Here is a 72,089-nt window from a genome sequence, read left to right as displayed (position 1 = left end):
TCCATCCTTTTCGCCCTTCGAGAAGTAATCGGCAGAGGTCTTTGGTTTCCTTTGGCCAAGTTCGGACGTTCAGGACAGGACCGGTGTAAGCTAAGCCAAAGATTATGGTTTACCAAGGCAGCTCTTTGAATCTGTCCTCTAGGAGGTAGGCTTCGCTCATACGCCGCCAGGTTGATCGGCCCCAGTCCCCTAGGCAGACTTTAATCATCCAGTTGGTTCTATTAATTTTCTTTATAAGGCCCCGTCGCCAAGATTTGCAATCTTTTATTGCGACGATCATATTTTCCTTGAAGTCTTCGGGCCAGATGTGTAAATAAGTAGCTTTCCTGACCATCCGGAATTCCAGTTCTTCTTCTAATTCTTTTAAATCCTTCGCACTGTTTTTTAGTTGGACGCAAAAAAGAAGCGGTGATTCCACCTTTACTATCGTCACATCCAAGCGTCCTCGGGTTAAGAGATTGGTTTCAATGCACTTGATCTCCATTTTTAATTTTTATTCTGTAGAATGGTTAAAATTGCTTATGACAATAGAGTTTGTTTGTATGAGGTTCTTTTTTTTTTTGTAAAATTTGTATTATTGTTGAAATGTGAAAGATATATATATATATAAAAATTGAGGTGTCAGGGTGTGGTTCAGATAATTGTTGACATTCGTTTAAGTTTTTGATTCTTTGATTTCAAGTGAATAAAAAGTATTTTCTTTTGAAGAGAGAGAAGGATAAACATGCGTTGGTATTGCACAGCCTTCGGAGTGAGCCGTCTCAGACGTCCTGTTGGGTTGGGATTCGAAGGTAGGTGCGGTGGGTGCCCTTTTTTGTGATGGTGGTCTTATTCTTAAGTGTAACAATAGATGGGTTAGAGAGTCCCAGATGGCCCCTAATAAATATAGTGACCATCCGTATACCGTATGCAAGGCATATCCATGTACTATTGTATCTAATATTAGTTTAATAATTCTTATGCTTAAATAGATTCCAAGTAATCCCGCGTTAATATTTCCGAAAATTAAGAATTTGCTCCAAAATTTTTCCCATGCAGATAAGGCTATTTTCTCTATTCTGTTTTTATCTAATAGATTGGAGAGGGAGCCTCCCTGCAGAGAGATGGTTTTTCCCATGATTCCTCGGGCTACGGTATTTAGAACTGCGGGTCGTTCGAGAACATTATATGGTCTCTGAGATCATTTAAGTCGGTTTCCGTATATATACCACTGGTGGCAAGTGATCCTGGGCTAATATATTTCCATGTTGGCTTTGTTAACGGTTTCATGATGGTCGGTGGTAAGGTATCTACTGGTCTGGGCGTCAATTTATACCATGCATCTCCTAAGACATACATAGCAGGCGCGAAAGAATTACACGTTGTCTGAGTGCCTTGTCGTAATAATATATGAGTTTGAGGAGTTAAATAGTAGGTTTGATTTTCTCGAGTTTGGGTAATTGATTATAGCATTGTTCTGTTCGAGTGAGTATTACTTCGACGGGTACACATTTTATTATGTGAATTACTTCTCCAGCTGGTAGAGTCATATATCCAGGTCCTTTCATTAAGTGATATGCAAAAATGTCTGGGGATTGTGTAGCGATAGCTAAAGCGTTTTGCATCATTTTTCGTTCCAGACTGCATTGTTGTAACAAGATATTATGATAAAGTTGATTGATTTGAGTACGAATGTGTTTCTCCACATAGACAAATTTTGAGTTCATGTATGCGAAGATATCCAAGTTAGAAGTGCGGGTTTGTTTATTAAAAACTACGGTTGCCACGTACGGTTTCAAAAATTAATAATTTAGGATGCTCTGTTCGTATTAATGAATATCCACAAACTTCATGTCTCCCTACGCTGGTTAAAGCAAATATTATGTCCTGAGTGGTGAGAGAATAGATTGTTTGATGTTGTTCTTCGTCGATTATTTTGTCAGCATATCCTTCATATATTATACCGTAGTCGGAAAATTTGCAAGGGCCGACAGGAACTGGGTCCCAGTATGTATCTCCTCCTTCTATGTCTATACATTCTACGGAGCCAAATTCACAAGTCATACCTGATCTGAGTTGCACTTGATTACTATTGATTCGCACATCAGCGGTGTAGTCGTGTAATGTAATTTTTACTGATCCCATTACAAGAACATCTGACCACGTTCCATAAGGATCGGAATACGATCCTCCAGAACATTTACCGTCATTATCTACGGTTCCGGCCAGTGTTACTGGGCGTGCGGTGGTTGTATTCGATTTCAAGCCGGTTATGTATGTGCTTCCCAGTTGGTAGCTGCCGTAGTCGTGCATGCGTCTACAAGTTTGGCGGGTTATTGGTTCAATGTAAGAATATTTTCCATTATGTACACCCATAGTGTGGGAGAACATTCCACATTTTCTGATTAATCTATCGATTTCAACTTTGCATTGTATGACTCGGGTTGATTTGAAATCGTTAATTTGCAGTAATTGCACGTAAATTGAACTAGAATTGACTTGTTTTTGAGAGATATCGCATTCGAGATTCTTCTATATTTAATAAGGATAAGGTCGTTAGATTCGCTGATGATGACCCACAATCATATCCTATTATTCCGAACGTTCGAAGAAACTGCATTGTTAGGAGTATTACTATTGCAATTGGTCTTCTGATTCTGGGATCCATCTGAAATTGTATTTAATTATTATTTAGTTATTGGCCTTTCGATGGCTTGATGTGTGAGATTCGTAAGTGGTTAGGATGTACTATTCGACTGTTTTTCTTTATCCTAATTTTTATATTATTTTTGTTAAGAATTTCTAAAACCTCGTGAGGTCTGGTATATTGATCTCCGAATTTACCAAATTTAGGACCTTTTAATAAAAATACTTGGTCTCCCGGCTTGAAGGTCTGTGGATTTATTTTCTTGTCATAATAATTTTTTGATTTAGTTTTTGCTTGGATAACATTATTGTGAGCATTTCCCTGAATCGCGTGAAGTTGTGTAACGAGATTTACTAAGTATTCATCGTAGCTTGCTAATTTATCTTCTGAAGTAAGGGGTTCGTTAGATGGAATTCTTGCTATTTTGCCAAAAACTAATTCGTATGGAGTATGTTTAGTTGCTTCATGTACGCTAGTATTGTAATTGAACATCGCAAGACCAACCCATCTGTCCCACTGCTTTTGTTCGTTCGCATATTGTTTTAAATATTCTTCTAGTGCATGATGAGATCTCTCCAACGATCCGTTTGATTGAGGATGGAAAGCTGTTGTTCGAAACTTGCGAATTTTAAATAATTTAGCGATCCTTTTTAGTAATTCACTAATAAAGTTTCGTCCTTGATCCGTTAATATTGCCTTCGGTGCTCCAAGTACGCAAATGAATCGATCTATGAAAGCTTCTGCGATAGTCTCGGAAGTCTGATTTGGTAGTGGTATTCCCATACAATATTTCGTTAATTGATCTTGTAGCGTTAAAATATATTCGTTACCTTTCTCAGTTTTCGGTAATGGTCCTACGATCAGTGTTGGCAGACGGGTCAGGTTTTTCGCGCATGCGCGGCAAACGAGGCCTCAATGAAGTATCTAATACAGGCAAAAAGGTGTGCCACTGGTCGGCCGAAAAAAATGTTCTCTTAGAAAATTGTTTCGGGTGATCAACAACACACATTTTTATCATACACTATACGAATAACTCCCGACTATTTATTAAATATCACAAAACTTTTAATAAACTGTGTCTCACTCAACTATATCTGTATGCCAAGTAATTTTCCTCGAGCCCGCCAAATCTTCCACATGTGGTACATCGCTGGTTAGCCGCCACTACTGTCGCGCATGCGCGAAAAACCTGACCCGCCTGCCAACACTGCCTACGATATCCATAGCGACCTTGTCGAAAGAAGATCCTGATGTGTCTGTAATTATTATAGGCTGTTTAGTTTTGACTCGAACAAGTTTTTTGAGTTGACATTGTAAACATTGCTGGATGTATCTTTGAACGTCGGCTTTCAAATTCTTCCAATAATAATTATATTTTATTCTATTGTAAGTTTTCGTAACGCCACGGTGTCCTCCTGTGGGTAAGCAGTGCATCTCTCCAATAATAACAGGTCGTAGGTCTTTAGGTGGATATTTGACTAATCCGTTACATATATTTAATTTAGTGGGTGCGTTAACGAATACTGACTGAAGTCGCGATTTAATATTTTTCCATGGTACATTATTAATTGTTTCCGTTTTTGCGATACTAATTGTTTCTAACTTTAAATCTTGAATGATGTCGCATAGATTATTTATGGCGATCGATATTTGGTTTAGAGTCATTGTAGCACCTTCCTATTGTCCTTCTGTAATAGGCAGAGCTATGTGGAAGTAGTTTTTATATTTTATGGCCTTAGGTTTACCTAAGGTAAGGGATCCAAGATTCGGGAGACCGTTTCGCTCGAAGAGTTTTTGCGAGCCTGAAGGTTTTCCGTTGGTGTCAACAAAATACATTATGTTATCTTTTCGTAAAAATAATAATTCGCAATTTTCTATGGTATTACTTTTATTTTCAACGGATTTTGCTCTTGTTTTTCTTAAATTTTGATTGATAATTTCTTCTTCTTCATCTTCTTCGTCCTCTTCTTCTTTATCTTCGTCTTTATCTAGTGGGTCTGTTCTTCTTTCCATATCTTGAAAATTTTTATTTTGTTCCTTTTGATTTATAGTTTGGCTTCTGGTTTGTATTCGATCTCGTTTGGGTGGTAGTGGTTCGTTTTCTTTGATGGATGGTGGGGCATTAGTATGGTCGTAAAATGATTCATCTGTCTCGGTTTCTGAAAGATATAAATGAAAATCGTCGTCTTCGCTTTCTTCCTCGATGTCTGATTCCTCTAATATCCTAGAAATTTTTTCTGCATCTTGCGAATTATTAGGATTCAACGGCTTATCTTTTATAATATTACATTCCGTTTCCATGAGATTTACGGGATTTCGTGATAATGCATCTGCGTTTACGTTAATTTTTTCAGCTTTATATACAACATCATAATCGTATTCTGCTTATTTCAATCTCCAGCGTAGTATTCGCATGTTCGCGTCTTGCGCGTTTTTGAACCACGTTAAAGGTTTATGGTCAGTAACTAAAGTAAATTTTCTTCCGTATAAGTATGGTCTAAAATGTTTTACGCAATAAACTATGGCTAGTGCTTCCTTTTCGTAAGTATCATATTTTATTTCGTTATCTGTTAGAGTACGTGATGCGTATGCAATCGATCGGTCTCTGTTTATCTCTCCTTGTGATAGAATCCCGCCTATGGCTATTCCTGAAGCATCTGTAGTTAATATGAATGGTTTCGAGAAATCAGGATATTGCAATACAGATTCTTCGCATAACTTTTGTTTCAAGATTTGAAATGATTCTTTTTGTTCGGATGTCCATTCGAAATTCGTGTTGTTTTTCAATAAAGCTGTTAACGGTTTGGCAAATTTAGAGAAATTAGGTATAAAACGTCTGTAATATCCTGCAAGTCCTAGAAATTGTTTAATGTTTTTTGATGTCTTCGGTCTCGGAAATAATTTTACAGCTTCTAATTTTTTTGGATCTGGCTTTACTCCATCCTTGCTAATTACATGTCCTAAATATGTTACTTCCGATTTCAGAAATTCGCATTTGTCGGGCTGTAGTTTCAAATTAGCTTTTCGAAGACGTTCTATTAAAGCGTTGTATTTTCTTTCATGTTCCTCTAATGACTTGGCATAAATAACTATGTCATATATACAAATAATTCTTCGCCTTGTAATCCTGTTAATACTAAATCCATTAGGCGTTGAAAAGTAGCCGGAGCGTTTTTTAAACTGTTAGGTTCTTTCTTTACAATTAGACGCTAAATGCACTTAATGAATTTATTCTCTGCTTCGATATGAACAATGATACAGCTGCGATCCGCACACGGCGATGGTCGGGAAGAGAGAGAGCTCCAAAACGGCACAGTCACCCGGTATCGCCGCTTACGATAAGAGCGCCGCACACTCGATTATTTCCAATTCGAGGCCCGCGAATTACAACTGGTAATGCCCTAACATAAACCGAAAGGCATTCTATCAAATTCGTAATGTCCGAAAGGAGTTGTAAAAGCGGTTTTGTGACTGTCGACAAGATCCATTTTTATTTGATGAAATCCGGATGCGAGATCACACACGGAAAAATATTGCGCTCCCCCTAGTTGATCTAGTATATCAACGATATTAGGTAGTGGGTAAGCGTCTCCAATAGTTTTTTCATTTAAAACTCGAAAATCGAGAATTATTCTCCAGCGTTTGTTTCCTTTAGAATCGTCTTTCTTAGGCACGATCCATATGGGAGTATTGTAAGGCGACTGCGAATGTTTTACTATGTCTCCCTGTAGGAGATCCTCTACCTGCTTGTTTATTTCTTCTTTGTGTACTTGCGGAAATCTATATTGTCGAGTATTTATCGGGTGATCATCTGTGGTCGTTATTTGATGTTGCAAAACGTGAGTTGCAGTTAATTTTTCTCCAGGAATATGGAAACGGTCTTGACTATTTGCTATTAATTTTATTATGTTTTCCTGTTCTTCTTTATTTAAAAGTTCTAATTGTAATAAATCGATAATTTTAGAGAGTCGATCTTCCTTAGTTTCCTCAGAAAGTGCCAAGCAATTGTGCGAATCAGAGGCTGCGATGTCAATCTTGTGTTTAGACTTACGTTTTCGCATAAATTTATCTATTATTTCTTGATATTTATTACATAAAGATGTAGAAAGTTTCGAAGACGGATTATTCTTGTGATTAATTTTTCGAGAATTTTCAATATTTTTAATGTTCAAATTATATTTTTGAGCCCCTCGGAGGAGGTCTTTTATTGTAACATGAGAGGTTTCTAATTCATTATTGTCATTATTTTCTGTAAATAATCCATCCTTTGGAAATGTAACGTCCAGAGAGGGTGAAGAACTTCTCTCTTTTTTAGAATAAGGTGTCAATTTCCGTAGTGAGGTTTGGTCAGGGAAGTTACCCCTCCTCGTAATCGACGGAGCTGGAATTTTCCGACAAGGTTTGGAAACTTCCCTCCTCGTAATCGACGGAGCTGGAATTTTCCGACGAGGTTTGGAAACTTCCCTCCTCGTAATCGACGGAGCTGGAATTTTCCGACGAGGTTTGGAAACTTCCCTCCGAAATTCCAGAATTAATTTTTTCTAAAGATGTTTGGTAATTTCCCTCTCCAAGGATATATGGATTAATCAAATTTTCAGGAAAGGTTTGGTAACTTCCCCCTCCAAGGATGATTGGGTTATTAAAATTTTGGGAAGAGGTTTGGTAACTTCCTTCTTCAGGGATTTTTGAATTATTAGAATTTTTATTTGGATAATTTTTATCTCCTCTCTTAATTTTGATTCTTTTATTTTGATTTCTCCTTTTTCCTTTTATTTCTTTAAATGTTTCATCTTCATCTTCTTTTTGGATTTCATTAAGGGTATTGATTTCAGCATCTTCATTAAGAATAATATTATCTTGAGTTTCGTCGATGTTTCCGGAATCCTCCAGTGATCTTGTTGATTTTTCCTTGTCGAATATTTCAATGTTCGAATTATGATCGTCGAACAATTCGTCTAATGGTTTTAAATGTAGTGTTGGTACACGAACTTCCACTTCTTCAACTAAAGTGCTTATGATATTCAAATAAGCCTTTCCAGAAACGTTCTCTACTATTGTATCTCCCAAATAAATTCCATGCTCCACCTTTAATCTCGGTATGTATCCTATTTTTATTTCAGGGTTGACTATTCTTACGTAAAATAATGACTCGGATCTTGGTTGCACTGTAATAGGTTCGGGAGAGAAGAAAGGCACATTAATTCCAGAAACGTCTAAATGTCCCTCTGCGTAATCTATCTTTGAAGAAGTTTGCTTGAAGAAATCATTTCCAAGTATTCCGGATTGTGGAATTGGAAAGTCGTCAGATGTGAAAAGATACAGATATTCCGAAAAGCGTTAACATAATTTCTCCGAGTGTGTAAACAGGGTAGTTATTTATACCATTTAATTTTAAAATATTATCGAAAATTATATTAATATCTTTAAGTATGAATTTTTCTTTAATTATATTTGGTCCGGATCCCGTATCTAGCATGAGAGTTATATGAGCGGATGTCTTGTTGAGATTGACCTGAACAGTAGGCACGCGACTGTCTTTAGCGAGGGTCACTGTCACAGGTCGTACATCTGGGTTTTCGATTTATTTGGCGTCCTGCTGAGTGGACGGGTGTGAAGCTCGCTCGGGCCCCTGTCGCACACCCGACGTCGATGGCCCGTTGTAGTTTCCCTGGTCCTTTTCTTTCCGACGATTATTACTCGCGATTCGTAGTTGACAATTTTCAAGAAGATGCCTTTGTTCTTTACAATATCGACAGAAAGAGTTGGTTGTAGGTGTTGGATTTGTTCTAGTGCGGCAATCCTTAGCGACGTGTCCGATTTTGTTGCAAATTTGACAAGTAACAGTAGTTTTATTTATTGAATTGCGTTGTTCATTTTGTTTCTTCTAACAATTATTAGCGGAATGACCAGTTTTATCGCACCATTGACAAATTACGGAGGTTTTGTTAGCTTGATTATTGTTGTTATTTTGACGACATAGTTTTGCATCGTGTCCATTTTTAGAACATAATTGACAAGTTATGATTCGTGGTTGGATTACATTCACTGGTTGGCGATATTGAGGATCGCGCAGGCGGCATTTATCTGCACCGTGTCCGCGTTTTTTACAAATCTGGCAAATCAAAATTTCGGTTCCTAAGGCTCCCTAAATTTGACCCAAAGAGGATGACTGCGTGAGCTACCTGCAGTTGCTAGCCACGTGTCCTTCTTTATAACAGATCTGGCAAGTTTCTCGTATTCGCGGCTTGTTTTGACCTGAGTTAGTCTTGTCCCTGCCGTAAATCTGTCATTGCTCGAAGCTCTCTTTCTATCCTTAATGCGTCAGCGACGGTTCCATGCACGTCTAAGTCTCTCACGATTCTTTGTTCTATCTCGGGTTTGAGCCCTCGGATAAAACATTTACACATGTCTCCTTCTAATGATGCTTTTATATTTTGGTCAGGTAAAGAACGACTAGTACTGCAGTATGCTTCTACAATCTGTTTTCCCAGCAATTTTACTCGATTCGCGTATGTGACTACATCTTCTTCATTCTTTTGATAAACGCGTTCTAATTCTTCTTGCAATATATATACATTTTTGGAAGGTCCGTAAATTTATTTTAAATATGAAGTTAAATGATACTGTGTCAAAATCTTGGTCTTGGATGGTTCGTCGGGCTTCGCCGACTATTCGTTCTTATACTTTGGTAAATTGTGCTTCAGCTTCTTTAGGTAACATGGACTTAGCTTCTTCACATCCTTCGATAAAATAACTGAGCGGAATATTTTTACCAAAATTTCGAAAAAAGGAACAGCTTCAACCGCGTATTTTAAGGTGGCAAATAGGTTTTGGTGAGTCATGGTTTCGGACCTATCAAAATCTTTTTCTGCTTTATAGATAAGAGTATTAGTAAGTGTGTAAAATTCTTGGCAAGTTATATCACCGGAATTGTCAGAATTTGGCTCAGGCGTGTCGGCTATTAGAGTAGTATTGTTTATACTTGTGTCTGTGTTTTCTAAAGAAAGATTAAATGGTGTGGACTTGACAGTTCTTTTTGGAATAGATGTATGAAGTAAACCAGAAGTAGATGATTTAATTTCAATTTTAGATTTAGATTTTTTCTCTTCTAGAGCGAGTTTATAAAATTTTTCCACTTCTTTTTTATCGGCATTACCTCGAGTCCTGTCATTCATTCCCGTTTCCTTGAATCGCACATATCAATACCAGACGAGCCCCCAAAATTTACGTATGTTACGTCCAGGCCCGAGGAAGGATGGGCCGAAGGAAGGACGTAACACTTGTATCCCGAGAACTAAGTGCTTTAAGGGCAGATGTCTCGGGTCGAGCGAGCCTGCGGGAAAGCCAAAGATAGATCAACGACCGCAAGGGTCGATCTTACGCTATTTATGGTCTGAATGGCCGCTAGACGGTTCCCTTTTTAGTAAAGGAATTTAATTCTTTTTACCCGGGACGGGACCAAGTGCGATTCAGGAGCGTGGGTGATGAGAGGGATCGATTGAGTTGAACGCGGAAGAATAAATTTAAATGAATTTATTGTACATTATAAAGAAAGGTTATATAAAAATTTTAATCATAAATCGATACGATCTAATACATGATTCTGTAACAATATTAAGTGAGTATGTGTGTGTACGTGAGTGTGTGTATGCGAGACACGGGGATCTAATCAAAATCAGGAGGATATCTTTCCCGGAAGTATTCTATGGGAAAGGCTATGGGCTTATCGGCAAAAGGGGTGAAACAGGGGATGGAAATATCGGGAGGAGCGGTGCGGAGAAAAGCCTTAAGGCTAGGAATGTGTATGGGGCCAGGTCCCAAGGTGAAATAACCTGGCACAACGGGATCTGTGTATTCAGGGTAGGTTAAGGAGAAAATTGTTGCGACAGTTCGATCGCTAAGATCGATCGAGGAGAAAATAGGGGGAGGAAGAGCGGGAGGAGAGAAGAGATGAGAATCGGGAGCTGTTTCGTGGGGTGGAGAAGTAGACAAAACATGATTATCTCTCGCTCTTTATTCGCAGAGAAGATCAAGAGAAAATCATGCTTTGTCTCCTTCTATTACTCTCTCCATGCTACCGCATGCTACCGAAAGGCCGGAATCTGGCATCACTGATCAATATAAAAAGAAAGATCATCATCGTTGTAGTCATAATTATGATTTATTGTTAAAATGGGATACACGTTAATTTAATCAATAAACTCTGAATCGTCAACCGTGCCGATTTGACAATTTTTTTTAGAATGCTAAAAATCTACTTAATTTTACTTAATTTTAAAGATCTTAAAGTATCAGAGATCATCATCGCTTATTATTATGCGCTGTTGTATTTGTTATAAACGTCAAAAGATTTCAATAACCTGTGATATCTTGATGTAATCTTGATTCTAAATCAATATCTTATTTTGCGCAACTAGATCCAATATTACTGCAGAAATTGCACGGTAGTAACGTTTAGTTGCTATTAAATTAAGAATCTGCGAATAAAATAATTTGAAATTGTAATAATTTGGAATTGTAAGACAGAAAATGAATAAAAATTATAAAGCAATGAACTTAAACAATATACCTTTTTTTTTTGATAACCCTGGAGAAATGCTTTATGCATACCCTCGCTCTCGGGGGAGAGACGAGGGTTATGCGGGACTCCCAGACGCACCAAGTGTTGGCCGTCCGGTTTACCCGCTAAAACTCCAGGAGTAGCCGTCCGCGCATCTGGAGGGGCAGGCGGGGACCCGGAACTGGCAATTGCAAGACTTCGGAATCCCCGGCTGGATTTCCCCTCCGCGGGGACCCGGCAATCTTGGGTGTGTCGCCGGGTCGCCTTCCCGGGGAGGGCGTCGGAATGTTGCCCTCCCCTCCTTCCTAACTGTGTGGGCGGACGGGGCTACACCGTCCGCCCACCTTCCTCGTGGACCCGCTTGGTCGCTTTGAGCCCCCGCCCGCGGCGACCGGGTTCAGAGGGAATCGCGGGACCGCCTATCCAGCGGTGCCGCAGTTTCCGTAGGGGAGGGGTCTCGCGCCCCCTCCTAGCTCCTCTTCGGCTGTGTCAGCATGTGAGAGGGAGCCTAGGCTCCCCCTCTCTTATCTCGCAACCGCGACTCTAAACAATATACCTAATCTAACCTAACCTTACCTTCATTCATCAGCAAGTAACAACATGTTAGCTAGTTGGGTAAGAGTTACATCTTTGCACAATTATGTCATAAATCTCGCGGAACAAAACGATCCAGATGATTTCCAGTGGCATAAAGTATAAAATTTCTTATCGTCAAAGAAATTATTTAACGGATTTGTGTCGAAATGAATTTTTTAGAATGCTATAAATCTACTTAATTTTTACAGTTTTTGAAGTGTCAGAGAACATTATAATCATTATCGCCTTTAATACATTGTTGTAGTTAATATGTAGACATCAAAAGGTTTCAATAACTAGTATCTTGATGTAATCTTGATTCATTTCTAAATCAATATCTCACTTTGCGACTAGATTCAATATTATTGTAGAAATTAGCGGTAGTAACGTTTAGTAGCTATTTAGTTAAGAATCTGCACGTAAAATAATTTCAAATTGTAAGACAGAAAATGAATAAAAATTATAAAGCAATGTATTTAAACAATATACTTTAGCTTCATTCATCGTCAAGTAACAGCACGTGTATTATCAGCTCCTGTACATAGGACGCAGTAACGCGTTAGGACGTATTCATATACAGGGTGTCCCATTTTAATGTCCCACCCCAAATAACTTTCTTATTTTTAATTTTAGAAAAAGATGTTTCAGACAAAAGTTGTATGGTTTCAAGGGGGACATAAGGTGGTGTCATTAGTTTGACCTTGAATAGTTGCTTCAAGGTCACGTAAAGGTCACCTTCAATTTTTTAAATGAAACCCCTTACTTTCTATTGCATATTCTTGTAGCTTATTTCGAGAGCTTACCAAACCCTATAATTAAGTACTTTTTTGTTAAGTACATTTTAAGTTATAAAGCAAGATCAGGGCACGACCTAGCCGGTCAAGGCAAGATCGGGAGACGACCCGGCCGGTCAAGGCAAGATCGGGAGACGACCCGGCCGGTCAAGGCAAGATCGGGAGACGACCCGACCGGTCAAGGCAAGATCGGGAGACGATCCGGCCGGTCATGGCAAGATCGGGAGACGACCCGGCCGGTCAAGAAAAGATCGGAGCATGTGTACAATTATTGTAGATGTTCGAAAAGACCGCTATTCTCTTAGATACAAATGTTTAACCTACGGCGAAAATCATTCCGCACGTTTTCAAGAACATCTGCGTTTATGTTTGTACATGCCTCTCGAATACGCTCTTTCATGTTTTCTGCTGTTGTAGGCTCTTCCGCATAAACTTTTTGTTTTATGTACCCCCAAAAGTAAAAATCGAGAGGGGTTAAATCAGGTGATCTTGGTGGCCATTCGTGAGTTTGACTACCCATTCCAATCCATCTATTTGGGAATCTATTGTTTAAAAAATTAGTAACGTTTCGGGACCTGTGAGCTGGTGCTCCATCCTGCTGAAACCACATTCGGTTGAGCAAGTCATTATTGATATGTCTCAAAAGGTTGGGCAGATCATTCTGGAGAAATGTAAAATAGTTTTGCGTGTTTAGATGCTGTTCAAAAAAGTATGGACCTATGATATTATTTCCAAGAATACCTGCCCAAACGTTAATAGACCATTGTTTTTGAAATTCTTGGCTTCTTTGCCAATGAGGGTTTTGATCGGAGTAATAATGAGAATTATGTCTATTAACGCCCCCTCTGTTACCGAACGTGGCTTCATCAGAAAAGAGCATCTCTGCGATAAAATGTGGGTTTCTTTGAATTTGATTCAAGGCCCAGTTACAAAATTGCAAGCGTCGCTCAAAATCCCTCGGTTCTAATTGATGGGTTAGATGGATATGATACGGGTGGAATCTATTTATTTTAAGTATTCGATTTGCTGTCGATTTTGATATGCCGTGTTGTCTCTCAATTTGTCTGGTGGAAATTTGGGGATTCAATACAGCTGCATCCAAGACAACCAATGATTTTTCTGCATTTGGCCCCGATTTTTGCCGTATTCTTTTTAAACTTCCCTGTTGTGCTCTCTCGGTGAGTTTTCTTATGGTTTTTCTACATGGATGACGTCTATTAGGATACCTTTCAGCATACAGTCTTTCCGTTGCGCTATAATTATTTCCAGTTTCACCCAAAATACGAATTATATCGACTATTTCGTTTGGCGGATAATCAGCCATAATTACAAAATTACAAAAAAATTTTGTAAAAATGCTCAAAATACATATGTATTACATTTGTCAAGAAAATATCAATGCTCTTAACGTGCGTATGAGCTGCTAAGAATAAAGTGTAAAAGTTCTGCCAGTTCTACGTAACGTGTGTTAGAATAAGGAAAAATTTTCTTTACCCCAACAAAATTTTTTTAGATCATGAATTGGATATTCATTTAGGGCATCTATTTGAACTGAATAATATTTTTGTGCAGGACTTTCCAGCGTTCGCGGAAGTAATGTCGATGGATCGCACGCCGATACTTCGATGCTTTCGCGCGTTGTATCTAATATGAGATGCGGCAGCGAGTAAAGCGCGAAAGCATCAAAGTATCGGCGTGCGATCCATCGACATTACTTCCGCGAACGCTGGAAAGTCCTGCACAAAAATATTATTCAGTTCAAATAGATGCCCTAAATAAATATCCAATTCATGATCTAAAAAAATTTTGTTGGGGTAAAGAAAATTTTTCCTTATTCTAACGCACGTTACGTAGAACTGACAGAACTTTTACACTTTATTCTTAGTAGCTCATACGCACGTTAAAGAGCATTGATATTTTCTTGGCAAATGTAATACATATGTATTTTGAGCATTTTTACAAAATTTTTTTGTAATTTTGTAATTATGGCTGATTATCCGCCAAACGAAATAGTCGATATAATTCGTATTTTGGGTGAAACTGGAAATAATTATAGCGCAGCGGAAAGACTGTATGCTGAAAGGTATCCTAATAGACGTCATCCATGTAGAAAAACCATAAGAAAACTCACCGAGAGAGCACAACAGGGAAGTTTAAAAAGAATACGGCAAAAATCGGGGCCAAATGCAGAAAAATCATTGGTTGTCTTGGATGCAGCTGTATTGAATCCCCAAATTTCCACCAGACAAATTGAGAGACAACACGGCATATCAAAATCGACAGCAAATCGAATACTTAAAATAAATAGATTCCACCCGTATCATATCCATCTAACCCATTAATTAGAACTGAGGGACTTTGAGCGACGCTTGCAATTTTGTAACTGGGCCTTGAATCAAATTCAAAGAAACCCACATTTTATCGCAGAGATGCTCTTTTCTGATGAAGCCACGTTCGGTAACAGAGGGGGCGTTAATAGACATAATTCTCATTATTACTCCGATCAAAACCCTCATTGGCAAAGAAGCCAAGAATTTCAAAGACAATGGTCTATTAACGTTTGGGCAGGTATTCTTGGAAATAATATCATAGGTCCATACTTTTTTGAACAGCATCTAAACGCGCAAAACTATTTTACATTTCTCCAAAATGATCTGCCCAACCTTTTGAGACATATCAATAATGACTTGCTCAACCGAATGTGGTTTCAGCAGGATGGAGCACCAGCTCACAGGTCCCGAAACGTTACTAATTTTTTAAACAATAGATTCCCAAACAGATGGATTGGAATGGGTAGTCGGACTCACGAATGGCCACCAAGATCACCTGATTTAACCCCTCTCGATTTTTACTTTTGGGGGTACATAAAACAAAAAGTTTATGCGGAAGTGCCTACAACAGCAGAAAACATGAAAGAGCGTATTCGAGAGGCATGTACAAACATAAACGCAGATGTTATTAAAAACGTGCAAAATGATTTTCGCCGTAGGTTAAACATTTGTATCCAAGTGAATGGCGGTCTTTTCGAACATCTACAATAATTGTACACATGCCCCGATCTTGTCTTGACCGGCCGGGTCGTCTCCCGATCTTGCCTTGACCGGCCGGGTCGTCTCCCGATCTTGCCTTGACCGGTCGGGTCGTCTCCCGATCTTGCCTTGACCGGCCGGATCGTCTCCCGATCTTGCCTTGACCGGCCGGGTCGTCTCCCGATCTTGCCTTGACCGGCCGGGTCGTCTCCCGATCTTGCCATGACCGGCCGGATCGTCTCCCGATCTTGCCTTGACCGGTCGGGTCGTCTCCCGATCTTGCCTTGACCGGCCGGGTCGTCTCCCGATCTTGCCTTGACCGGCTAGGTCGTGCCCTGATCTTGTTTTATAACTTAAAATGTACTTAACAAAAAAGTACTTAATTATAGTGTTTTGGAAAGCTCTCGAAATAAGCTACAAGAATATGCAATAGAAAGTAAGGGGTTTCATTTAAAAAATTGAAGGTGACCTTTACGTGACCTTGAAGCAACTATTCAAGGTCAAACTAATGACACCACCTTATGTCCCCCTTGAAACCATACAACTTTTGTCTGAAACATCTTTTTCTAAAATTAAAAATAAGAAAGTTATTTGGGGTGGGAAATTAAAATGGGACACCCTGTATAGCTCTGATTGCCTTCTGTTTCTGGTTTTCTGCCAAAGTGTGAATGCGTCCTTATGGAGAATTCACTCTGCATCCGATGTACGATGTACGATGTCGATATCCAATAACAGAGTTTATTTTCTAGGAATTCTAGCTAGAGGTATTTTATCGTAGCTCTGTTATTGGATATCGGACATCGTAATATCGGACGCAGTGTGAATCTCCCATTACACGTGGCGGGAGACAACGCGATAATCAATCAGCAGATACATAACATCCGCCGCGCGTCAAAGTTGAATTCGATCCAACTTTTGTATTGGCTTATCGCATCGCTTCTCGCCATGCATAACGCGTTACTACGTCCTGTGTGCAGAAGCCCAAAGCGACCGAAAAAAAACGAAATATCTATAATTGGCCGCGCTGGTTCCGTACTATCCGTTCCGCTGAGTATTTCCGCTCCATGTAACGCTGATCTAAATTCGTATTTGTTCGTATCAGATTATACAATGAAGATTGAGATTAGAGATCGAAGATTAAATTTGACCAATCAAAACAAAGAAATTTTAGTTTCTTTCATTCTGAGGGCCTATTACGGTTCTTGAAACGAAATGAAAATTATAAAAGTGAACACAGTATCAACAATTTCATTTGTCGAAATCTAATAAATGTGTGTTCGCTTTTATAATTTTCTCGTTTCAAGAACTGTAATAGGCCCGCAGAATAAAAGAAACTAAAATTTGTTTGTCTTGATTCAAATTTAATCTTCGATCTCTAATCTCAATCTTCATTGTATAATCTGATACGAATAAATACGAATTTAGATCGGCGTTATATGGAGCGGAAATACTCAGCGGAACGGAAAGTACGGAACCAGCGCGGCCAATTACAGCCATTTCTTTTTTTTTCGGTCGCTTTGGACTCCTGGAGGTCAAGTGTGTGTCACGTTATTAAATGAAGATTACAAAAGTGAGCAAATTTACTAGATGTTGACTAATAAAATTATAAATATTCTTTGCTCACTTTTCTAATTTTCACCAAATTGTGTGATACACAATCGATCCCCTGCACACAGGATGCCACGCGTTATACATGGCGAAAAGCGACGCGATAAGCCAATACAAAAGATGGATTGAATTCAACTTTGACGCGCGACGCATGTTATGTACCTGCTGATTGGCTATCGCATCGTTTCATGTAAGGGCGCATTCACACCTTAGCAGAAAAGCCGAAAAACAGAAGCCAATCAGAACTATATATGAATACGCCCTAAGCCTAATATAACATTTGTCGTACGACAAATTTTTTAAGCACATTGATTGGCTGCGAAATAATAATTTTTTAAATCTTTAGAAATTTTCTATCCCGCAGCCAATCAATGTGCTTAAAAAATTTGTCGTACGACAAATATAATATTAGCCTAACGCGTTACTGCGTCCTATGTGCAGGAGTCGATGATGCACGTGCTGTTACTTAATGAATGAAGCTAAGGTATATTGTTTAAATATATTGCTTTATAATTATTCATTTTCTGTCTTACAATTTAAAATTATTTTAAGCGCAGATTCTTAACTTAGTAGCAACTAAACGTTACCGTGCAATTTCTGCAATAATATTAGGTCAAAGTGAGATGTTTAGAAACGAATTAAGATTACATCAAGATACTAATTATTGAAATCTTTTGATATCTATATCAATTACAACAATGTATAATAAGCCATGATGATCTCTGACACTTCAGGAGCTTTAAAAATTAAGTAGACTTTAGCATTCTACAAAATTTATTTCAACACTAATTTGTTAAATAATTTCTTCGACGATAAGAAATTTTATATTTTACACCACTGGAAGTCATCTGGATCGTTTTGTTTTGCGAGATTTATGATACAATTGTGCAAAGATGTAATTATTACCCAACTACCTAACATGCTGTTATTTGCTGATGAATGAAGCAAAGGTTAGGTATATTATTTAAATTCATTGCTTTATAATTTTTATTCATTTTTTGTCTTACAATTCGAAATTATTACAATTTGAAATTATTTCATTCGCAGATTCTTAACCTAATAGTAACTAAACGTTACTGCCGTGCAATTTCAGCAGTAATATTAGATCTAGTCGCAAAGTTAGATGTTGATTTAGAAATAAGATTATATCAAGATACCACTAGTTATCGAAATCTTTTGATGTCTATATCAATAAAAACAATGTATAATAAGCGATGATGATCTCTGATACTTTAAGATCTTTAAAAATTAAGTAGATTTGTAGCATTCTTAAAAAATTTGTCAAATCGGCATGGTTGACGATTCAGGACATATTAATTAAATTAATAAAAAATCAATAATATAGATTATTCTGACAATGAAGTCATAATGTTCTTATTTTGATTATTCTAACTATAGTTATAAGGTCTGTCCTTTATAGCTGAACTTTTTTATTTTTTTTGTACGCAGGGGAAATCCTCATGGATACCCCCTCTCCCCGGGGAGGGAGAGGGGATTATGCCGGACTCTTATCGGCTAAAACCCCTGCGGGTGTCCTCCACGGCGGTGACACGGGGGAGCCACGGATACGCCACCGGCATTCTTCCGCGATCCCCCACCGCGTTCCCTCGTTGTAGCCGGGAGGGAGGACACCCGTCCACCTCCCGGCTCCGCCTCCTGGGGTCTGTCCCGGTAGGAGATCCGCCGCTCCCCCGGGTACCCCTCGCCGTAGCCCCCAGACACGGGGCCTCTTCCACTGTTGGGCGGGGCGGGGGGGAGGAGGGGGGCCGCACGAATAGGTCACAGGACCTCCCGCAGCCCCAGAAACCTCCCCCCATGTACGCCCCGCTTACCTCCTCGTTCTTTGCAGTGAGTGGGAAGGATAGCCTCAAAAGAGGTCACTCAGGTCACATCCCGCGGGGGGGCCAGAGGCCCTCCTCCTCCCTCGCCGGGTCCTCCTGGCTGCAGCCGCCTCTCCTCGCGTCCCCGCCGGGGAGGGCATCATCCGCCGGTTCCTCTCCGCCTCCTCCTTACTCCGCATGACCTCTTCACAGAAAGAGGCCACTGACCGCCACTGCTCCTCCCCCCGCACCATAGCCCGCACCACGGCGCAGAGGGAGAGATCCTCCCCCACCACCGCAACCAGGGCACGGCGCTGCACCTCCCATGCCGGACAGGCCTCGAGAGTGTGCTGCGCCGTGTCCCGGTCCCCATCGCAGTGGTGGCACCCGGGGGTCGCTTCCCTCCCGATGCGGCACAGGTAACAACCGAAGCAACCGTGCCTGGTCATCACCTGCGCCACCCGGAAGGTGATGCGCCCCCAGGTCCTCCCTATCCACTCCCTGAATACAGGGAGAACGGCCTCCACCACTCTTTGACCCTCGTGGACCGGCCCGGCTAATTGCCGTTGCCAGTCCACGAGGACCCACTCCGCCGCTTTACGACCGATGGCCCTCTTGGCCCCCGGACCCACAATGGTTCTCCCCCCACGGAGCTCCCTGACCCCCCAGTATGCAGTCGCTTGGCCACGTGCCAGGTGCTCCAGGGGGGGGGAGCCCGCCAAAACCGCCGCCGCCGCATACGCGACCGTGCGGTACGCGCGCGCAGCCCTCAAAATTATGGGACAATGCACCCCCCGCAGCACGCCCCTGATCCTGTTGGACCCCGAGGCAGCATCCGCCCAGATCGGAGCCCCGTAAAGGGCCACCGATCCGACCGTGCCCACATATAACCTGCGGACACGGCTGTCCGGCCCCCTCAAGTTGGGTAACAGCCTCGCCAGTGAGGCCGCCACCCCCCCCCCCCATCCTGGGGGCCAGCTGGGCAAAGTGCTCCTCGAAGGTCCACCTTCCGTCCAGGTGGAGACCCAGATATTTCATCCGGGTCCCCACCTGGACGTCGTGCCCGTCCACCACGAAGGTGAGCCTGGGGGGGGGCCCCCCGGGAGCCGTCGTGAAAAAAGACGGCCTCCGTCTTCCGGGGGGCCACCTCCAGGCCCAACACCTTTATACCGCGGACCACCCCGGTCACCGCGATATTGCCTAACGCGATCGCGTCCCTCCAGTCCCTCCCCCCGGCCACCACCAACGTGTCGTCTGCATAACAGACGACATGGCAGCCGGGGGGGAGGATCCTCCCCAACACCTCATCGTACGCGATGTTCCACAGCAACGGGCCCAATACAGACCCCTGCGGAACACCGCGCACGATGGGCCGCCGCCTGCACACCCCCTCGGCATCGCGGTAGGAGATGCTCCTCCCCATGAAATAGTCCCGGATTACCCTGGACAGGTAACCCGAGACCCCGTGCGCCAGTAACCCCGCCCCTATTTTGTCCCACGGGAGGGTGTTAAACGCGTTGGCTACGTCCAAGGACACAGCCAACGCCACCCCCCCCCGTGCTGGACTATCCGGTCCGAGCAGGCCCGCAGACAATCGATCGCGTCGATGGTCGACCGGCCCGCCCGGAACCCGAACTGGTGGTCATTGAGCCCCGCAACCTGTTGCAGGTACTCGTTAAGACGCCCCATCAATACACGCTCCATCAGCTTACCGACCTCATTCAACAAACAGAGAGGTCGGTAAGCCGATGGGTCGTCGGGGTCCCTCCCTCCCTTCGGGAGGAGGACTAGTCTCGCCTCCTTCCAAAGGGAGGGGAAGACCCCCTCCCTGAGGCACCTCGTGAAGAGGTACCTCAGAGAGCCGCCAACCTCCCCCATGACCAGGGCCCAGATCTTGCCCGGGATACCGTCCGGACCAGGGGCCTTATTCGGCTTCATCCTCCGGACGGTATCCCCCATCTCCTCCGCTGTCACCTCCCAGCCCTCCCTCCATTCGGGCATACGGTCCGAAAAGGGGAAGAGCATTGCGCCCCCGGCTCCCCCGGGGAAGAGTCTCAACCACCCCCCCGAGGAAGCGAGGGTCCAGGGACTCCGTGGTCGGAGGTGCCCGTGGCCTCAATTTTTTGAGGACCATTCTATACGGGCGCCCCCACGGATCCTCATTCAGGGAGGCGAGCAGCTCCTCCCAGGCCCTAGTCTTGGACCTCCCGATGGCAGCGCCGAGGGAATGCCGGGCCTCCCGATACTCTCCTCGCGCCTGCTCAATACAGGCCTCGCTACGGTTCCTCCTTCGCATACATCTTTGAAGTCGGCGTCTGGCCCGGACCGAGGCGTCGCGAAGATTCGTAATCTCCTCGGTCCACCAATACACCGACCTCCTCCCGCATTCTTTCCTTACCCTTGGCATCGAGGCGTCACAAGCTCCCCAGAGAGCACCGCGAAGCCTCGATGCCAACTCCTTCACCCCTTTTCCCTCCCATGCCAAGGAATCCTCCCCCCAGACCCATAGCGTGGCTTGCATCGAGGCCATCAGGAGGTCCGGGTTCAGCTTGGTGAGGGACCACCTGCGTTCCTCTCGAGTGTCCGGTCCAGTGGGCGGATGTCGGGCGACCAAACTGAGCTCGATGTACCTGTGATCCGACAGGGTCTCGAGCTCGGCGGCCACCCTCCATCCCCTCACCATGCGCAAGGCCGCCGGGGAGGCCCACGTCAAATCGACAAATGGACCTCCCCTGCGGCCTCACGCACGTGGCAACGGACCCGACATTGAGCAGGGTCAACCCAAGTGACCTTGCCCAGTCCCGCAGATCCTCGGACGGGCAGCCCCAACTCCCAGATTTGGAGTTGAAGTCGCCCATCACGAGGATCGGCCCGGGAAGGCCGCTCCTCACAGGGAAGGCCGCTCCTCACAGTTTATAGCTGAACTAGTGCAGCCCAGTGCAGCCTAGTTCAGTTATAAAGAATAGATCTATAATGTTCTCATTTTGGCATAGCTTCTACGCGATATTTTGAAATCTTAGTAAAAAAAAGAAAGTATAATCACTGCAAACTCCATATTACACTACAGAGTTTTTTTATATTTTCCTTGTAATTTTCTTTGTAATGATGGCTCCTCGTGCTGCAATATCTAATTTTGAAATTATAAACACTTTAAAAGATTTTGAAATTTGTGACACTCAAACTGGCTATTTGAAATCTAAATTTAATTCAGTTTGGAAAGACATATGCGCAACATGGAATAATCGAATGAAATCATTTAATTTATACTTTTATGTCCATCAAAATCGACATAATGTTTTCGAAACATATAAAAGGATGGAAAATGTTATTAATTTCAATAATTTTAAGGAAGAAAGTATAATTCCAAACGAAATCGATGACATTGATACTTCTGCTTTGTGTAATGACAGTGATACTAGCTTCAACAGTTTTGAATGGAATACGCAACATCCATGTAATGATAAAAAAATTCAATTCAAAATTGTTTTATCGAAAGAACAATGGTTAAATATTAAGCCAGAAGAGAAAATCAATAATAGGGGAGAAATTTATTATTCTCTGAAAAATGGATGGACTCATATTTTGTCTGAATTGATTTTTTTACAAGAAAAATTGCCATGTGCGTATTCTTTCAAAAATCAAAAAGTAATACACGCGAATGATTATAATGCTATAGATTATATTGTAAAAATAAATGGAATTTGCGGTGATCATAATTGTAAAGCTCAATTTACGGACAAGGATTATTTCAGTTTATTAATGATGATAATGTATCGCTTGAATTCGTTTCTTTAAATACTACAGATTTATTACACTCCAAAAAAAGATTCGTGTCCGGTACTCGAAGGATGTCGTTTAAAAAGCATTTGAAACATAAAAAAGCTGATATATTTAGAAGTGAATTAATTAAAAAATATCATAAATATGGTGATCAAATTGGTCCTTTGGTACCAAATAACAATGTTATTACTGGAGTGCGTTTTGAAGCTAAAAATGAAGAATTCGGTATTAAAGATACTGTATGGAAATCGCTTGAATATTTAAAAAGTGACGTTGAATTTAGTCGTGCTATTAGACAAACAGACTTTGATAAATTTTTTTTTATGTATTGGACACCGGAACAAATTGATGTTTGTAATGATGTGATAAAGCTTGGCTCATTTGTTTCTATTGATGCAACAGGGAGTGTTGTCCGTAAAATAATACGTTCAGAAAATAATTCTAGTAATCACATTTTTTTATATCAAATAATTACTCATATCGATAAAATTATAATACCATCTGGCCAGCTTCTCTCGGAGCGGCAAGATACTCGAATCGTTGAATTTTGGTTACGAGAATGGATTTCATCTGGCGCACATGTTCCTTTAGAAGTAGTCACTGATATGTCAATTACACTGCAAAATGCTATTACTTTAGCAACTAATGGAATATTTTATAAAAAATATTTGTCAATTTGTTTTGATTTTTTAATTGGAAAAACTCAGTCTGTACCACGACCATTTATTCGTATTGATATTGCTCATCTGATACATTGTGTTGCCAGATTGAAATCCTTATCTCATGCAAAACCAGCAATAAAAGATTTTTACTTACGATGTATAGGATTTATGAGTACAATTGAAAAATTTCAAGACTTAGAAATATATATGAAATCAGTTTTAATTGTCTGCCAAAATGAGAGTAAATGTCAGACAGAAATTCAATGGATTTTGAAAAGGATTGAAACTTTCAAATTCTATGATTCCATTGATTATAAACAGATAAAACAGTCTAGTGTTTGTGAAAATGACAATAATTGCACAGAACATATTTCTTGTAATGATGAAATTAATGTGTTTCCCGTTTTCACAATAGATCATAATTATGACTACAACGCTGATAATCTTTCTCTTTATATTGATCAAATGGTAGAGGAAACGCATTCAGAGCCAAATTCAAATATGTCAATTAATTTTAATGATATAAACATGTATTATTTCCCGGAAATTATCAATGATTTGAAACGTTTATTTAAACAATTTCCATCATGGACCAATGTTATGATAAACTGTTTCAATTCGAAAAATACTGTCGCAACATCTGCTCGATCCGAAAATTATTTTCGTTTCATTAAGGAAAATCTGTTAGAAGAACGTCAACCGTGCCGATTTGACAAATTTTTTATAAAACATGTATGCTCTATTAATACTAAAGTTATCGAAGCAAGAGCAGCCTACGATGCATTAAAGAAAAACAAAATTATTATTAATCATAATCGTGAGGAAAAGTTATGGAAAGAGGAACAATTAATTTTACAAGCAAAAGAAAATTGGAAGAATAAAGTAGTAAATGATACATGTGATTTATATAATGAAAATGAAAAAGATAATTTTTCTACTATTAATTTTACTGATGAATATAATCAATTAGAAACTGTAAATTCAAAAGATATTGTTCATTCTACTCCAAAAGATATATCCAATTATAAAATGGAGGATTATCCAATTATAAAAAATTCAGAAAACAATTTTACTATTGTATTGGATGCTCAGGAAAAAATAATTGAGCCGATAATTAAAGTAAATTAAAATTCTGAAAATGATAAGAATTTATTGAATAAACGCGGAATGTACGTTACTGCATGTCCTAATGTAAAGATAATCCACCAAAAACCTGCTCAAAAAAAGTTTAAAAAAGGCTTTAGGTTTTATTAAAAATGGCAACAGGTTACCTCCACGTATGATTAATAATAACAAAGTTTATCTTTTTAACACTTGTCCGTTCGATTCAATCACTGAAATTATATCTGCTGCTTGTTGCAACTCCAAAAACTTTGAGAATTTTGTCATTTCACAAATTAGGAAAGAAACTACTTGTTTTTTACATGTGTACGTAATTATATTGAACACGGAGCTACAGCATCGTTTTACAAATTAAGAGCAACATTATTATATTTATTATATTCGTCTGCTAATCACACTATAACTTGTGAAGATAATGTGTGTGATTTATTTAGTAAACTAATGAGAACATACAATGTAAATATTGAAACAATAAAATGTCAAAATTCTCAATGTTGTGCAGTTGAGTCACGGAATATACCGATTTTTAATTTAAGCGCCAAAATAGTCTGGGAAAAAGGTATCCAACATTTAAATGAGAGTGTAGATGAGCTAATATGTACAAAAATTATTTACTGTCAAAGCTGTCATAAAAACTTGGCTAGAAAAATTGTTCAAATTCACAATTACTTATGTTTAAATATCGAACACTTTTATGAGCCATCGATTCGTTTTCCTGACACTTTTCCAAACACTAATATAAATGATATTCCAGCTACAATAAAATTACAGGACAAACGTTATATTTTGTGTGGTGTAATTCGATTTATACCTTCCACTATTGTTAATGGTATTGGACATTATGTTGCATACGTTAGATCACTTAGCAACAAATGGACAGAAATTAATGATCTTTGTAAAGAAACAAAAAATATCATTAATTTACCGGCGATTAGAATATCATTATTATTTTACGTATTAGTTCAGGAAAACGAATCGATCATGCATAAACAATAGTTGTATCTACAAGCTTTGACACTCATCTACAAAAATATCTTTACCGTTTGTTTATAGTTTATTTTTTATAGTTAGATTTAAAAAATTTATTTTGTTTTTATAGTTTATCTCTCTCATGGTATTTTACATCTAAAAAATATATATGTTGTTTAATATTTTGTTCAATATATGTATATATATATATATATATATATATATATATATATATATATATATGTACATAAGTATGTATAATTATAATATATAGAAGAAAATAAATATAATTTGAAAACTTACACGAGGTTCCCGATTACCTGGAACGGTGTATGTCCAATATGTCCAGTACTTGCTTCATTTATTTTCTTTATTAGTATTTGTTGAAATCTCATCTGATGGAGCTGAAGGTTTCTTCAAACCATGGTTTTAAGATGCTCGCTGTCCTCCTCTACTGACATAACAGTTTATTCTATATATATACAGTGAACACATACTGTTGTATTGATATAATTATATAAATGTCATGTGGCGCGAACACTTTGAAACTGCATTCAATAGTTTATATTACATATCACTGTATATAATGTTATTTACTTCAAAATTAATTTTCATACATTAATTATATAGCAAAAGATAATTTTTTAAATATTCTACAAAAATTAACACATTTCTTAAAAATAGCATTGATGTGTTCCCATATTGATAATTATATAATGAAAACAAAATTGTAAAATAAAATAAAGATTATCTAAATTTTTGTAGCATGCAAACATATCCTGAACAAATATACATTTTTCATAGAATTATTATACTTATTAAATATTAAAATTAAATGCATATAAATATATATACAATATTTATTAAATGAATATATGTTACCATCAGCAGAGTTCTCCGAGCAACTCAAAAGATTTAAGACCTTTATAGTACGTCGTAAAATCGGATTGACTTGATGCATCTCCTTTTAAATGATGCTTTGTACTCTTCTCAATGTACAAGCCTGCAACGAGAAAAAAATGTACGTAAGTAATAAGCTATTATTTTTTTAAATTAATAATAGATGTTTATAAAATAATCCATTACCTTTCTATAACTGGTAGTAGTCAAATAACACAACAGATGATTTAATGGCACTGCTTGTAGGAATGTTACTGCTCTTTGCAATGCTGTAGCAGTAGACAGGATATTTAAGGGGTCATACTCAGTCAGGAGGCCGAAAAATAGGTGATTTTTGGGAATTTTTTTACAAAAAGTAGAAGAATAAAAAGATTTTTTTTCTTTTTATGTAAGAGAGTATACTTTTATGACACAACACAATTTTTTTAAATAAAAAATATTAATAAATAAAAAAAATATAGCTATTTTTATGAAGGTCCTTTTAAAAAATTGGTTTTGCTGTGACCACTGCTGCTCGGATCTGGATCATCTGAAATAAAAAATTCAAAAAGATTTCTTTAATATATTAAATTATCTAGTCTTTGAACGAAGGAAAATTCAAAATATTGATTTGGAACAAAATGGCGGACGTTCAAAGTTAAAGTGTCGATTTTCGCTGGAAATTTCGCTCGTTTTTCGTGAATAAAAAAAAAACTATACATCGTAATAAAAAACCCTTTGTTCAAAGACTAGTTTTATATATCTAAAATAAGCCTGTAAAGTGGGAAATAAATCGATGCAGTAGTTTTCGAGATATCTTGGTCACCGATTTCAAAAATGCGATTTCGAGAAAAACGCGTTTAAACTTTCGAGACTGGTTTACACTTAAATAAAATGTTAATTTTTTAACTTACATAGAGTCATCTATTCCAAGCCCATATAATATCTTTTCTGTAGAAGTTGAAGCCTCCAAAATATCTATTTGGTGCTGTCGACGAAGCATTCTACCTTCCCGGGTTGCCTGCTGCGCGCGGTGGTCGGCCGTATAAACGCGGACTGCATCTTCTGTTGTTACATATTGGTGGGCATTTGGGCCACTATGTATCCCCATGGTCTCAAACATTTGTAATAATGCCCCGGAACCTTCGTTAAACACGCAGGCAGAGATGTGTGCAGCAAGTTCAACAATTTTCAATCCACTTCGAATAATTTTTGGACTAATTTCCGCGTGCACTTGCTGTTTGAAATTTAATATCACCGCCACACTCTTTACATTTAACAAAATTTGAAATTGTAGCAAATACAGTAACGAAGTTCAAAATCCTGTATTCTATAAAATTATCTTGCGGCACAATAATATATTTTTGCATCTTTATTTTTTTCGCAGATGCACTAAAACTTTTTTTGTCACTCTCAACATTTTTCGGATTAAAACATTGTTTCCTTTTTTTTGCTCTTGATTTTCGAACATTTTCCGTCTGTCGTAATTCTCTGGAACCTTTTCCTTTAGAATCTCGATTCATAGTGACTTCGAAATCGAAAGATTGTTTTTGAAGCAAACGTTTTACTGTACAGCTCGACGTCAACACCTATACTGAACCGGCTCTGAATTTCGTTCACCTTGAACCCGAAAACTCTGTATTTACCACTATAAATGTACAGGATCTTTCACTAATACAAGTATTTACTAACACAAATACATATATTAACGGAATATAATACATGACCGTTAAAAAGGAGAGCCCTTTGTCCCACGTACAACTGCCGGTCTATATCTGTTCCTAACGGTCGAGCGGTGCGTACTTTAAACGCCTATAACTCCGTCAATTTTAATCGGATTAACTTAAAATTTTTTTTCAAGGAATATTCTCTGAATGTTGTACATAAAGAAAATGTAAAAATCCAAAAATCGATTTTTTGAAATTTCTGACTGAGTATGACCCCTTAATGGCGCAGATTCAGGAATTGCTGCGACTACATCTTAATTAGCTTCATTAGATATCATACATCTTTAAGAAGCACACTCATTAAACTCAATGCACGAGATGCTAATACTACTGACAATACACCAAATGTGTCTGTTGCCTGTATATTTTATATAATATATATAGACATTTTTTTTACTTATTTCTATATTTACATACATATTTTACATAAGTTCTTTGAGCAACTCAAAGGATCTTTATAATATGTAATAGAATCGTATTGATTTGATGCATCTCCTTTTAAAAAATGCTTTTGTACTCTTTTCAATGTACAAACCTGCAACGAGAAAAAAACGTACATAAGTAATAAGCTAATATTTCTTTAATATAGATGTTTATAAAAAAATCCATTACTTTTCTATAACTGGTAGTAGTCAAATAAAACAACAGATGAGAGAGAGATTTAATGATACTGCTTATAGGAATGTTACTGTTCTTCGCAATGCTGTAGCAGCAGACTAGATATTTAATGTCGTAGGTTTAGGAATTGCTGCGACTACATCTGAATGAGCTTCAATAGATATCATACATTTTCAAGAAGTGCACTCGTTAAACTCAATGCATATGATGCTAATACTACTGACAATATATCAAATCCCTCCGTTGCCTATATATTATATATAAAATATATAGATATTTTCCAATTTTTGTGATGTCAAAGTTTCAAAGTTCAATCTTCCAGAGAAATATATACAATATTAATGTTACTGACGACTGAACATAGGCTGTCTTATCGTATGTGCTTCTGACGTACTCACTGGCACGCTGAATCCCTTTTTCGATAAATAAGCTTGATACTTTCGCGTGTAACGCGACAAATGTGGAAGATTTAAACACATCCAACAAAATATCATCTGCTCTCATATTCTGTAGTGTATTTATATTGTTTGTAACAAACAGCATCTCTACAACATATTCATGATTTTTACTTTCTAATCTTATTAATTTATTCCATTCTAAATTTGATGGATTAAAATTACATGTATCGCAAGACTCTTTTATTTAGTGTTGATCTTATGCGGCATTTTGTTTCTTTCCGTCTCGGTTGCTGGTTGCCTTTTTTATTAGAAGTTAGCCACATGGTTAGATGATTTTCGAGGCTCGAGGGAATACTGTGTTTTTTTATATATAGAATATAATATTATAGACAATAAAATATAATTTCTCTAAAGAAATCTCCTAACATATTCTTTATAATATTGTTTGCACATATTTCATAATTAACAAGAAAAGTAACAAATTTGAGGTCATTTCTTTTCGATCTATCGAAAAGAAATAACCTCAAATTTGTTAGTTTTCTGGTAAATCATGTTTATTATAAATATGTGCAAACAATATTATAAAAAATATGTCGACAGATTTCTTTAAAAATTGTATTATATTTTCCATAATATTACATATTGTATATATAAAAAAATAAAGTATTACACCGAAAATCACCTCACCATGTGGCTGACTTCTAACGAGAAGAGCAACGGGCAACCGAAATGGGAAGAGGCAAAAGCTGCAAGAAATCAACACTAAAGACCAATAAAAGAGTCTTGCCATGTGATATCCAGTTATGATTGGTCCTTTATCTGGACAATTCCCTCTCATATTTGAATCGAGCAAACTTTACAATCAACATAAACATTATATTTCAGCAACATAAATAATAAACAAACATTTTGGAAGTACTAAATATTATGATCATTTTATGTAAAAGATCGAAATATATATAATAAGAAATTCCTTACATTTGATCTTTATTTAGTAGTTAGCATATAAAAATTAACAAAATAAAAATGAATTCAAAAGAAAATAAACATACAAAACATTAATTAAAATTCTTCTTGTACTACAAAACATTAATTAAAATATTATATGTATTATAAAAAATTAAATAAGACTTAATTAATTAATACTTTATGTATTACAGAACATTAATTAAAATATCTTTATTTATCTATATACTTTAGCTCAAGAGTTGTTGCAAAACGATTCTATACATTTACCCATTCTCATTATTATAGTCTACCACAGTCTAAAATATATTGAAAAATTTTAAGAAGATATAATGGGTGGATTTGCAACACTGTTTTGCAACAACTCTTCTAGCTAAAGAATATATTGTGAAGATATTTTAATTAATGTTCTGTGATACACATAAAATATCATAATTGAGCATGCGTGAGCGCGCATATAGTTTTAAACAATAGAGCTGATATACTGTTTGAATATTGGCGCCATTGGCCGTAGAGCCATTTATTCCGATAGGTGGCCGATAGGTGGCGACGTCGTCACTAGTGAAATGATTTATTTGTTAATTTTCGATTTTCGATTAAAAAATACAATAATTATTAATTTTAACGATGGCGTAATGCAAAGCAATTAAGGAGCAATCGTTTTATGTTGAATATAATTGCCGAAAACTATTAAAACATGTAGTTCCGATAAGTGGTTGATAGGTGGCGACGTCGTCACTAGTGTGTGGAGATGTTCCTCCACAAGTAGCGCCACATTCTGGACAAGTTTAGTTTTAGCCAATAGGCGTTCCTATCTTTATATATATACTCCTGGTTCTTCAGTTTTAGTTATTTTGGCGGCTAGAGAAAAAACATGGCGGATTAGCGGTCTTTGTGTAATGCAATAAATAAATAAATTGAACTACGTATTAACAGTGCTTTAGTACCATGTGCAATATATTCCACCGACCTTAATAAGTGGGACTCTCATAATCCTTCGTGGGATATAAGAGATAACCCCACAAAATGGTGACCCCGACGTGATCGGTGGAAACAACACGAGTAGAGCGCGCGTTTTTCTCTCCCCACTACTCTTCAGCGGAATCATCACGGACGCATCGACGTTTCTTTTCGCTTAAAAAAGGCTCCATGATGGACCAAGGAGGTTCAGGAGGCGCCTCTGGAGACGTTGGACGTGTCAGCATCCGTCCCCCACAGTTCAGCAAAGAAAAACCTGCAATTTGGTTTATTCAGATGGAAGCTCAGTTTGCAACCAGCGGAATCACGCAAGACCTGACTAAGTTTTACCACGCTGTTCAAGCGTTAGACGCATCGGTTCTCGCCGAGGTAAGCGAGTTAATTACAAATCCACCTGAAAATGCTAAATACGATGCACTAAAGACGCGAATTTTAACCGAGTTTCAAGACAGCGAAGAAAAACGTTTGAAGACGCTGCTGAACCAAACAGAATTAGGGAATCAGCGACCGTCCCGGCTACTAAAACATATGAGAGACCTCGCAGAAGGCAAGGTGTCCGAAGGACTACTCAGATCCTTATGGATGCAGCGCCTGCCAACTAACACGCAGACTGTGCTCTCCACCAGCGAAGATGCTTTGGATAAACTAGCAACAATGGCAGATCGAATCCACGATATAGTCTCTACCAATATCTGCGGCATGGAAGTAACACCCGCGACTGCTAGTACAACTTCTTGGGAAGGCCAGCTTTGCGAGATCATCAAGAGGCTTGATCGCATCGAATCAAAAAGACGCAGTTTAACCCCACGTCGTCAACGCGGCAGTTCTCGCAGTAAATCACGCACCAGATCAGCTTCAACGGAATCGAAATACTGCTGGTATCATAAACGCTTCGGCCAGGAGGCTAAGAAATGTACCTCACCCTGCGGTTGGAAGAACAAACCTGAAAAGAAAGAGGAAAACTAAATCCTGAGGTGTCATCAGCGGCGGACGCCTCGGACACAGTTTTGCGCCGCTTATTTGTTACAGATCGCAGCTCAGGAAGCCAATTCCTAGTGGACACGGGAGCTGACGTCTCTGTAATTCCTAAAATGCCAAGGGCAGAGTGCAACAAATCAAATTTAGTACTGTGCGCCGCAAACGGCATACCCATTTCGACGTACGGACAAAAACTTCTTCAGCTAGATTTCGGGCTACGCCGAACATTCCGGTGGCCTTTCTTAATAGCAGACGTGAGTAAATCTATATTAGGTACTGATTTTCTATTGCATTTTAATCTTTTAGTGGATTTACGATGTAAAAGACTGATTGATGGTAACACGTGGCTAAACGTATCCGGCTATTTCGGCAACATCTCCATCCTTCAAATACCTCACCTAAAAATAGATACATCGTATAGCGATCTACTCAACGAATATCCAAAAATCACGCGGAGTTCAATTATGCCGCTACGTCGAAAGCACAACGTCGAGCACGCCATCATAACCAAAGGGCAGCCAGTCACAGCAAAAGCTCGTCGTCTCGTTCCTGAAAAACTAAAGGCAACGAAGCTCGAGTTCGAATATATGCTGCAACAAGGATTATGCCGACCTTCTAAAAGCAATTGGGCAAGTCCATTACATCTAGTCGCGAAGAAAAACGGAGACTGGAGACCATGCGGTGATTACCGTAAGCTCAATGACGCCACGGTACCTGATCGTTATCCGATTCCTTTCTTACAAGACTGCGTCGGATTTTGTTGCAGAAAGCAATTGCAAGTCAAAAGAAAGGCAGCAAAATATCAGTCGATTGGACGGATGATATGAGAACCGCCTTTTAACAACTCAAGGACGATCTAGCAAAGTCTGTTCTACTAACATTCCCAGACCCTTCCGCACAGTTCTCCATACAAACCGACGCGTCAGGATCCGCTATCGGCGCAGTCCTTCAACAATTAAAAGACGGAAATTGGCAACCACTCTGTTTCTTCTCCAGGAAACTCACAACAGCACAATGTAATTACAGTGCATATGACAGAGAGTTGTTGGCGATATATGCAGCCGTAAAGCATTTTCGATTTATGGTCGAAGGTCGAAACTTCTTCATTCTTACTGACCATAAGCCGCTCACCTTCGCATTTGCACAAAAGCCTGAGCGAGCTTCACCTAGACAAACACGACATCTGACATATATCTCAGAGTTTACCACCGACATCCGACATATTCCAGGGGAAGATAATCTAGTTGCCGACACACTATCCAGGATAAACGCGTTAGTAATGCCGGTAATTGTCGACTCAGAAGAACTTGCACGAGAACAAACAACGGATGAAGAACTTCAACGCGAGCTTCAAACTCCTGCATCAACACTTAAATTACAAAGATTCTTACTTCCTGAAAGCAACGCAAGCCTCTATTGTGACTGTTCCACGAGCGAAATTCGACCATTCGTCCCGACTTCTTTACGACGACGCATTTTCGACATGGTTCACCGAATGTCTCATCCCAGCGGAAGAGCCACCAGACGCCAGATAACACAGAAGTTCGTCTGGATAGGCATGAATAAAGACATCGCAGCTTGGGCAAAAGCTTGTTTACAGTGTCAGCATTCCAAAATAGCACGACACAATCATTTTGTACCGGAGAAGATTCCAGTTCCAAATGCACGTTTCGACCATGTTCACCTGGACATAATAGGACCGCTTCCACAGGTGGGTGAATTTAGATATTGCCTAACATTAATCGATCGATTTTCTAGATGGCCCGAGGCCGTGCCCTTAAAAGACATTTCGGCGGACACCATTGCAAAGCATTTTTTCACTGCCTGGATATCACGTTTTGGCGCACCCAAACTCATTACAACAGACCGTGGCGCGCAATTCGAAGCAACCTTATTCAACGCCCTGACAAACTTAATCGGAACTAAACGCAACCGAACTACGGCGTACCATCCTGAATCCAACGGATTAATCGAACGTTGGCACAGGACCCTCAAAGCAGCAATCATGTGCCACGACAATCCAAATTGGGTCGACGTTTTGCCCGTTGTACTATTAGGTCTCCGTTCGAGTTTTAAGGAAGACATTCAGGCATCAACTGCAGAACTTCTTTATGGAAAAACTCTCAAAGTTCCAGGAGAATTTTTCGACCACGAAGACATGCCAATCGACCCGCATTACTTCGTCGAACCCTTTCGCAGAATGATGCAGCAAATCCGGCCAAAACCTACATCACATCACATACGCAACAAAACTTTCGTGTACAAGGACTTATATACTTGCACACATGTTTTCCTAAGGGATGACACAGTCAAACGGCCCCTGGAACATCCTTACTCAGGACCGCATCGAGTCATCAAAAGAATTTCTGACCGAGTATTCTCCATAGACGTAAACGGCCAGGTAACGAATGTGTCCACGGATAGACTCAAACCGGCCTATTTCACTCAAGACGATCAACCAGCTCTACCCGATGAACCTACGCGCCAGGAAGTGACAGCCGGGCCTTCGTGCAGCTCGCCAAGCAGCAGTGTTCATCTAAATTTAAAGACTTATCCTGGGAAAGTTAAAAAGACTGTTCAGTTTTCCAGCCAACATTAGTTATATCTTATGTAATAGCTTATATTTATATTTACGTAAATCCGTTACATATATATTTTTTTTTAAGTTTTATCTCAGGGGGGAGTATTGTGGAGATGTTCCTCCACAAGTAGCGCCACATTCTGGACAAGTTTAGTTTTAGCCAATAGGCGTTCCTATCTTTATATATATACTCCTGGTTCTTCAGTTTTAGTTATTTTGGCGGCTAGAGAAAAAACATGGCGGATTAGCGGTCTTTGTGTAATGCAATAAATAAATAAATTGAACTACGTATTAACAGTGCTTTATTACCGTGTGCAATATATTCCACCGACCTTAATAAGTGGGACTCTCGTAATCCTTCGTGGGATATAAGAGATAACCCCACAAGTGAAATGATTAATTTGTTAATTTTCGTTAAAAAAATGTAATTATTATTAAAATAACGATGGAGCAATGCGAAGCAATTAAGGAGCAATCGTTTTATGTCGGATATATTTGCGATAGACTATGGGAAATATGTTTTTCCAAGAAAATGATTGGTTCTTTGCTAATATATTATAAAATATTAATAGTACAAATGGAGCGATTGAATATTTCGATAAAGAAATCGAGGAGCAATTATTCTACCAAAAGCTCAATAGACAAAGTTGACTATTTTCTTACAGATATAGTTTTAAACGATAGAGCTGATATATTATGTTTGAATGTTCGCGCCATTAGCCATTCAGCCATGTATTCCGATAGGCGGCGACGTCATCACTAGTGAAATACTTAATTTGATAATTTTCGATTAAAAAATGCAATAATTATTAATTATAACGATGGAGCAATGTAAAGCAATTAAGGAGCAATCGTTTTATGTTGGATATAATTGCCGAAAATTATTAAAATAATTAATTCCGTTAGGTGGCCGATAGGTGGCGACGTTGTCACTAGTGAAATGATTTATTTGTTAATTTTCGATTAAAAAATGCAATAATTATTAATTATAACGATGGAGCAATTTAAAGCAATTAAGGAGCAATCGTTTTATGTTGGATATAATTGTTGAAAACTATTAAAATGTTTAATTACGTTTGGTGGCCGATAGGTGGCGACGTCGTCACTAGTGAAATGATTAATTTGTTAATTTTCTATAAAAAATGCAATAATTATTAATTATAACGATGGAGCAATGCAAAGCAATGAAGGAGCAATGGTTTTATGTTGGATATAATTGTTAAAAACTATTAAAATATTTAATTCCGATAAGTGGCCGATAGGTGGCGACGTCGTCACTAGTGAAATGATTAATTTGTTAATTTTCGATAAAAATGCAATAATTATTAATTATAACTTTGGAGCAATGTAAAGCAATTAAGGAGCAATCGTTTTATGTTGGATATAATTGCCGAAAACTAATAAAACATTTAGTTCCGATAAGTAGCCGATAGGTGGCGACGTCGTCACTAGTGAAATGATTAATTTGATAATTTTCGTTAAGAAAATGTAATTATTATTAAAATAACGATGGAGCAATGCGAAGCAATTAAGGAGCAATCGTTTTATGTCGGATATATTTGCGATAGACTATGGGAAATGTTTCTCCAAGAAAATGATTGCTTCTTTGCTAATATGTTATAAAATATTAATAGCACAAATGGAGCGATTGAATATTTCGAAAAAAAAATCGAGGAGCAATTATTCTACCAAAAGCTCAATAGGAAAAGTTGACTATTTTCTTACAGATATAGTTTTAAACCATAGAGCTGATATATTATGTTTGAATGTTCGCGCCATTAGCCATTCAGCCATGTATTCCGATAGGCGGCGACGTCATCACTAGTGAAATACTTAATTTGATAATTTTCGATTAAAAAATGCAATAATTATTAATTATAACGATGGAGCAATGCAAAGCAATGAAGGAGCAATGGTTTTATGTTGGATATAATTGTTAAAAACTATTAAAATATTTAATTCCGATAAGTGGCCGATAGGTGGCGACGTCGTCACTAGTGAAATGATTAATTTGTTAATTTTCGATAAAAATGCAATAATTATTAATTATAACGATGGAGCAATGTAAAGCAATTAAGGAGCAATCGTTTTATGTTGGATATAATTGCCGAAAACTAATAAAACATTTAGTTCCGATAAGTAGCCGATAGGTGGCGACGTCGTCACTAGGGAAATGATTTATTTGTTAATTTTCGATAAAAAAATGCAATAATTATTAATTATAACGATGGAGCAATGCAAAGCAATTAAGGAGCAATCGTTTTATATTGAATTTATTGCCGAAAAATATTAAAATATTTAATTCCGTTAGGTGGCCGATAGGTGGCGACGTTGTCACTAGGGAAATGATTTATTTGTTATTTTTCGATAAAAAATGCAATAATTATTAATTATAACGATGGAGCAATGCAAAGCAATGAAGGAGCAATCGTTTTATGTTGGATATAATTGTTAAAAATTATTATAAAATATTTAATTCCGATAAGTGGCCGATAGGTGGCGACGTCGTCACTAGTGAAATGATTAATTTGTTAATTTTCGATAAAAAATACAATAATTATTAATTATAACGATGGAGCAATGCAAAGCAATTAAGGAGCAATCGTTTTATGTTGGATATAATTGCCGAAAACTATTAAAATATTTAATTCCGTTAGGTAGCCGATAGGTGGCGACGTCGTCACTTGTGAAATGATTAATTTGTTAATTTTTGATAAAAAAATGCAATTATTAATTATAACGATGGTGCAGTGCAAAGCAATTAAGGAGCAATCGTTTTATGTTGGATAGAATTGTCGGAAACTATTAAAATATTTAATTCCGTTAGGCGGCCGATAGGTGGCGTGGTCGTCACTTGTGAAGTGATTAATTTGTTAATTTTCAATACAAAAAATGCAATAATTATTAATTATAACGATGGAGCAATGCGAAGCAATTAAGGAGCAATTGTTATATGTTGGATATAATTGTCGAAAACTATTAAAACGTTTAGTTCCGATAAGTGGCCGACAGGTGGCGTCGTCGTCATTTGTGAAATGATTTATTTATTAATTCGATAAAATAATGCAATAACCGTTAAACTAATGATGGAGCAATAGGGAGCAATTAGAGAGCAATCGTTTTATACTTAATATAATTGCCGAAAACCATTAGAAACATGTTTTTCAGTAAAAATGGTCAAATTTACGTTTTTTGCAAATATTAAAAAAACTATTAATTTTAGAAGGGGAGAAATTGCAGATTCGGACGGAGCAATTAAGGAGCAATTGTTTGAGCTATAGTTTATTAAAAAATATGCACTTCCAGCGCTAACTTATTTCCGGTCCCGGGCTCGGAAACGTCCGAGTGGCTCGGTGCAACCCAGGTCGACAACCCGGACAAGCCCGGTTGTCCGGATATCTTTGGACGTAAAACTGTCGACCCGTCGCCTCTCCTACCTGGCGCGTATCCTGGAGCCACGCTCCAGGCCGTTTGCCAGGCGGTGGAGGCCCTCCCCCTTGTGGGACGTCGCTTCCACCCCGCGCCGGGGGACGCCCAACTATGGGCGCCACCCGAACACAGGGAGGACCGGCACCCACATCCCCCCAGACAGAGGGCCCATCCGACTGGGCGAGCCCAGCCGGCCCCCCTCTGTCCACTGTGGGACGTCGGGAAGGAGCACTGCGCCGGGTCGACATTCTAGGATGCCGCCCCCCCCGGAACAGGAACATCCGACCAACCACATCCCCCCGACTGGGTATCCACCACACCCCATGCCAGGACGCACGCCCTGAAAAGGACGTCGCCCCCAGACACAAGGTGCACCTTCACCCCCTCTCCCCACAGAGTCGAAGCCCTTGCCAGGAGCACCCGGCACACACCCCAGCACGGAGGGAGGATAGAAATCCTCCCCTATCGGCTCCGTGCAGCCGGGGTTTGTAATCGGGGTCTCTTTCCCCTACCGACATTGGGTCTCTTCAGTGACCCTTGGGGGACAGACTCCCCTGGGCAAAGCCGGGTGCCTTGGTACGCTCTTAGCGAGTGATTCTCCTCGCCGACCCTCCCGAGGGTTGGACCCTCGGTACTACCACAGCGGATCGTTGGATCACCCGAACCCTTCCACCACGACAAGGTGGCGTACCCCGGAGGGGCTGGCCTGAGTAGGGAGGAGGGGCCGTTCCTGAGCCACTTTTTCCATTGGTGTGAGAGAGAGCACCGTAAGAGCGAGAGAGATATCTGAGGGACAGGGAGCGGGCCGAGGGGAAGCGAAGGGGGGATAGGTAGGGCGAGGGGAGCAGCTCGCCGTCGGGTGGGTAAACGGCGCGGTCGTGACGCGGGGGGTGGGCGCGCGCGGCGGAGGGTGGGGCGAGGGGGAAGAGGGTGAGGGGAGAGGGCGCGAGCGGGAGAGCGAGCGAGAGGGACGGGGTGGCGCGAGCGAGAGAAGGATGGAGCGCGTTCGTCCTTAGATACGACGCGTCGGGAGCGTCCCTGGATACGACGCGTTAGGCGCGCGCGATAGGCGACCGCGGACGTTTCCGTCGATTTGCGACGTTCTAGTCGCGCGCGCTTAGGAGAGAGCGATAAGCGATAAGCGGCCGCTGACGTTTCCTTCGACTCGTCGTGTCCCAAGCGTCGGATACGAGTTCGTCGCATCGCAACGCGTCGCTCGTATTTCGCTTAACCTAAATATAATTTTCATTTATAAATACATGCGCGATCTATCGGGAGAGCACGTTGCGAGTAGCGGTGTCTCTCGCCGACGAAGGTCGTCGATCCTTCATTTTTTTCTCGATCGATGGAGAGCGCGTCAATTAGGCGGCGGCAGGGGAGGGATTTGCTCCGAGAGGCGAAGACCTCGCCGGGCGCGCGCGCGATTTCACGTTTACGCGATTTCACGTTTACGCGCGTCATCCGACGCGCGTTTTTTTCCGGGAGACGTCGCTTATCTCTCCTTCTCGGCGCGATAACGCGAGAGAGGAAGAGAGATCTCGCTAGGATTTACTCGCTCGGATTTGCTTGCGCTAGACGAGAGCGAGACGAGCGCGAGATTCGCGGCGACGCTTCCGTCTCCGTTTTCCTTCTCGGACGCGCCGCGCTAAGAAATGCGCGCGATTACGCGCGTCGATTCCGGGCGAATGCGGTTTTCTCGACGGATTCGTCGTTTCCGAAGAAAAAAATCGCGTAATCGCCGAATAGACCGCGCTGGAGAATTTTTTCCCGTTCGCGCGACGTTATCGTCGTTCGAACGAACGTATAAAGATGCGATGATTTTTCGAAGCGCGCACACACCGTCGATCGGCGCGAAGTCGCTATTCGACGTCATCGTACTCGTAGGTCGTTCTTTCGACGACGAGATTGGGGAAGAAACGAAGTATGAACGACGGTGGAAGTTCCGTCGAAGTCGCCTCTACCGTCGACAGTAGGACGGTGAACAAGTCCGCCGGCCTGGGAGTGTACGAGAAATTTGTGAGGGAAAAGTTGGAGAGTCCGATAGAGAGCGACGTCGAGTTGAAGGAGAGCGCGCGATGGAACATCGCGACGTATCACCTGAGAAGATCTATTCAAACGCACAGTCCGCGCGAGGAGTTGTGGGTCGCGACGGCTCTGTCTAGCGGTTGGAGAGCGATTATTCACAACGTTAATTGCGGTAAATGGTATCAAGCTAAGTATCCGAATGGTTATTTTTTCCTTACGATAGAGTACCGGGGCCGTTCGAGTATCCACCATGCCAGTGTATGGTCGAACAGCCCGAGGATAACGAGGGCAAATCGTTGCGATACACTTACAATCGAGGCGGCGATGGACGCACGTACCCGTTTCGCAAGAGAATGCTGTTCGGTCACGAGTTCAAAGGGTGAAGTACTATGAACGAGGAGTACGCCGATCTACCGATCGACCGCTACGCTCGAGTGTTAAAGGAGAAGACTGCGTGGAGCATCGGGACCTATTCGACGAGGCGAGCGATCGGTTTCCGAGACGCGCGTGAAGAGCTGTGGATAGAAACGGTCGTGGTGTGTGGCGGAAGAGCGGTGAGATTGAGCGCCGAAGAGATACGGGCGACCGGGACGCGTCGAAGGCGTGAGTTCGAATTGCCCGTGGATTCGCAGGGCGAGACTCTGTGGATAAGACCCCGCGGAGGAGAGAGAAACAGCGACTACGATCCATAGGAGAGAGAAACGGCGACTGCGATCCACAGGAGAGGAGAGGACGCGACCATGCGCGAGAAAGAGCGTCGAGTGCTCGAGAGCGCGCGCGACGTCGCTACGACGGAGGACTATCGCGCGTGGACGAGACGATGCGACGAGTGTCTCGCGACGTTGCGCCGAGACGTGCGTCGACGAATCTCGACGGGGACGATCTCCTCTCTGGTCGCTCGAATCCTGCGAGTGACCGGCGCGAAGGACGATCTACGGCGACGTTTCGAGCGCGAGGGCGCGGGTGTCGAGAGAAGCGAGGACGGGGGCGAGGTCGAGGGACGCGAGGGTGGCGACGAGATCGAGCCGCGCGAGGGATTCTCGTGGTCCGAGGTCGATACGGCTTCCAAGAGACGCGTGTTGACCGGCGCGGTGATTAATCTCGATTACATCGAACCCTTGTGATTTCTCGAGAACGCCAGGGACACCGTGTTTCGTCGCGTGCGAGACGTTATGGGTCGATATTACAGCATTAAGGTGAATACAACGTTCAACGGAGAATTCGTTTCGGGCGATAAAATCGCTGTTAAGACTATAGCCACGAGAAACCATCCGCTTCTACCTACGACGGATCTGCGCGAGTGGTACAAGAGTCGCGTCGTCGGCGATATTATAGCGTCTTTGGAGGAGTTTCAGGAGCGCGACAGCGGATGGGCCTTGTCGCGCATACTCGATTTAACGGTGAATGTGAACAGATACAATCCTATGCGCGCAGGGTGTTACGTGCGAGTGCCGCGAGAGATTCAGATGAAGAAAGCGGTGGTCAACGTGCGAACCAACGACGAGACGTGTTTCGCGTGGTCGGTGGTCGCCGCTCTGTACCCCGTCGACGGGCACAGCGATAGAAGTTCGCGATACCCGCATTACTCCACGATGTTGAATCTGGAGGGCGCGAAGTTACCTATGACTCTAAACGGAATCGGACGGTTCGAGCGTTTGAACGATATATCGGTGAACGTATACAGACGGAGACGTATATGTAGGAGAGAAACGGCGCGGGAAGGGTGACGGCGGCGGCGGCGGAGTTCGCATCGTCCCTCTTCGTCTGATGGATCGAAAGAGGGAGAGACACATTAATCTGCTGTATCTGAGCGATACGACGCGCGAGGGTAACGCGGTAGGACATTTCGCCTGCATCAGAAATCTGTCTCGTCTGGTCAGCGCGCAATTGAGCAAGCGACAACACAGGGCGTACGTGTGCGATCGGTGAGTGTTCGATCGTACGGAAAAAAAACGGTTCGACGCGAAATATCTGTCCAACGTCTATTTTGTATTTCTTCGCAGATCGTTCTTCCCGGCGAGGACGATAAGTGGCTAACGTTCGATCATCATTCGAGGAAGAAGCGAATTCCGTTTGTCGTGTACGCCGATCTGGAGTGCACGTTGGAGAGGAAGGACGGGGACGAGAGGAGGAGGACCGCGAATACGGCGATCGTTCAACATCATAAGGTTCATAGCGTAGGTTATTACACGCGCTGTTCCTTCGACGACGCTGCGTCGGCGTACAGATTCTATCGCGGCGAGAATTGCGTCGCGTGGTTCGTGCGCGAGTTGCGCGAATTGGCGCATCGCGCGAAGGCTGCTCTCGACGCCGTGATACCGATGGCTGATCTCACGCCGGACGAATGGGAGAGATTCGCGAGCGCGACGCGCTGTTACGCGTGCGAGAGACCGTTCGAGGCGGATGACTTTCGCGTGCGCGATTACTGCCACTTGACCGGCCGTTTCAGAGGTCCGGCGCATTCCTGTAATTTGAATTACAAGGATTCGTACATCATACCCGTATTCTTTCACAATCTATTGGGTTACGACGCGCACTTCATTATCAAGGATGTGGCTAACGCGTATCCTGGCAGCGTCGAGTTGTTGCCTCTGACGAAGGAATCGTACATAGCTTTCGCGAAGACCGTTCGAGACACAGCGGCGGAGGAGGAGCGGGCCGACGGAGACGCGGCGCGTTCCAGATGCGTAAAATTACGATTCGTGGACTCGTTTAAGTTTCTAGGTGCTAGTCTCGAGAAGCTGGCGTCGTATCTCGACAAGAGCAAACTGACGATCGCGCGAAGCGAGTTTCGCGATCTCTCCGACGACGACTTCGAGCTTCTCACGCGCAAGGGCGTGTTTCCGTACGAGTACGTCGACAGCGTCGAGAGATTATGGGAGACGCGTCTCCCACCGCGCGAGTCATTCTACAGCTCGCTGACACTGTGTCCGAGAGCGATTACGCGCGCGCGACGAGCGTCTGGGAACGATTTCGCGTTGAAACGTTGGGCGATTACAGCGATCTCTATCTAAAGATCGACGTTCTTTTACTCGCAGACGTGTTCGAAAATTTTCGCGCCGCCTGCTTGGAGAGTTACGGTTTAGATCCCGCGTACTACTTCACGTTGCCGGGATACACATGGGATGCGATGCTGAAGTTCACGGGAGTCTGTTTCGAGCTGCTCACCGATATCGATATGACGATGTTCGTGGAACGTGGAATACGCGGTGGTCTGAGCCAGTGCTCGAACAGATACGCCCGCGCGAACAACAAGTACATGAGCGCGTTCGATTCGTCGCAACCATCGATCTATCTGATGTATCTGGATATTAACAATCTGTACGGTTGAGCGATGTGTCAACCGTTGTCGTACGAGCGGTTCGAGTGGGTCGACGATCCTGAGAGTCTCGACGTGATGTCCGTGACGGAGGACTCGCCCGTCGGCTACATTCTGGAGGTTGATCTCGACTATCCGGCCGACTCGCACGACGCCCACGCCGATCTACCGTTCTGTCCAACGCGCGACAAGCCGCCGGGAAAGCGACAGAATAAACTCCTAGTCACGCTGTACGATAAGCGCCGATACGTCACGCACTATCGCAATCTGCAGCAGTGCGTTCGTCACGGCCTGCGCCTGACGAAGAATCATCGCACACTGCGCTTCTCGCAATCGCCATGGTTACGCGGGTACGTGGAACTTAATACGCGCTTACGCATTAACACGAGTAACGATTTCGAGAAGAATCTGTACAAGTTGATGAACAACGCCGTCTTCGACAAAACCATGGAGAATGTGCGCAATCGCGTGGACGTTCGACTCGTGACGCGATGGGACGGACGATTCGGAGCCGAGGCGTTGATCTCCAAACCGAATTTCCATAGTAGAAGCGTATTCTCGGAGAATCTCGTGGCCGTGGAATTGCGCAAATTGGAGGCGAATATCGATAAACCGATCTACGTAGGCATGTCTATTCTCGATATATCTAAGATTCGTCTGTACGCTTTTCACTACGAATACATGTTACCGCTCTACGGTGATAAATGTAGAATATTATACACCGATACGGATAGTCTCGTGTATAGCGTCGAATGCGAGGACGTGTACGAGCGAATAAAGTGCGACATCGATAGATTCGACACGAACGATTACATCGTCGACAATCCTTACGGCATGCCGCGCGCGAATAAGAAGGTTCTCGGTCTGATGAAGGATGAGAATAACGGCGCTCTCATGTTGGAATTCGTAGGACTCAGAGCGAAGATGTACGCGTTGTGAGTCGAGGGTAGGGATGACACTAAGAAGAGCAAGGGTATGAAGAGCAGCGTCGTCGCGAGGACGTTAACGTTCGACGATTACGCGTGTTGTCTGAGACGCGAGATCGAAATGACCTGCGAGCAGTCGTGCTTGAGGTCCAAGTTACACGAGGTGTACACCGTGCGCGAGTCGAAGGTCGCGCTCAGTCCGTACGATGACAAACGCTACGTTGTATCCGACTCGACCGACACTCTGCCGTGGGGGGCACTACAAGATACCTCTGTAACGAAGGGGCGGTCGCGAGCGGGGAAGCGCGCGTCGATAGTTCGTAAAAGTGCGGCGCGATGTATTTCTAAAATATGCATAATGTATATTCTTATCTTAATATATAATGTATTTTCCTATTTTAATATATAATGTATTTTCTTATCTTAATATATAATGTATGTTCTTATCTTTAATATACATAATGTATTTTCTTATCTTAATATCAGCGCAAAAATATATATTCGCTACAATGCGTTACAATATGTTAGCTTTATTAATCCAAGAATTATGCGACTTGTCCATTCCCAGCCACTTCACGAACACCATGTCGCCCTTTCGTCGCAACACTCTCTCCACGAGATAAACGTCAGGATCGGAGACTCGCTGTAACTCGTGCTCGTAGAATCCGCCGGCTATCGGCTCGCCGCGCGAATCCGTTAGCAGATACGTCACGGGATTCGTCCTTCGCACCTCGGCCACGCGAAAGACTTCTGCGATCCAATTCGGCGGTAACCCTTCTCGAACAGCGTCTTGTATTTGCTCACGCGCACGGGATCGTTCGGTCGAAACTTTCCCGGAGCGGCGATCTTCGGATGGCTGTACACCGTCGACAGGAGTCTCGACGCTCGAGCGGGCGTCACGTCGATCGGGCGCATCCCGATGGTCCGATGCTTGCGAGCGTTGTACTCCAACATTAGACGCGGCAGCGCGTCGAGCCACTTGTACCTTCCGTTCAGCGTGAAGTACTTCCACATCGAGTTCTTGAGCGTGCGATTGAAACGCTCGACGATCGACGCTTTCAGCACCGAATACGTAGAGTAGTGATTGATTCCGCGTTTCTCGACGAATCCGCGCACCTCGGCGTTGTAGAACTCCCTTCCTTTGTCCATTTGCAGGTTTCTCGGACAGCGTCCGGAGGCGCGCGCTATGCCCGACAAAGCTCGAGCGATCTCGTCGCCGCTCTTTCTCTTGAGCGGTACCGCCCACGCGTACTTGCTCAGAGCGTCGATGACGGTGAGTATGTAATTGTGGCCTCTGTTGTGCCTGGCGTAAGGACGCATCTCGACGACGTCCTGCCACAGATCGTCGTATCCGCGCACCGCGACGCGGCGGCGGGGGAAGTTCTTTCTCGCTGGCGCGTGCAGTTCGTTCACGAGTTTTCGTTTCGCGGCGCTCATCTCGCTCGCGCTCTCTATTTTTTTTTAAATAAGATTCGTCGCGACGCTACCCTCTTTTCGACTGCTTATTCGGAGCTTTACCATCCAGTTTTATAACTACCTTATTCGATTCGCTCGTCTTAGGAATCGCCGCCGTCGCCGCTGCCGTTTTCCGCGCGAATTCGTTCGCGTCTTTCCTTAGACGCGACACCTCGGCGTCCAGTTCCCGCAATTTCGCGTTAGAAGTCTGAGCCTTCGCCGTCAGCTTCTGCAGCGTCCTGTCGTGGCAGCTCAACGCTGCGCAATTTCTCTCGCTCTTCGTCGCGACGTCGTTCACCTGCGACAGAGATCTCTCCAAGACGCGCACTCGCTTCTCTATCCTCTCGTCGATCTCTTTGATCCGCGTCACCGAGGTCTCTAGATCGCGCAACAGTTTGTTCAACGCGTCCTTGATCGCGCGATTCGTCTCGACGGAGTTCTCCAGATCGCTCAGTCGCTTGTCCGCGGCCGCGCGCGTCTGCGAGGCGGATCTCTCCGCTTCGGCGACCTCGATCTTCGTCGCGGCGAGCGTCTGCAGATTCTCCAGCGTTTGCAGTCGATTCTCGAGAGCGTTCTCCTTCGCTCGAATCTGAGAAACGTCGGTTTTCAAAGCGCGCGTTCTTTCGTCCGCGGCGCTCTCGAGAGCGTCGATCTTTTTGTACAGAGCGATGATTCTCTTCGCTGAGTGATCTGCGCTGTTCTCCAATCGCATCGTTATACCCGCGACGTCCGCGCGGTAATTGGCGCTCTCACGTCGTGTAAAACGCGTTCGACGTAACTCTTGCTCGTCGCGTCATCGTCATCGATCGGCCAGGCTACTCGGTGTATCTTAAGACATCGCGCGTCGTAATGCGGCGCGGAGGAAGAGGCGTCGGAAACGGCCAGGCATAGCGCGTTGTCGCGCACGTAATTTCGCAGAGATTCCACGCTCGCGCGCAATCTACCGCTCGTGACGTCGCGACCGTATCTGCGTCTTCTTCGCAGCGACACATCGAACTTGTTCACGGACATCGCGTCGTCGAATGACTCGCGCGCACACGTCGACGCGATATCGTACAGTATCTTGCCTCGCGAAGCTCCTCGATTATCGACAGGATTTCGTTGTCGTGAGCGTTGTTGCCAGCTTGACGAGAAGCGTCCAGCAATCGAAGACGATCCACCAATTCGTTCGGATCGTCCCAGTGAACGTAGTCCACCATATCGCCGGTCACACGCATAGTCGACGGCACGCGCGTAGCCTGCGGCACGCGACTCCCGCCGATCCTCTTTTTCGGACTACCCGTCTGTAAAATCGGAGCTATGACGTGCTTGTACTTGTATCCCTTGTTTCCTAATACAGGCATGCGAATATTGTGCTCGCGTCTGTGAGCGTTAGTTTGCAGCAGTTGCATGCTCTTGTACGCCGCTTTGTCTCTCTCCGTGTACTTGAGATCGTCGGGAATTCTCTTGAAGATCAATTCGTACAGACCGGGAGTACCGGCGTATCTGACGCCGTCCACAAATATCGTGTCGTCCGCACCTACGTCAAACCGCTTGTTTCCGAGCATATTGCCGGCGTCGGCGAAGTAGACCCCGTAAACGTGATCGAAATCGCGCCGCCGCTGAGAAGAGCGCCTACGTACCTTCGCGCCAATGGACCCAATTGATCGCGCAAGATATTTCGCACTCGATGAGTCCGCAGAGACCGTCTGACCGACGTTTCGAGCGTCGCGGGCGAATCGAAGGCGTCGTCGCTCGTCTCGAACGTCTCCTCGACGAGCGGCTCCGCAAAGAGATCTCTCCTCGCGGGAGACACGTCCAACGCTCCTACGGGCGTGGAAGTCGCCGCGGGCGAATTCGACGTTCCATCCAGACGCCGAGATCGCTTAGCCTTGAATCCTTTCGCTGATAGCGGCGGTAACTCACTCTCCTCCGCTTCCTCCTCGTCTTCCTCTTTTTCCTCCCGCGTCGCCGTCCTCTTGACGCCCTGCGCTAACGCGTCGTTGTCGTAATCGTCGTCGCCGCCGTCATTATCGATCTCGCTCTTCGCGATCTCGCGCTTCACCCGCTCCTCCTCTCTCGCGCTCGCGCCTCGCGCGGAATCGTCTCCGACGCGCTCGGCGATACGACGCAACGGTTCGACGATCGGTTTGAAACGCGTCTCCAGAGCAGTCTCGCTCTCCATCCTACCAGTCTTCAACGCTCTGTGCTTCTTGCGAATCGACGCGCGCGTTTTCGCTATCTCTCTCGCGGTTTTCTCGCGTCTATCGACGTCCATCATCGCGCGTCGTTCGTCGGCGTCTCGCCTTCTCTCTTATCTCTCTCTCCCCCCCTACGATCGCGTCCGTCTCGGGACGACTGATTTATCCTAGCGATGACGACGACGATGATAATGATGACGATGACGACGATCGCGACACCCTACGGCACGGCGTAATCGTTGAATCCTCGCCTGTATCTACCGTTGCGCAACGCGCTATCTTTGTCGATCACTAGAAAACCGTATCGATATTTCCAACACGCGCGACACAGCGCGTGAAAATCGTCGTGAGGCATATCGGTATTCACGTGATCGTTGTGCACGTGTTTCAGATTAGTACCGTCCTGCTTAAAGAGTATCAACAGATTCGCGTTGCCGCGTATCAGATGTTTCGGTATCTCAGCGTACGATTGACACAGATAGAAGCAATCGACGTTGGCGTGACGCCCCCTGGCGAAGTATTCCCTCACAGCGTCCTGTTTGTCGCAGGCCACGTCGTCGAACACGAATATTGAGTTCGGTAGCGCCTCGCTTGGCGAGATGACGTCGACATTGTTCGAATACGTGAAGTAACCGATATCTCGCATAGGTTTTAACAACTTCTCTAAATATCGATACTTAGGCTGATGCAACGATTTCGAGTAAACGTACACGTTCTCGAATCGCACGCCGTGAGGACTCTCCAGAAAACTTATCAGCACGTTCGTTTTACCGCAATTAGAGGGACCGCAGATCACGCAGCGAATCGCGGTCGGTAACAGACGACCGTGTTTTCGCGGTTCCTCGCTCATCGAGCGCGTCTTACCGTCGACGTTCGACACTCTTATCGCGATCGGTTGACGCACGAAACGCATCGTTTCTCTCTCTCTTTCTCACGATTCTTCCCCGTTGTCGCGAGCGAATCTGCGCGTCAGTGCGCAGACTCGCGAGCGAGCAACGGGTGAGAATTCGCGCTCGCTCTTATATATATAGAGGGAAAACGATCGCGTCGTTAGGCGTGTCCGATCGACGACGGTGACGCGATAACGTTACGCGCGTTTCACGCTTGCGCGCGCGCGCGACAAATCAACATGTTTATTCTATTGGTGAACGATTCCGCTATTCTCGGACTCAGCGTAGATCAGTTGGAGTACATTCCGAAGAAGCTTCTGCTGGACAAGTACGGTCATTTCGTCGATCGATTGTGGGACAAATTGCCTATACATCTGAAGGACGATCCGGATGTGCAACGCTATCGTCTCTGTCATAAGCATCACAATCAACCGTGGCAACAAGTGCACATCGACGGTCCGCCACCGTGCATCAAAGACTGCGGCGAGTGCATACGAAACGAAATGGCGTAACGACGAGCGCGTCGGCGATCGGAGCGTATGAGATACGCGGAGGGCGCCGCGACGGCTACCGTCTGCGGTAGAGGTTTACTCGATAGAACTATAAACACCCTTCCGTTCGAACTACATATACCCGGATATCAGTTTTGCGGTCCCGGTACTCGTCTCGCGAAGCGGCTCGCACGAGGCGATCGAGGCGTCAATTCGCTGGACGCGGCTTGCCGCGAGCACGACATCGCCTATTCGCGGAGCGGCGATCTCGCCGATCGACATGTCGCGGATCGAGCGCTCGGAGCGAGAGCGTTCGAGCGTAACCGGGCCGGGGATTCGACTCTCGGCGAGAGAGTAGCAGCGTCGACCGTATGGGCTGCTATGAAGGCGAAGACGAAACTGGGGATGGGTATGGTTGGAACGCGGAGAGGCGCGAAGAAGGGCAGCGGCGGCGGTGGCAAGAGAAGAACGACAACGACGACGAAGAGGACGAGGAAACGAGCTCTTCCCGTAGCGAAACGCGGCGGCTTCTTGCCGCTGTTGCCGGCACTCGGAGCATTGGGATCGCTAATCGGCAGAGCGGCCGGCGTGGCGAAGATGGTGAACGACGGCAAAGCGGCGCGTCGACAATTGGAGGAGCTGCAACGACACAATCGAGCGCTGGAAGGTAGCGGTTTGTATCTCACGCCTTACAAGCGTGGCAGAGGCGTAGCGAGAAGAAGTAGACGAACGGTTAAGAAAAAAAAAAAATTCGCGCGTCCGCGCGGACGTTAGACGGCGTCGTGGCTCCGATCGGCGTTACGACGAACGAACCGTTGAATCGCGCGGCCGCGCGCGCTCGCGTGCGCCACTTCAGAGGCGTGTTTATGCGTGACGCGTTGCCCGCGCGAGTTCGTCGCAACAAGAGCGGTATCGTGAACCTGGACGACGCTTTGGGGCCCGGTACGCATTGGGTGGCGTACGCGAAAAGGGGAAAAGACGCGATCTATTTCGACGCTTTCGGCAATCTTCGACCGCCGCGGGAACTCGAGCGCTATCTCGGACGCGACACGCGCATCGCGTACAATCGCGACTCTCAGCAGACGTACGATCAGAGCGTCTGCGGACAATTGTGCCTGCGTTTTCTTCGACGAGCCGATTGGGGAAGAAGAAAGAAGCCCTTCGGTCTCTAATGACGATCGCGCGCTACCATGTCGCTGATTCTCACACTGATCGGGAGAAGCAGCGTTCTCACGGCGAGCTACTTTCCGCCGCTGGATCTGAGCGACGACGATTACGAACTCGGTCTAACCAATTTCGAAACCTACAACACGATACCGAACGTGAATTCCTCGAACAATAAATTTTACTTCGACGATAACGACGAGACGATCGCGATCCCCGTCGGATCGTACGAGCTGCGCGACATAGGCGCATATCTGAAAGCCGCGATTCTTCGCAAACGGCGACAGCGATCGCGACGACCGGGCGAGAGGACCGGGGAGAGGAACGACGACGACGACGATGACGATGACGAATATCTGTATGGCGTCGAGGAGGAAGAGGAGGACGAGAGCGTCGACGGTAGAGGCGGCGGCGGCGGTGGCGGTGGCGGCGAGCGCGTTCTGGTGCTACGCGGTAACGACAAAGTAGTTAGTACTAGGCCGGTTCTAACTCAGGTCCTCTCAGGGGGAGTGAGGGGCGAGGGGATCTCAGCGGCGCGGGGGAATGACGTCACGCAGGATGGAGGGGGATGACGTCACGCGGGTTCTAACTCAGGTCCTATCAGGGATGACATCACGCGGGATTTCGGTGGCGCGGGGGACGCTTGGGGACGTGTTGTTTTATGACAAGTATAAACAATAAAACAATATAAACAGCGATATTCCTTTGAAGGATTGGATCTTGGAACCTTCTTTTTCTTTTTCTCTTTCTTCTTTATTTATTTATTTTTTATTTATTTATTTTTTATTGCTGATGTTCGGCTGCTTTGTACCCTTGCCGCGCGTGTGAGAGAGAACGATAAGAGTGCGAAAAGAACGTGTACGAGAGAGAACGATAGCGAGACTTATAATTAGTGCGAGAGAGAGCGCAAGAGAAAGGCGTATAAATAATTGCAATTTTTTGTTACAATTAAATATATATATATATATATATATATATAATTTATTTAAATGTGTGAGTTTAATAAAAAGTATACAATATAAAAGAAAAATAATAATATATAAAATAGGCCGTCGGCTATGTTGGGGAAGCCGTTTCTGAAAACAGAAGAAAATATATGCATTTCATTAGTTTAAATTATTTTAATAATTTATTTTAAGATACTTTTGATTATAAATTATAAGTTACTTACAATGTTATCCATGATCTATTTATTTAATTTGTGCAAATAGGGCACATGTTGCAGGCCAATATTTGATTCAAAGATTTGTTACATTCTTTGCAAGACATATTAGATAAATGTTCATAATATGTGCATCTATGTTCCCGAACAAAACCAGCTTCTAAGAATAGGAATGATAATCTATAGAAGCACTCGGTACAATATTTTGATCCATTTTCCATGTAGTAATAGGAAATGCAACATATCTTCGTGTGATCCAATGCCATTATTTTAGTCAAGTTTAAATTTCGATGTTTAGAGTGTATTAGTTCATCACTACTATCACTCTCATAATCACTGTCTGCTATGGGTTCTATTTCTATTTCCTCGTCTGATGATTCATGGAGATTATCATCTTCCATCTCTCTCCTCTCTCTCTATCTCCATCCTCTCCGCCACAACTGGATCCATCCAATAATCGTAATCATCATCCGTATCATCGTCGATGATAATTACGTTTTCTTCAGCCACCGTATCATCGTCGATGATAATTACGTTTTCTTCAGCCATTGCACAAGACAACCGAAACACAGAAGAGCAACGAAAGAAATGATGCTTTAGTGCAGCAGACTACCGAAACACAGAAGAGCAACGAAAGAAATGATACTCTAGTGCAGCAGACCACCGAAACACAGAAGAGCAACGAAAGAAATGATACTCTAGTGCAGCAGAATCCTCTTCATTTGAGATATTTCGGGATCCGACCTTTTCGAGCAATCTGTGAATCATAGCGAGATAACAACACATTTTCAACCCTAGGTTCAGTTACAAAAAATTTTTTCTTTGTGCCCCAACAATCTCTGAAAGTTTGTTGGCTGAATATAAGAAGGATGACATAAAGTTATAAAAAATATATATAAGGTTATAAAAGGTTTTTTATACCCTTATATATTTTTTTTATAACTATGTCATAAACTTATTTTGAGATATTTCGGGGTCCGACCTTTTCGAGCAATCTGTGAATCATAGCGAGATAACAACACATTTTTGAGATATTTCGGGGTCCGACCTTTTCGAGCAATCTGTGAATCATAGCGAGATAACAACACATTTTCAACCCTAGGTTCAGTTACAAAAAATTTTTTCTTTTGTGCCTCCAACAATCTCTGAAAGTTTGTTGGTTGAATATAAGAAGGATCGAAGCGCATCAGATCATAGTACGTGATTTGAAAGCGCATCGACACGTCGGTATAGTCAAAAAGTATAGTGTTCTATCAGAAAGTGTGATAATATATATATTGTGTGATTATATATAAAATGGAAAACATCGAGCAGACTGAACGCGACCTGGTGGAGCGGTCCCGCCAAATTGCTACCTTGGGCGAATATTTTGCATGGCTACAACGATGCAACGAGTACATCGAGTCGCTGGAAGAACAAAGTCGGATCAAACGACCACGATTATCGATCGGGAATCGACAATCGCTGATTGCTCGGATCGCGCGACTCGAAGGTGCAAAGACTCGATTGCAGAGACAGTTTATGCCCAGTGGTGGTAATTACAGTGGCGACAATAACGCGGGTGCCGGATGTAGCGCGCATCAAAATGAACTTGTGTGGCGCGAGATTGATACCGCGTTCGATAACGGTATTCTGACCGGTGCTGTGATTAACGCAAACCATATCGAACCTGGTCAATTTCTCGAGGATGCCAAAGACATCGTGCTCGAGCAAGTGCAAGACGTTATAAGAAGACACAACAGTGTAAAAATGAACACTATATTCAATGGTGAATTTGTGTCGGGTGATAAGCGTGCGAATAAAAGTATCAATACGAGAAACTGTGAACTCTTTCGCACGTCTGATTTACACGAGTGGTACGAGTGTAGCGTTATTGAGCCCACCCTAGCATTGCTAGAAGAATTTCAGGAACGCGATAGTGGCTGGGCATTGTCGCGAATACAGAATTTAACTGTAAATATAAATAAGTATAATCCTATGCGCGCGGGATGTCACATTAAATTGCCGCGGGAGATTGTGATGAAGAGAGCGGTAATAAACATAAAATCAAAAGACAATGCGTGTTTCGCGTGGGCAGTGGTCGCCGCTCTATATCCCGCAGAAAGGAATGCGGAACGGGAATAATCGTACCCGCATTACGCGACAGTGCTGAATCTCCGGGACATTGAGTTTCCGATGACGTTGAACCAACTAAAAAAGTTTGAACACATAAACAATATCTCCATCAACGCGTACAGCATTGAGAAAGAGAACAGCATTGTCCCGGTACGTCTTTCGGAGCAGAAACGAGAGCACGTCAACTTGTTGTACGTGAAAGACGGTAACAGCGTCGGACATTTCGCATGTATCAAAAATCTATCGCGACTTGTCAGTTCACAGTTGAGTAAAAAGGATCACAAGAAATATATCTGTGATCGGTACGTATAATTTAAATAGTTTATGTAATTATAAAATATAATGCATTGCATAAATCTTTAATTTAAATATTCTTTTACAGATGCTTGCACTATTTCGGATCGGAGGACAAGTTGCAGTCACATACGGTAGACTGCGGAAAAATAAACGACTGCGCTATCCGATTGCCAAGCGATAAGGACAAGTGGTTATCGTTCAACAATTACAACAGGAAAGAGCGGCTTCCATTTGTGATCTATGCCGATTTGGAATGTGCGTTGACAAAGACTGACGAAGAAAAAAATTATCAGCATCATAAGGTGTTTAGTATAGCGTATTATATGCATTGTTCGTTCGACGACTCGTTATCCGCGTACCATTCTGGCCGCAGTATTGATTGTATCGCGTGGTTCGCCGAAGAACTTAAAAATTTAGCGTTACGTGTAAAGACTATTTTAATGACTACAAATGTCTCCATGGTAAATTTAACATCGGACGAGTGGGAAATATTTCACAGCGCAACGCATTGCCATATATGCGAAAAACCGTTTACGCAAGAAGACGATACACGCGTACGCGATCATTGTCATTTGACCGGACGATATAGGGGTCGCTATATCCTGCGCACTCAAATTGCAATCTAAATTACAAAGAATCATTATATATTCCGATAGTCTTTCATAATTTATCAGGTTACGACGCGCATTTCATTATCGAGGATATAGCCACAGCGTTCGAAGGGGAAATCGAATTACTTCCGATAACCAAGGAAAAATATATATCGTTTACAAAAACTGTTAAAGTTGCACAAGACAATTGGAAAAATTATATAAAATTAAGTTTTATCGATTCGTACAAATTTCTTACGGCAAGTCTCGACAAATTGGCATCTTATCTAGACAAAGACAAACTCAAAATTTTAAAATCGGAATTTCAAAATTTATCTGCAGAAAATTTCAGTTTATTAACACGGAAAGGCGTCTTTCCATACGAATACGTCGACTCTGTAGATAGGTTGCAAGATACATGTTTACCACCGCGCGAATCGTTTTACAGTTCTTTGACCGGTGAAACTATATCCGAGAGCGATTACGCGCACGCCGAGAACATCTGGACGCGATTCTCCATTCGAACGCTAGGCGAGTATAGCGATTTGTACCTGAAAATCGACGTCTTGTTATTAGCCGATATTTTTGAAAACTTTCGCGATAGTTGCATCAAAAGTTACGGACTCGACCCCGCGTATTATTATACTCTTCCCGGATACACGTGGGATGCCATGTTAAAGCATACAAAGATTACGTTCGAATTGCTTACCGACATCGACATGGTCATGTTTATCGAACGTGGTATACGCGGTGGTCTGAGTCAGTGTTCCAACAGATACGCGCGCGCTAATAACAAGTACATGCAACAATCGTACGATCCATCGAAACCATCGTCGTACTTGATGTATTTCGATGTAAATAATTTGTACGGATGGGCAATGTGTCAACCGTTGCCCTATGCCGATTTTCGATGGGTCGACGACGTGTCGAATTTTGACGTAGCATCGATCGCGTTAGATTCGCCTACGGGTTATATCCTCGAAATCGATCTCGAGTACCCGCAACATCTTCACGATACGCACACTGACTTACCGTTTTGCCCGACACGCGACAAGCCGCCCGGCAAGCGGCAAGACAAACTCCTCGCAACGCTATACGATAAGAAGCGTTATGTGATACACTACCGTAACCTACAGCAATGTACGCGACACGACCTTCGCGTTACAAAAATACATCTCGTATTACAATTTACACAATCTCCGTGGCTTCGCAGTTATATCGAATTAAATACACAGTTTAGAACACTCGCGAAAAATGATTTTGAAAAAAATTTATATAAACTGATGAATAACGCGGTATTTGGCAAGACGATGGAAAATGTGCGTAATCGTGTCGACGTAAAATTATTAACAAAGTGGGACGGACGATACGGCGCAGAAGCAATGATAGCGAAACCAAATTTCCATAGTCGAAGTATTTTTTTGGAGAATCTGGTTGCCATAGAGTTACGCAAACTTGAAGTAAAATTTTATAAACCAATCTATGTCGGCATGTGCATACTCGACATTCCTAAAACGTGCTTGTACGAATTTCATCATGAGTACATGTCACCGCTATATCGTGATAAATGCCGGGTAATGTACACCGACACAGACAGTCTTATATACCACATTGAGTGCGAAGATGTCTATGAAAACATGAAGCGCGATATCAACCGATTTGATACGAGCGATTATGCGATAGACAATGCGTACGATATACCGCTCGCGAACAAAAAAGTGCCGGGTTTAATGAAAGATGAAAATAACGGCGCGATGATGACCGAATTCGTCGGGCTTAGAGCAAAAATGTACGCGGTGAGAGTGGACGGGAAAAAGGATACGAAGAAGGTTAAAGGCGTCAAAAGTAACGTTGTTGCGAGAACGATAACATTCGACGATTACACGCGGTGTTTGAATGACGAAATAGAAATGACACGACAGCAATCTTGCATAAGATCGAAATTGCACAAAGTGTATACCGTCCGCGAGACGAAAATTGCTCTGAGTCCGTACGATGACAAGCGGTATATCGTACCTGATTCGACTGACACGTTACCATGGGGACATTATAGGATACCTTTGTAAATAAATGTATATTTTGTTTATTATTAATTGTATATATTTTGTACATAACCATGTATATATTTTTGTATTTTTATATTTCATATAGTTTTATGTAATACATATCTTACACATTTATATTTCATATGTTTTTTATGTATATTTTCATTTTTCAAATATTAAATGTAAAATGTAAAATGTGTGTGTGTGTGTGTGTGTGTGTGATACAATATACTACTAAAGGAAATATTAATAAAGATTTTTTGGTATTTTTTATATTTCATATATTTTTATGTAATGCATATCTCATACATCTTATATTAAAAATACATGTACTATCGCAAGGAATATTGATAAGGATTATTATGTATATTTTCATTTTTCAAATGTTATATATATATATATATATATATATATATATATGTTATACACATATATTTTTCTAGAAAATTAAAAATAAACACTGTATGAATTAAATCACATTGTCTTTATGTATCCAAGAATTGTGCGAATTGTCAAATCCCAACCATTTCACGTAAACCTTGTCACCCCTCCTACGCAGTACTTTCTCCACGAGATATACGTCCAGATAATTCGCGCGATGCAACTCGTACTCGTAGAACGCTCCAGCGATAGATTTTTTGCGATAATCCTCCAGTAGATAGCTTACGGGATTAGTATGCTGTACTTTTGCAATTTTAAACACTTCGGTTGTCCAATTTGGCGTGTAACCTTTCTCGAAAGCTGTCTTGTACTTGCTAACGCGTACCGAGTCACCTACTTTGAATTTCGCCGGACCCGCGATATTTACATAGTTGTACACAGTAGCCAAGAGTCTTTCAGCGATCGCGGGAGTAACGTCGACGGGTCGCATACCGATCGTTCGATGCTTGCGCGCGTTGTAATCCGATACGAGTCGCGGTAACGCGCTGATCCACTTGTAAGATCCGTTCAGCATAAACATCTTCCACATGTCGTTTTTCAGCGTGCGATTGAATCGCTCAACGATCGATGCCTTCAATACCGAATATGTAGAATAGTGATTGATGTCATGTTTCCGCATGAGCCGTTGCACATCAGAGTTATAAAATTCCTTCCCCATATCAGTCTGTAAGTTTTTCGGACATCTTTTGCTATCTCGAATTATCTCGGCGATAGCGTCAGCTGTCTCGCTTCCGCCTTTACTCTTGAGTGGTATGGCCCACGCGTGCTTGCTCAACGCATCGATGACTGTGAGTATGTAGTGGTAACCTCTGTTGAAACGAGAGTACGGACGCATCTCGACAATGTCAGCTTGCCACAGGTCATCGTATCCCCGCACTATGACGTGTCTTCGGGGAAAATTTTTTCTCGCCGGCGCGTGCAATTCGTTCACCAGCTGTTTCTCTAAACTATGTTGTTTCTTCGCTTCCTCGGTTATTCCCGATCGCCGATTCATCGTTGTTTCGATTCGTCGATCAAACGATGTGTGCCTCGAGTATCACCGTGCGTTTTATCATTCGTTGCTAGACGTTCCTGGCCCGTTTGATAGCCGTTCATAGCTGTTCGATAGCCGTTCATAGCTGTTCGATAGCCGTTCGATAGCCGTTCATAGCTGTTCGATAGCCGTTCGTAGCTGTTCGTAGCTGTTCAATAACCGTTCGATAGCCGATCGATAGCCGTTTATAGCTGTTCGATAGCCGTTCCCAACCCCTTCGATAAACCTTTGCAGATGTTTAATTGTACAATAGCCGCTCCTAAACCGTTCACCACAGCCGGTCATTACAGGTTGATAGCCGTTTCTGAATTAGTGTTAATCGTACGCCGAAGCTCGTTTATCGCAGTCTGTAAAGCTCGCACGTCCCTCTTGAACGCAGTCAGCTTCTCGTCTGATTCTTTCTGCTGATTCTTCAACGTTTTAACGCATTGTTCCACGTACAGTTTGTTGACTGCATCGGTATCAGCCTCAGGATGCGCTACACGGCGAATCTTGCGCGACCTCGCGTCATAGTACGTAGCGACGCGACACAGAGTGTTTTGACGCAAGTAACTTGTCACCGATTTACCCCAATGATCGCTTGTTCTAATTGCTTCATTTTTCCGTTCGAATAATCCAAATTTGTTGATGGGCATTTTCTTCTCGATGCGAGTGACGTCGATCGACTGATCAGTTTTGTCGAGACATCGTTTAATTTATAATAAGACCAACTTCGCGAAGTTCATCGATGATCGACAGGATCTCGTTGTCGTGAGCGTTGTGGCCAGCTCGGCGCGAAGCGTCGAGCAATCGTAGACGATCCACTAGCTCGTTGGGATCGTCCCAGTGCACGTAATCGATCTTATTGTCGGTTTCATTGCGCGAGGCATGAATACTTCCGTACCGCATTTTTTCTTTTTCGATTCGATCGACATCAACGGTGCAATTATGTGTTTATACTTGTATCCCCTGTTGCTCTTTAATTGACCTTGCGCATCATATTGACGTTTATGCGCACTCGTCGCCATTAATATGCTCTTATATTTTTGCATATCGTCCTCAGTGTATATGTCATCATCGGGAATTCTCTTGAAAATCAACTCGTACAATCCAGGTGTACCAATGTACCTCACTTTGTCTATGATTATAGAGTCATCTGCGCCGATGTCAAATCGTTTGTTACCGAGCCACATTTCATTCTTGTCGAAGTAGACACCGTACACGTAATCGATCTGGTATTTTTTGTCGCCACTAAGGTGAGCGCCCATGTACTTTTGTGCCAGTGGCCCGAAGTGCTCTCCTAACATTTATTGACCTTCCAACGTTTGTAACATGTTTCGAACAGATGGTGATTGGAGCGGGTTGCCCATGGTTTCGAAAACATTTTCGATTGCGAGTGATTCGGGTATCGTGGGTTGTACGATTCTCGTTGTCGCGGACGATGTGGAGGTTATCAGCGGTTCATCCGATGTATGCGATGTCGATAAACGATTCGCCTTCAATCGTTGTCTCTTTTTCGGTGTCGTATCCTCCTCCTCCTCCTCCTTCTCCTCCTCTTCCTCCTTGTACCGCTTGATGGGTAACGTTTTAATTATAGCGTCAGCGTTACTCTCTGGCTCGTTTTTCACCACGATTAAGCTAGAGTTGTCGACGATTTTTTGTAGTGGCTCGATAATAGGCCTAAAATGGGTCTTGACCGCGATATCGTCGTCGATCTTACCGGTCTTCAAAGCGCGATGTTTCTTGCGGATCGATTCGCTCGTTTTCTCAATCTCCCTCGCAATCTTTTCACGCTCGCGAATATTATCGCTTTCAGCCATGTCGACAGAGTGTGTCGGCAGCGACTAATCGTTTTGCGGTATCGCGAACACGTTAAATCCTTTTCTATATCGCCCGTTCGTAAATGAGCTGTCCTTATCTATCACTAGGAATCCATACTTTTGTTGCCAACAAGTACGACATAATTCACTGAAATCCCCGTACGACATGTCGGTATTCACGTGATCGTTGTACACGTGTTTCAAGTTGGTACCGTCCTGTTTAAACAAGATCAGCAGGTTCGCGTTGTCGCGTATAAGATGTTTTGGTATTCTCGCGTACGTCTGACAGAGATAGAAGCAGTCGACGTTCGAGTGACGATCCATTGAGAAGTACTCTCTTATCGTATTTTACTTGTCGCACGCCACGTCATCGAAGACGAAAATCGAGTTTGGACGTGCCTCGCTCGGTGGAATGACGTCACTGTTATTGGAGAACGTAAAATAGCCGATTTCGTCGATCGGCATCAACAAATTCTCCAGATATCGATATTTCGGCTGTTGCAGCGACTTCGAGGGGCGTATCCTGATTGGACACGTAACGATTCGACACCGCTCGATTGGACACGCATTATTGGACACGTTTTATTGGACACCGCTCGATTGGACACCGCACGATTCGACACCGCACGATTCGACACTGCACGATTGGACACGCACATTGCACGATTGGACACGGCAGCATTGGACACTGCACGATTGGACACGTACATTGCACGATTGGACACGGCAGCATTGGACACCGCACGATTGGACACAGCACGATTCGACACCGCACGATTCGACACCGCATGGTTGAACACCGCATGATTGGACACCGCACAATTGGACACCGCACAATTGGACACCGCACAATTGGACACCGCACGGTTGGACACTGTACGATTGGACACCGCACGATTCGACGCGCACGATTCGACACCGCACGATTCGACACGCACGATTCGACACCGCACGATTCGACACCGCACATTTGGACATGTATGCACCCCGCCGGTAGTGGTGCCTACGATAGGGTGCAACTTTCCATGCGAGGTTCCACTTTGCAACTTTTCACGCGAAGCGAGAGGGACGGGGTGGGTGCGGGAGGAGGGCCAAAGGCCCCCCTTGCACCCCCCCCGTGTGTGTGTGTGTGTGTGTGTGTCTGCTCCATGCTCTTTGTGCGGTGTCGAATCGTGCGTGTCGAATCGTGCGGTGTCGAATCGTGCGGTGTCGAATCGTGCGTGTCGAATCGTGCGGTGTCCAATCGTGCGGTGTCCAATCGTGCGGTGTCCAATCGTGCGGTGTCCAATCGTGCGGTGTCCAATCGTGCGGTGTCCAACCGTGCGGTGTCCAATTGTGCGGTGTCCAATCGTGCGATGTCCAATCGTGCGGTTTCGAATCGTGCGGTGTTGAATCTTGCGTGTCGAATCGTGCGGTGTCCAATCGTGTGGTGTCCAACCGTGCGGTGTCCAATTGTTCGGTGTCCAATCATGCGGTGTCCAACCGTGCAGTGTCGAATCGTGCGGTGTCGAATCGTGCTGTGTCCAATCGTGCGGTGTCCAATGCTGCCGTGTCCAATCGTGCAATGTGCGTGTCCAATCGTGCAGTGTCGAATCGTGCGGTGTCGAATCGTGCGGTGTCCAATCGAGCGGTGTCCAATAAAACGTGTCCAATAATGCGTGTCCAATCGAGCGGTGTCGAATAGTTACGTGTCCAAAAGGAGGTCACCCGACTTCGAGTACACGTACACGTTCTCGAAACGTACACCGTGCGGGCTTTCCAGTAGACTTATCAGAACGTTGGTTTTACCACAATTCGAGGGGCCGCAAACGATCGCGCGTATAGTAGTCGGTAGCATCGTACCGTGCCTGCGCATCTCCGCGTTGTCCTCTATTGATCGTAATCTGTCGTCGCAATTTGTCACGCATATCGTCAAAGGTTGTCGTACGAATCTCATTTTTTCAACACTGCTGATTGGATCGAACGCCTGCCTATTTATAGGTGCGCGAAATCACGAGTCGCTCAGTAGAGAAAAAATGTTCACCCTGCTAACAAATCCTTCCGATATTCGCGATTTGAGCGTCGAACAGCTACAATTTGTGCCGAAAGCAGTTCTATTGAGAACGTGCGGTGATTACGTCCACTACGTGTGGGACAAACTTCCGGAACACATAAAAGCGGATCCGGAGGTTCAGACGTATCGTCGCTGTTACGAACATTACAATCAGCCGTGGCAGGAAACGCACATCGACGGTCCGGCACCGTTGATAAAGAATTGCGGCGAATGTCAACGAAAATAGGTAGAGGCCTATTAAATCACGCGATAAACGCACTTCCGATCGAATTCCATATTCCCGGCTATCAGTTTTGCGGACCAGGCACGCGGTTGCAAAAGCGATTAGTCAGAGGCGATCGAGGTATAAATCCATTGGACGCGGCGTGTCGCGAACACGATATAGCATACTCTCGGAGCAACAATCTCACCGAGAGACACGCGGCGGATAGGATACTCGCTGAGAAAGCGCGGAATCGCATCGTTGCGAAAGATTCGACTCTCGGTGAGAGAGCCGCCGCCACAACTGTCTGGGCAGCGATGAAAGCCAAGACAAAGCTCGGTATGGGTCTGAAGACGAAGACGAAGAAAAAAACGGTGAAGAAACGGATACTTCCGGTAGCGAAATGCGGCGGTGTATTGCCGATTCTACCAATGTTGGGTGCGCTCGGATCCCTGATCGGTGGAGCGGCTGGTGTAGCGAAAGTGGTGAACGACGGAAAAGCCGCGCAACGTCAGTTGCAAGAGATGCTACGTCACAATCGCGCCATGGAAGGTCACGGATTATATCTCGCTCCTTACAAATACGAACGAGGAGCCTCAACGAGAAAAAAAAAAACGTCAGAGACGCTAAAAATGCCGCAGGGCGCAACTACCAACATACAATTGCTACAACTGGCAAAACGTATGCACATTCCATATTTTAGAGGTGTTTTCATGCGCAACTCGTTATCGATCGGTGGTATATATCAAAACGAGAGCGGCATCGTAAATTTGGATAGCGTCGAAGGACCAGGTACTCATTGGGTAGCGTATGCAAAGAGGGGGAATCGCGCTATATATTTCGACAGTTTCGGCAATCTTCGACCACCGAATGAATTGGTGCGATATCTCGGACGAAACGTAACGAAGATACAGTACAATTACACACCTGTTCAAACTTACGATCAGAGTATCTGCGGACAATTGTGCTTGCAGTTTCTTCGAACGGTCGATGCATGTGAATTTAAAGACAGATATTGCGCTATTTAACTCAGTATTCGTTAAACAGTTTCGTCGACATGTCTATGACGTTCACATTGACTGGGAAGAGTAGCGTTCTCACGGCAAACTTCTTTCCCATCGTAGATTTGAGCGACGGCGAATACGAGCTCGGTCTAACGGATTTTGAGACTTATCACATGATACCGAATGTGAATTCCTCGAATAATACATTTTACTTTGGCGAAGACGACGAGGAAATTACGATTCCCGAGGGATCGTATGAGTTGCAAAATATACATGAATTTTTGAAACATGCAATTTCACGGAAACATCGCGATGAGAAACACATTGACGGCGGTGACTATGAAGATGGCGAATATCCGATAGTGCTCCGCGCTAATTACAATACAATGAGGAGCGAGATCAAATGTGCCTACAGAATAAACTTTACCAAACCTGACAACATTGGATCGCTGCTAGGATTCTCGAATCGTATTCTCGAGCCGCGAAAATGGTACGAATCAAACATGCCGATTAACATTCTCAACGTGAATATTATCCGTATAGAGTGTAACGTGACCGCAGGTGCGTACAACAACGGCATACTCGTTCATACGATACATGAATTTTCACCGAGGGTACCACCGGGATATAAGATATCGGAAACGCCTGCACAGATCATTTACCTGCCGATCATCGCGCGGAGCATTACGGATTTAACGTTACGCGTTGTCGACCAGAACGGACGATTGCTCGATTTTCGAGGAGAAGAGATCACCGTAAGATTGCACGTACGTATGCGACGTATGAGATGCTCGTATTGAACGGATCGAAAGACGTGAGAGATAACGCAATCTTTACGAGACCAGCAACACCACCAACAACAACAACAATAACAACGTCGACGTTCGCTAATATCAAATCATCCAAGAAAAAGAAACTCAGCGCATCGAACGTTGCGTTTTTACAATCTTTGGGATTTGCGGTGCGAAACAGCTGAACGATGACCGACATTCTCAACATCGGCGATGAACCGATCTTTGACAATCGTATCATCAAGATCGAGACTCACACGTACAACCCGTTCGCCAATACAACGTTCGGACACAGTGACGAGATAAGAATACCCATACAACAACAGGATCTGTATACCCTGCCGTACGAGAGTTTCCTATACATCGAGGGACAACTAACGAAAAACAGAGCAACAGTTGAAGGAGAAAGTGATGCGGTACTGGCAAATAATGCATCGCATTCATGTTCGATGAGATTCGATACGAACTCGATGGTGTTGAGATTGATCGCAATAGAAACGTAGGAATAACTACTACGCTCAAAAACTTTGTAACGGCATCATCCGCTAGAAACGTGATTATGAAAAACGCCGGCTGGGATCCGTTGACCTATGAGAATGGACATTTCAATTTTTGCGTACCGCTCCACATGTTATTGGGATTTTGCGAGGATTATAATTGAGTGGTGATTAACGCTCGTCACGAATTGATCTTAATACGATCGCGCAACGATAATAATTGTCTGTTTATGAATTCTAAAACGCTGGAGCCTGTAATAGACATATTCAAGATACAATAGCGAATGCCTCACGTGCTGTTGAGCGAGATCGAAAAACTGTCGATGCTGCGTGCTCTGGAAAGCGGACGATATCTCAGCATGGGTTTTCGCTCGTGGGATCTGTACGAGTATCCGCTATTGCAGCTTACAACCAAGCATTCGTGGGCCATTAAGACCGCGACTCAACTGGAGAAACCACGATACGTTATCTTCGCTATGCAAATAGACCGGAAGAATTCCTTGACTAAGAATGCGACTCAATTCGACCACTGCAAATTAATCAACGAGAAACTCTATCTGAATTCGGAATGTTATCCGTACGACGATATGAATCTGGATTTCAATAAAGGCAGATGTGCCATTCTGTACGACACGTACGCGCGCTTCTGCAAGAACTATTACGGATACGAGTATCTCGAGCCGAGTCTCTCCGTCTATGAGTTACAACGTCAGGGTCCGTTCGTGATTATCGATTGTTCTCGACAAAACGAATCGGTCAAGAGCGCAACCGTGGATGTGAGATTGGAATTCGAATGTAAGGAGAACGTGCCGGCGAATACCACTGCGTACTGTCTCATCATACACGATCGTGTGATCCAGTACAATCCGTTGACCAACGTTGTACGCAAAATCACCTAAGCGATAACATCGACACAAGAGAGAGGGGAGGAGGATATAAATCAAAGTGCTGCGAGATGATTTTAGAGTTTGCCATTCCTCTCGACTGATGCATCGGGGAGAGAGAGAGAGAGAGAGATCTCATCATGTCTATACCAACGTTTATGGATCTGCAAGGATTTATCATCGACAAACTATTCTTCGTGAAAGAAGCGGCAGTCCTGAGGAAGGGATATGTTCTCTCGCATTATTTTTTCGCAAGTCCTGTACCGTGGAGCGTGCTAACAAAATCTGAGCGATGTCAAGTCTCATGGGTGATTAGAAATTATCACGGATTATAATGGGAAGACGGAAACGTTCCATATGACTTGGCTCAGCGTGTAATTACAACAGCAGTCGTTGGTACGATACACGAAAAAGAATCATCTGTCGTGTACGTTAAAGGACTTGAAAAGCGAAAATTGCTGACCGATATACTAGGCGATGTGGGAAACGGCTATATTATTGAAACCTTGGATGCAGACTATAAAGATATTGATTCTCTAAATAAATTAGATATTACCAATAGTATGCGATGTGGAAAACATGTTAAGAATTGTGCATTACAAAATGTATTCAAAATATTTAACTGGTGGTCGCAACGCCAGAAAGAATTGCAAGAAAAATAAAAAAAATGTAAACATTAATATGTTTTATCTCTTATTTCCCCTCCCTAATTCTTTCCTTGCGTTTCTAAGAATTTTTATCTGAGCGCCGTCTCCCCTTCTCCTAAATTTCAGAGCGTTAGAAGCATTGATCCCACCACATTATACTTTTGGAAGATGAGCGTTATGTATATTCGGTTATTTCTTATACGATCAGTGTCGCGTTAACATCGCTCTCGTGGTTCACTTTTCATAACTCCCAGAGAAATGTACTACGTCGAAAGAAACAGCAGCAGCGGCATCGGAAGACGCGTGAATAATTACTTGCCGAGTCGTAGTAAAACTTCATCGTTTGAGAACAAATGTGACGAGTAAGTTTCGTTTAACTTTTTTCTATTTTTCGATTTTTACAAATTGTATTATTACTATTATTTAATTTTAATTTTTCTGTAGCATTTCGTCGGAGCGTCGTGCGGTTCGTATACTAGGTAGACGATACGCATTGACAGCTACGGAATTCAAATTCCTCGAAATTGGTATCAACGTGGGTCCACCGAGTTACGTGGAAATTGTCATAGGAGATCATCGAGGAAAGGAACTGATATTATCTCTAGAAACGTGGAAGGGACTCTACGAGCAACGTCGCAATATTCAAAATTTACTTCGGAACGACTTTAAAGATGACTACAATTTCATAAGCGTTGGACCGCTAACAGTGAGAGTTCGTACGATTAACGACGTCAAACTCATAAGTCTCCAATCTTCAAACGTATGCTTGATGATGGTCGAATCGACGTTACATCGTATGTTCGATCTCGATCAATGCATAGATGTAACTTTTGATCGATTGGAAAATTATCCAAACAGTTGATGTCAAATTTACGCAATTCTCCAATATCGCGTCCACTGTAATAAATCCGAAAGAAATATCAAATGTAATACGCGCGAGTGATGCTTTCAACAAGCATCAACTCGTCGATTGCGAACTGGCAGCTTTAGTTTTTAGTCCATAGTACGTAAGAAAAATATATATAAAACATAAATAAAGAGTTTTAAGTCTAAATCATGACGTAATTTCTTCGCACGCATTTCCATCCACCCAATCCTTCAAAGAATACTTCTATTTATATTGTTTATTAACTGGTAATATTGTATACTTGCGATAATACAGAGATGACAGAGAGAGAGAGAGAGAGATAAAAGGGATAAAGAGAGAAAGAGAGAGGGATATTCAGAGATTGTTGGGAGCACAAAAGAAAAAATTTTTTTGTAACTGAACCTAGGGTTGAAAATGTGTTGTTATCTCGCTATGATTCACAGATTGCTCGAAAACGTCGGACCCCGAAATATCTCAAAAATGTGTTGTTATCTCGCTATGATTCACAGATTGCTCGAAAACGTCGGACCCCGAAATATCTCAAAATATAAGTTTATGACTAATATTGTATACTTGCGATAATACAGAGATGACAGAGAGAAAGAGAAATAAAAGGGATAAAGAGATAGATAGAGGGATAGAGGGATAGAGAGGGGGAGAGAGAGAGGAATAGAAAGATAAAGGGATAAAGAGAGAAAGAGAGAGAGAGCGAGAGAGAGGGAGGGATAGACCCAAAATTTTCTTCAAAGGAATACCGCCATTTTTGTTTATACGTGCGTCCCCCGCCCCGCAGCTCCCGCGCCACGGAAATCCCCTCCGTCCCACGTGACGTCATCCCTGATAGGACCTGAGTTAGAACCCGCGTGACGTCATCCCCCTCCATCCTGCGTGACGTCATTCCCCCGCGCCGCTGAGATCCCCTCGCCCCTTACCCCCCCTGAGAGGACCTGAGTTAGAACCGGCCTAGTACTAACTACTCGACAATACCATGAGAAGCGAAATTAAATGCGCGTACCGAGTTGATTTCAGCAAACCGAACAATATCGGATCGTTATTGGGTTTTTCCCCGTCTCGCGTATTACAGCCAAATAGATGGTACGCATCCGATAAACCCGTAAGCATTATCACGGTTAACACGATTCGCGTCGAGTGCAACTTGACGACGGGCGCGTACGTAAACGGGAGATCCGCTCACGCGATACACGAATTCGCGCCGAACGTTCCGCCGGGATATAAAGTGTCGGAGATCCCGACGCAGATCATTTATCTGCCGGTCATCGCGCGACTCGTGACCGACATATCGTTGCGCGTCGTCGACCAGGACGGTCGATTGATCGATTTCCGCGGCGAGGAGATCACGATTCGTCTGCACGTGCGACGCAGACGATAGAGCGAACGCTGAGGGAATAGGGCGAGTCGCGAGCGTCGTCGCGCGATGCTCGTCGTGAACGAGTCTAACGCTACAACGTCGCATCGCAATAACCGCAACAGTAACAGCCATATTCGCGTCGCGGAAACTCAAGTCGCGCGCTCGAAAGAGAGGAGCGTCGGAAGGTTATCCGCCGCCAACGCAGCTTTTCTGCGATCCATGGGTTTCACCGTACCGAGAGCCGCGCGATAGTTCGACGTCATGCGAGACATTCTGAGCATCGGCGGGGAACCCGTCTTCGACGATCGTATCGTGAAGATCGAGAGTCACACGTACAATCCGTACGCCAACACCACTTTCGGATACAGCGACGAGATACGAATACCCATACAGCAACTGGACCTGTACACGCTGCCGTGCGAGAGTTTCCTCTACGTCGAAGGTAGACTACAGACGAGAAATAATCCGCCGGCGCCTCCGCCTGCATCGAGTGGCGAGTCGGATAAGTCGAGCTCCGCTGCTAAGGAGCCGCCAGCATCCTCGACACCGGCATAGTTGGCGAACAACTGCGTCGCCTTTATGTTCGAAGAGATACGTTACGAACTCGACGGCGTGGAGATCGATCGCAATCGCAACGTTGGAATAACGAGCACGATCAAGAATTACGCATCGTTGACGGCCGAACGAGGCAAGATCTTGAAGAACGCCGGATGGGATCTCACGGCTGGATCGAGCAGCGTCGCGGCGACGGGCGACTTCAACTTTTGCGTTCCTCTCGATACGCTGTTGGGTTTCTGCAAGGATTACAAACGCGTCGTCATCAACGCGCGTCACGAGTTGATCCTGATACGAGCGCGAAATGATAACAATTGTCTGATATCGCGCGAGGAATACGAGCCGAGAATCGAGCTGACGAAGATACAGTGGCGTATGCCGCACGTGGTGTTGAATGACGTCAATAAATTGTCGCTGTTGCGCGCATTGGACAGCAGCCGATACCTGAGCGTGCCTTTTCGCTCGTGGGATCTCTATGAGTTTCCGCTTTTGCAGAGCACGACCAAACACTCGTGGGCCGTAAAAGCGGCCACCCAACTCGAGAAACCGCGTTACGTCATCTTCGCGTTGCAGACCGGAAAGAAGAACATTCTATCGCAAGACGCTTCCAGATTCGACGCGTGCAATCTGATCAACGTAAAATTGTATCTCAATTCCGACTTCTATCCATACGATGATATGAATTTGGACTTCGATAAACACAAGATCGCCGTACTGTACGACGCGTACGCGCGATTTCTACGAACGTATTGCAGATCCGAGAGCGACGAGACGCTCCTGACTATGAACAAATTTCTATACTGCGGTCCGCTCGTAGTGATAGATTGTTCCCGCCAAAACGAGGCGCCACTATGGACGTTCGTCTGGAATTCGACTGCAAAGACAACGTTCCTTCCAACACCACGGCATATTGTCTCATCATTTACGATCGCATGGTGGAGTACAATCCGCTGACGAACGTCGTACGTAAGATCCTGTAAAACGACGCGTCGACTCGTCGAATGGAAGGAAAAGGAGAGGAAGAGTGAGGCGAGGACGAAAGAGAGAGGGAATCGGAAACCGCGAAAACGTCGATGAGACTCTCGCTCGGACGGCTCGGGAGACGCGAATAAACGTTGGTTTCTCTCCCAACGATGACGGCGACGGTTACGAGCGATATCGCGACGCCGATCTTCATCGATCTGCAGGGTTTCGTCGTCAACGAGCGATTCGTGACGAAGGAGGTGGCGATATTCGCGAACGGTCGAGATCTGACGCATCACATCTTTCGCGCTCCGATGTCGTGGAATCTGCTGACGAAGAGCGAGAAGTCGCAGGCCTGTTGGCTGACTCTGAATCACCACGAATTCCACTGGAGCGATGGATACGTGGAATACAGACACGCGAGGCAGATCGTCCGCGACGCGATATATCGCGCGTCGAGGGATCTCGAGTCGGACGCGACGGCGAGAATCTACGTCAAGGGTCACGAGAAGAAGAAGTGGCTGGCCGACATCGCGGGAGAAGTGGCGGAGCAATACGACCTGGCGATCAAGACCATCGACGCCGATTACGAGGACATCGGACCGCTACGAACGCTAGCCGCGACACGCTCTATCGCTGCGCCTACCACACGAAGAATTGCGCCTTAGAAAACGTGTGCAAACTGCACAACTGGTGGTTGGAAAGACGCGACCAATGACGCGATATGTGAATCGAGATATCTCGTGCTCGCGTTAACGCGCGCGTATATGTAAATATAAATATAAATATATGTAGTGACCTGTATATGTGTATGTATATCCTATACGTTTCCTATATCAGTAATTAGTTTTATACATACTTTTAACGACTAACATTTTATCGCTCTTACGTCAATTTATCACCTACCTCGAAAATAAGTGTCAACGTTCTTTCGTATCGCGCGTACGCGGTTAGAAGCGTTCTCCGGTACTTCCTTCGGGACTTCCTCCGGAACAATCACGAATTTATCGTACAGCATTATGTTATCGCGCTAGCCTTCGATACGAATGTAATACCCGACGATAGCAGTATCGCACCGTAGTTATATATTAACGCTAAGGGATTGTTTTCCCACAACAAGTTTGGAATTCTTGCAATTAAGACAAGTATAGTGAGAACGATGGACGACTCCGCATTCAACAGAATCCTCGCGACCTGCGTGGCCTCCAAATGGGCTAACATGTGGAAGATCGTTTACTTAAGACGATTGATAGACGCTATATTGAATATAGCGGTAGTGTGGAATGTGAGCGATTTTTTATTCTCGCACCTTTAAAAATATACGATACTTCTTAATCGCGCGATATTTTTATTAGTTCGACAAGGAAGTGGAAATCCGAGGATTCATAAATATACAACGTCGACGCTGGCTGCAGAGGCAGAGACGTACGCGACGAAGATTCTTAGATATATTATGGGCCGACAACCCTGCGTATCGCAAATGGGAGAAAGCCAACGAGTTTCTCTTCATAGATATCTTTCGCTTGAGAAGATTGTTCGATATGGAACCCCTCCTCCCCGATCACGCGCACTTTATGTCCGATGAATCGGACGACGACACTGTATCGCCGATACAGTGGCGGAGCGGCGGCAGCATGAGCTCCGTAGACGTTTAATCGGAGGTAAGTATCTCTTTTCATGTAACGCGCTTCGACGACGCGCGTTCTCTCTCATTCCGCGGATTTCGATACGATCTATTAATGCGATATTTTATATTTCAGACGTCTCGATTCCGGAATTTTACACGACCTCGATTCGCCTTCCCTCTCGAATTCCACGCGACGACCACCTCGCATATACGTCGCGCGTACCATTATACTTTATCCAGCTATTATTTAGAACTACCGCTTACGCTTCTACGTTACTACTCATTTGCCATATCGTTTGTTTCTTACGCATTACGCTCTTATATATTACACATTTACGCTTTCGCGATTTTACGTATTACGATTATACATATAGGATTATATTATTACTATCACTACGTATTACGATTATACATATTACGTTTGTATTATTACTATCACTTTATGTATGTAGCGCTTATGTACAATAAACGCTCGAAATTTGAAAAAAATAAACGATCATTTCTTTCGATTCCCGTTCTCGCGCGCCTAGACGCGCGCATCTCCTCCCTCCTCCTTCTCCTCTCGACCGACGCTTCCTCGCGCTTTCGGGAAGCGAA

General features: G+C 43.5%; 3 protein-coding genes and 3 pseudogenes across 3 annotated transcripts; 4 read left to right on the top strand and 2 right to left on the bottom strand.

Annotated features, from left to right (window-relative positions):
- Positions 1-655: 655 nt before the first annotated feature.
- On the bottom strand, positions 656-1,706 carry LOC145966581 (uncharacterized; annotated as a pseudogene).
- A 30,105-nt stretch (positions 1,707-31,811) lies between these two features.
- Positions 31,812-34,689, top strand: LOC145966529 (uncharacterized). Its single transcript, XM_083090682.1, has 3 exons — positions 31,812-32,025; positions 32,142-32,780; positions 33,320-34,689. Exons 1-3 carry the CDS (start codon positions 31,812-31,814, stop codon positions 34,687-34,689), a joined length of 2,223 nt encoding a protein of 740 aa, XP_082946808.1.
- Positions 34,690-46,826: 12,137 nt separating this feature from the next.
- LOC145966396 (uncharacterized) lies at positions 46,827-48,082 on the bottom strand (annotated as a pseudogene).
- Positions 48,083-56,204: 8,122 nt separating this feature from the next.
- LOC145959627 (uncharacterized) lies at positions 56,205-56,800 on the top strand. The gene has a single exon (XM_083078644.1). The coding sequence runs from the start codon at positions 56,205-56,207 to the stop codon at positions 56,778-56,780; it is 576 nt and encodes a 191-aa protein (XP_082934770.1). The 3' UTR covers positions 56,781-56,800.
- Positions 56,801-66,368: 9,568 nt separating this feature from the next.
- Positions 66,369-67,053, top strand: LOC145966329 (uncharacterized; annotated as a pseudogene).
- A 1,873-nt stretch (positions 67,054-68,926) lies between these two features.
- LOC145966262 (uncharacterized) lies at positions 68,927-69,882 on the top strand. The gene is made up of 2 exons (XM_083090272.1): positions 68,927-69,618; positions 69,720-69,882. Exons 1-2 carry the CDS (start codon positions 68,927-68,929, stop codon positions 69,880-69,882), a joined length of 855 nt encoding a protein of 284 aa, XP_082946398.1.
- The last annotated feature ends 2,207 nt before the right edge of the window (positions 69,883-72,089 follow it).

Source organism: Camponotus vicinus, unplaced genomic scaffold (genome assembly GCF_025532165.1).
Source record: "Camponotus vicinus isolate PSW18456_S1 unplaced genomic scaffold, iyCamVici1.0 SCAF_1, whole genome shotgun sequence".
Taxonomy (NCBI): domain Eukaryota; kingdom Metazoa; phylum Arthropoda; class Insecta; order Hymenoptera; family Formicidae; genus Camponotus; species Camponotus vicinus.
This window is presented reverse-complemented; position numbering and strand designations above follow the sequence as displayed.

Bases quoted from the DNA above. Each gene is read 5' to 3' on its own strand.
- LOC145966262 (XM_083090272.1), top strand. From the start codon at position 68,927: ATGTTCGAAGAGATACGTTACGAACTCGACGGCGTGGAGATCGATCGC. The intron at 69,619-69,719 runs GTACGACGCGTA...GTCCGCTCGTAG, and splicing joins AAACACAAGATCGCCGTACT to TGATAGATTGTTCCCGCCAA.
- LOC145959627 (XM_083078644.1), top strand. From the start codon at position 56,205: ATGTGCATACTCGACATTCCTAAAACGTGCTTGTACGAATTTCATCAT.
- LOC145966529 (XM_083090682.1), top strand. From the start codon at position 31,812: ATGGAAGTAACACCCGCGACTGCTAGTACAACTTCTTGGGAAGGCCAG. The intron at 32,026-32,141 runs GTACCTCACCCT...TATTTGTTACAG, and splicing joins CGGCCAGGAGGCTAAGAAAT to ATCGCAGCTCAGGAAGCCAA. The intron at 32,781-33,319 runs GTAAGCTCAATG...GACATATTCCAG, and splicing joins GAGACCATGCGGTGATTACC to GGGAAGATAATCTAGTTGCC.